Source organism: Hibiscus syriacus, unplaced genomic scaffold (assembly GCF_006381635.1).
Source record: "Hibiscus syriacus cultivar Baekdansim isolate YM2019G1 unplaced genomic scaffold, ASM638163v2 tig00005659_pilon, whole genome shotgun sequence".
Taxonomy (NCBI): Eukaryota; Viridiplantae; Streptophyta; class Magnoliopsida; order Malvales; family Malvaceae; genus Hibiscus; species Hibiscus syriacus.
This window is the reverse complement of record NW_024062063.1, coordinates 57,095-127,885: the sequence shown is the minus strand read 5'-3', so window position 1 is coordinate 127,885 and position 70,791 is coordinate 57,095. Positions and strand designations below refer to the sequence as shown.

At 34.1% G+C, this 70,791-nt stretch overlaps 3 protein-coding genes and 1 pseudogene across 5 annotated transcripts; 3 read left to right on the top strand and 1 right to left on the bottom strand.

Moving 5' to 3' along the window:
- Positions 1-22,454: 22,454 nt before the first annotated feature.
- LOC120199848 lies at positions 22,455-27,545 on the top strand (annotated as a pseudogene).
- Positions 27,546-28,008: 463 nt separating this feature from the next.
- LOC120199847 (GATA transcription factor 18-like) lies at positions 28,009-32,675 on the top strand. Of its 3 annotated transcripts, none has more exons than XM_039200842.1 (11): positions 28,009-28,445; positions 29,300-29,386; positions 29,473-29,606; positions 30,474-30,566; positions 30,661-30,775; positions 31,217-31,279; positions 31,432-31,500; positions 31,723-31,791; positions 32,050-32,118; positions 32,240-32,317; positions 32,427-32,675. In XM_039200842.1, exons 1-11 carry the CDS (start codon positions 28,206-28,208, stop codon positions 32,466-32,468), a joined length of 1,059 nt encoding a protein of 352 aa, XP_039056773.1. In that variant the 5' UTR covers positions 28,009-28,205; the 3' UTR covers positions 32,469-32,675. The 3 variants fall into 3 exon arrangements, with proteins under 3 accessions (XP_039056773.1, XP_039056774.1, XP_039056772.1); XM_039200843.1 differs by having other exon boundaries at positions 30,658-30,775; positions 32,249-32,317; positions 32,427-32,673; XM_039200841.1 differs by having other exon boundaries at positions 28,010-28,445; positions 30,658-30,775; positions 32,427-32,672.
- Positions 32,676-33,856: 1,181 nt separating this feature from the next.
- LOC120199845 (dynamin-related protein 3A-like) lies at positions 33,857-40,105 on the bottom strand. The gene is made up of 17 exons (XM_039200838.1): positions 40,054-40,105; positions 39,624-39,754; positions 39,477-39,536; positions 38,087-38,200; positions 37,956-38,004; positions 37,734-37,843; positions 37,212-37,304; positions 36,990-37,082; positions 36,771-36,902; positions 36,484-36,597; positions 36,285-36,380; positions 36,123-36,165; positions 35,781-35,929; positions 35,550-35,693; positions 34,660-34,712; positions 34,458-34,557; positions 33,857-34,241 (listed from the first exon to the last, which is right to left on the bottom strand). The coding sequence occupies exons 1-17, from the start codon at positions 40,103-40,105 to the stop codon at positions 33,963-33,965; spliced, it is 1,812 nt and encodes a 603-aa protein (XP_039056769.1). The 3' UTR covers positions 33,857-33,962.
- Positions 40,106-64,989: 24,884 nt separating this feature from the next.
- On the top strand, positions 64,990-65,400 carry LOC120199843 (40S ribosomal protein S19-3-like). The gene has a single exon (XM_039200837.1). The coding sequence runs from the start codon at positions 64,990-64,992 to the stop codon at positions 65,398-65,400; it is 411 nt and encodes a 136-aa protein (XP_039056768.1).
- The last annotated feature ends 5,391 nt before the right edge of the window (positions 65,401-70,791 follow it).

Genomic DNA, 70,791 nt, shown 5'->3' with positions numbered 1-70,791 from the left:
AAAAAGAACTGCAACATATATGAAGATCTTGTCCAAAAACTTCTTGAACACAAAGGTTCTCTTACAAGAAAAAATGAACAACATTGTTTACAATTCCGAGAATTGACACAAAAGATGAAGGAAAAAGATAATATCATGAAGGAAGCTGTTGTCCCGACAAGCAATATGGCCCATAAGCTGATAGACCAAACTGACTTTACAAGGAATTGAAGCAGACTAATAATTAAATTGTTGAGCATGAATATAAACTAACTTGGCTTTAGAGAAGTTAGGAGGTAAAGTTATCCCCTATATGTAAAGCTTTAGATAGGACTGAAAGTTTTCCCCTACATGTAAAAGTTTTGTTTGATGCACGCAAACTTTTGTGTTCAATGAAATATGTTCTAAGATGATCACTCTTGAGTAACACATTTTCATACATGCATTTGCATTTTGCATCTTTGCATTTTCATTTATACTTTTATGTTTACTTTTGTATTACATAATTCGCATTTTTATTATTACATTCACATATTTACATTTGCATTTTGCATTTTGCATTTTTTCATTTTTAAGTTATCTTTATATTTTCATTTTTGCATTTGCATATTGCATAATTACATTTTATTTCAAACTATTCTACATGCATTTAATCATGACAACTGGAATAATTCGTGGAGAATTCCATGACAGAATTTTGAAATCAAAGTGGAGTTAACTTGGTCTTCATAAAGAAGGATAATAGCCATGAATGAGATTTTAGCAATGGTTGGTAGAATGATTGATCAATTGAAAAAATTCCAGAATGATTCAAAGGAACAACTGACCAAATTGATGGACTTGTTGAATATTGTAATCCATGGAGAGAAACCCTTAGAGGATCCTGTTGTGAAAGATTTGAATGGGATTGTGAATGATGTAGTTGATACAATGGAAACAAATGACCAAGACTTTGCCGGGGAATGTGGAAATTCGATAAATCTCCAAAAATCGGGTATGACCCCAGAAAATGCGACAAAGATCAAGTTGAAGTGAAGCATGGAAGAAATTTCAATACCATTGAAGAAAGCTAAACAAAGCAAACAGTCACAAGGTCTTCAAGAAAGCAGAGTAAACAATTGTAATGTGACAGTGATGTCAGGGGAAATTCTACCCAAGTTTCCTTCAGTTTCATGCAGCAAGTTATATCTTGAGTTACTCAAAGCCAAGATTATTACTCCATGTCGAGCTAAGCCTTTGTTGCTTCAATACCCGAGTTGGTATAATGAGAAACTCTCTTGTGATTATCATGCTGGAGCCCAAAGACACTCCATTGAGAATTGTGGTCGCTTCAAACAATGAGTTTAAGACCTTTTGGTTCAGGGAATCATAGAAGTGGATGATCAGTCTATTTTGGTCAAACAATCGAGAATTAAACATCAAAATGGAGTTGGAAGTATCAAAACAAGTAAAGTACATGCCGCAGAAAATGAAGAAATCAAAGTACTTGAGCCAAAGATAAAACGTTCAATTCTCAATACTTCTCTGATTATAAATGATAAAAAAGTAAAAGGAGAGGTAATTCGAGACTGGCCCACAGGTTTAAGAATGAATGTGAAAGATGAAACTCTGAAGTCCTTCAGTGCATGATGTTTTCAAAACCTTCGGGTCATCTGTAAGTCCTTCAGTGCATGATGTTTTCAAAATCTTCAGGTCATCTGTAAGCCCTTCAGTGCATGATGTTTTCAAAAAGCCTTCGAGAGCTTTTTGATGTTTTTTAAAGCCTCCGGGTCATCTGTAAGACCTACAGTGCAAGATGATAAGACTTCAGAGCCATTCATAAGACCTCTGGGCAGAATGTTTTCAACATTTCCATTCTACTTAAAAGAAGCCACATGAAAAATTATTGTCTTTTTCGTCTTTGCTCTATTCTTGTTAAGACAAGAATAAGCAAAGAGGGGCAGCTGTAGACACTAATTTTTCAGTTTGCTTTTATTTTTATTATTATTATTATACATTATTATTATTATTATTATTTAAATAAATATTACATGGCCCAAAACCTGGAGCCCAACCCGACCAGGCCTAGTAGAACCCTTCTAGGGTTTCCATCATCTCAGCCAGCCGCAACGATCTCCACCGTTGGATCTGGCAAGATCCAACAGTCCAAAGCTCTCCAACAATAAACCCTAGGGTTATGATACCCTAGGGACCACGCACCGCCGCCGCCGTTTGTTGCTGACGCTCTACTGCTAGGTGACTCCAGAAACAGTTGCCACGCCTCGACGAAGCCTCCAGAATCTCTACACCGACCATCCATGACAACTGCTATATAGTGAGTCACCACATAGTTTGGTGACTCACCGAGAAACCCTTCTAAGATCGGTCCATAATGAGCACCATGGTAGCTATAAAAGCCACCACCTGTAAAATAAAGAGGGAGGAAACGGGCAGCAAGGAGAGAACGAACAGAAGAGGAGAGAAACACAAAACCAAGAGAGAAGAAACAGACAACAATAGGAAGCAAGCAAGGATGAACACACATACAAAATAACCAACAACCAACCGAGAAACAAAACGGAGAAGAAGACTTACCATCGTCAGGAAGCCAAAACGTTATCGGAAAACTTGACACATCAAAGGTAAAATTTTAGATATATGTTAATCTAAGGGTTTTCGGGGAAAAGAGTTCTCGGATTTGGCTTTAGGGAGAAAAGGGCTTCGATTTGGTATAGTTGAGTGAACTCCAGCCATCGTGGATGGTGGCCGACGGTGGACGTTAGTGGTGGTTCATGGTGGTCAGCCGGTGACCACCGTTCATCCAGAGGGAGGAAACTAGAGAGAAGGGAGAGGGTTCTCTCCCTTAGAGAGAGAACCAAAGAGAAAAATAAAGGAAAATAGCCTAAGGGCCGGTTTAAACGGGTATTTATACCCCTCCCCGAATGACTTTGTAACATCCTCAATATCGGGTTAGTGACCAAATTGTAAAATTTCAGGAATTGGTGATTAAAGTGGGATAATTGAATAGTTCAATGATTTATTGGAAATATGATGAAGGATTTAGTAATTATTGAATGTGAAGTAAAGGGTAAAATAGTCATTTGACATGGAAGATTTTTATTTTCCTTTATTAGGTAAGAAAGCCACGTGGAAGAGAAAAGAAGGCAAAATAAACTTCCAGAGTTCTCTTTTTCTTCTTCAGCCGCGAGTCACCATGGCAAAGGTGAGTTTTGTGGTTAGTTGATTATTTGTTGAAATAAAAGTTGGTTTATAATTATTAGATGATAATTAAGCTTAAAGAAAACTTAAGTTATTTTAAAATCAAAGTATGATGGAGTTAGGAGTGATTAAAGATTTGAGGTTCTTGGGTGAAATCTTGAAATAGAGTTCATAACTAGAGTTAGAAGTTAAATTTAACTTGTAAATGGTCTAATTAAGAAGTTAGAAGCCATATAATTGGAATTAAAACATATTGCAAAGTTGGTTTAATTCTTGAGTTACATATGAGGAATAGAATTTTGAAGCTAAAGATGGTTTATATGGATATAAATTGGTTTAAGCATGTGTATATGAGTTGAGAATATGAAAGGGGTTAAAAGATGAAGCATTTGAGTTGATTTGAGTAGATTTTCGATCTTAAAAAAGAATTCTGGGCTATGTGCATCGATGCACATTCAAGGTGCACCGATGCATCAAGGGTAAATTTCCAAAAATTGTTCAAAGTGTATCGATGCACATGAAGTGCATCGATGAACTTATTAAAAATGGAAACATCGAATGCAATTAATGCATCGATGCATAAGGAGTGCATCGATGCATAAGGAGTGCATCGATGCACATGTTAAGGGATGCATCGATACACTGTAGAATGCATTGATGCACTTCAAGGGAAATAGAATTATACATTTCTTTTGGTCAAAGAAATGATAGATTAGTGTATATCAATTGGATACTAATATGTATCAATGTATGATTATAGAGATATCGAGCACGAACAAGTCCCGGAGCGATTATCAAGTTATGATTCGATCGCAAGAGAGGAAATTATAGAAATGGATTGGAACTTAGTGAGGCCAAGGTGAGTGCGTATTATTTTATATATGATGTTTAATGGGAAATAAGACTTGCGACAAGTCTAATTTCTATAGTATTGTGCATGAAGCACGAAAATGAACATGTGTTTGTTATAAGTGTCTGAGTTATATGTTATGGTATGTGTTGACATGTTATTGTATATGTATTTCATGGTTGATGTGAATATATGCTATGTTATGATGATATGATAAGAAATTATGAATATAAAAGAGAAGTTATGTGATAAGATCTTTGAGATATATAGAAATGGAATATAAGATTACGCGAATACATGATATGAGATAAATTAGGTAATAATATGGGAATATGGTAAAAAATGAGTTTAGAATAAATGATGGGAATGAAGTAATCAAGTGTAAAGGTTATATAAACAATAAGAATGTGAGTTGGGTAAGTGAATAGTGATATGAACATTTATGTGAAATAGTGAAATAGAATTATATCATTGAATGAGAATTGAAACAAGATAGATAATATTGACCTATATGATGATATGAGACTTGAACATAAGTGATAATAGGAACATATAAGATGAGTTGGGAAGGATACATATGCTTAAATAAAATTATGATATATGGGTTGTATGATGGAAATCTACGTAGTCATATTAGAAAGTCATATGTACTATATGAATTGAATTAGGTAAATAGATTAGATTAGTATGTAAATGAAATAATAGAAGTGACATATGTTTATGAGTGTGACAGATGTGATATGATCTAGGTGAATATCATAGAGGTAAGCTATATATGAGATAATTTTATACATATATGATATAAGCTATTAATCAGGACATATGAGATTATGAGAAGGAATATAATGATGTGAATACAAGTATAGGAAAAATGATATATATATATATATATATATATATATATATATATATATATATATATATATATATATATATATAGAAGATGAATTATATGAATACACATTTGATGAAATGATGGATTATATGAACATGATATCTATATATATATATATATGATAAGACATAAAAATAAGATATAAGCAATGTGACAAGAAATGTGAAATAGTATGAAAAGTGGATATGAGCTACGTAATATGTGAAAGTGATTTACGTGTTTATACGTATATGTGATTCAACTTATGTGACATAATCTACGTGCTATGTGAAAGTGAACTACGTGTTTATGTGAAAATGTGAAATGACATAAATGATGATGCCCATGTTATGTGTCATGAGAGCTAGGTATAGTTGGCATGCCAAGAGTCGAGGGTCTACGCGGTCCTTCGGGACATATATGTATTCTTTGGAACATGTGTGAGGTCTTTTGAGACACATACTTGATCCTTGGCATATGTTATGATTCTTAAGGAATTTTCTACGTGTCTTTAGGGACAACCTTATATGGCACTTCGGTGCATTTCTACGCGGTACTACGGTGTAATTCTACGTGGCACTTCGGTGCATTTATACGAGCTGTGGTGACAGCATTAGTGCACAACCTCTATAGACTCACATATCTATAGTTCTCACATGTGTACATGGGTTAATAAGAAAAACAACAAATATATTACATGTGATTTGTATGTTTTTGTGATATGAATGATATTATATGATTTATATGATGATATGTGGATTATATGATTAAATGAGGCAAATGTTGGTTAAAATGCTAGGTATAAGAGGATATGTATTAAGTGATATAAACGATAATAATATTGATAAAATAATGCCAATGATGGAAATGATGAGTGATGAATATAGTGTATATGTTTTTATGTAATGATATATTGCATATGTGTTATAGGGATTTGTTACATGAATAAGGGTATGAGTGATAGTAGTAATTGTTCATGCATGATTACAAGCTATAGTTATATTTTATGAATTATTGCTCACTAAGTCATCGACTTAGCGTGTGATTGTTTCACACGTAGGTTACCGAAGTGAGAAGAGTAAAGAGCAGTGTGGAGCAAGACAGGTCAGTTCTCCTTACCAAAGGTCAGATCAGAAGAAAGGTGAATAATATGTATTTTAATACATAAAGTTCTAGTTGGCATGTATTCAAAATAATATATTGTATAAGCTCTGAATAGTTCGATAAGGTTTTGAATAAGTTATATGTAATAATAAATTTTAATTACTCACTATTTTATACAAGTAAAGGTTTTTGAAAAGTCAATGTGAGACTTCGGACTCGGATCCGGGTCGGATACGGGTTGGGGGTGTTACAGACGTCGTTTTGGGGAGGGGTGTGTTCGTAATTTTACGCATGGAATAACCATGCCCGTAGCCATCGAAGTTTTGTAACTCTGCATTTTAGTCATTGGAAATCGAATTCTAAACTTTTAATTTGGTCTCGTAAGTTTATTTTATTATAATTTATTCATTTCCAGTATAATTATATATTTAGGTTAAATGCCTTATTTAATCCTTTATAAATTTTATAATTTATATTTTAAGCCGAATTAATTAAATAATGTTGAATTACATTAGTAACACTTAGATTTATTTATTTATTTATTCGAGTTAGAGCCTTTAACTTTGATAAATTTTATTTTAATCACTGATTAATAATTAGGGTTAATTACACTATTAGTAATTATATTTTAATACTTCGAATAAAGGCTGTAAATTTTAATATTTTATATTTTAATCCTATTATTTTAATTTTATATGTTTTAGTCACTATTTAATTGCAATTTAATTTGTACTATTATCATTTCAATTTCAATATGTTTAAATTATTAATTATTACTTTATTATTATTATATATATAGATATATATATATATATATATATATATATATATATATATATTTGTTTAAATAAAAATATTTATTTGTTTTTAATATCAAAGAAAATGACAGTCTTAAAGTAACTAGATGTCCTATTCTGGTATTTTAAAAATAAATAAATATCTTACTTATAAAAATCAGAAAACACATATTGTTTTATTTTATTAGAGAAAATTATTATTTTTGATATTTAAATATTAATAAATGGCAGTCTTAAAGTAACTTATGTCCATTTTCTGATATATTTTTAAATAAATATTTTACTTTTATCAATTATATATATTAATATATTTTTTATTATTTTATTAATATTTATTTTTTTATATTAAGAAAAGAGCTGTCTTAAAGCACCTAGAAGCCCTTTTTTGATATTTCTAAATAAATATCTTATTTAAAAATATAGATATTAATATATTATATTAATAAATTTGAAATTACAAGATTATGAATTAAATATATTTTTAAATTTTTAATTTTCCAATAATAAAGGCAATTTATAATTAATAAGTATCAATTTTGGGCTGTTGTGGGGTGCTAATCATTCCCCAAACGTAATCGACCATGAATCCCTTTTTATTATTAAAAAGAACGAATTTTTGGTTAAAACGCAGACCAATTTATCTTTTAACTGATGTTTTCTTAAAAACTCTTTTAAAAGATAATTTTTAGGTATTCGACCTACCTGATCCAAAAGGCAGATGGCGACTCCCAAAACATTAAAAAAACCATTTATTCACATCATTTTTCCCACCAAGTAAAAATTTCGTGCCCTGGTGAAAACCGGTTACGACATAAGTTATTCAATGAGTTTTTTTAATCTCTTAATTTTATAAAAATAAGACATATTTTATGGATCATGAAGAGTAAACTAAAAATTGAATCATAGGATAATTTTATGATTCATAAGTTTAGTATAAATTAAAATTGTCCAAAGAAATATAAAATTGATTCCCTGTGCCACTTCTAAAATGGCATCGTTCCATTTCCGTTTTCAGCCAATTAAATACCAGTCAACTGTACTAGTAAAACTGTGGGAATGTCTCAGGAAAGGCGGGTTAATATACATCTATATACGGCGTTACCAGATACATTAAAAGATATTTAATAAATTCGGTTTAGCACTACCGGAAATGTTGACTAATAATAATGTAGTAGGTCTAAGTCATGAAGAAATATTAAAAAATTGTGCAACCGACAAACTTAACTTGTCGGTTCGTGTCGATCCAAATTAAAAATGTATCGATCCACAACGATATAACATGTAAAACTATGACAAAACCGGTATTGAAATGATAAAACCGGTAAAGCGGTACCAGATATATTTAAAGTGTCGGTACTTTAATATAAGGATCGACACTTCGTTAATTTAAAAGAGAAGCAGTTTTAGCACCTATAAAGTGTCGATACTTTAAAAAATGTATCGATCCACAACGATATAACAAGTAAAAATATGATAAAATCGGTATCAAAATGATGAAACCGGCAAAACGCTACCGGATATATTGAAAGTGTCGATACTTTATATAAGGATCGACACTTTGTGAATTTAAAAGAGAAGCAGTTTTAGCGCCTATAAAGTATCGATACTTTAAAAAAATGTATCGATCCACAACGATATAACAGGTAAAAATATGATAAAACCGATATCAAAATGATAAAACCGGTAAAACGCTACCGGATATATTGAAAGTGTCGATACTTTCGTAAGTACGTGTAATAAATTATCGATACTTTCAAAGAAATACGTAATTATCCTTTCGAAAGTATCGACACCTGACATAAAAGTATCGATACTTTTGTATTTGTATCGATTAAATATAAATAACATATCTGATGAAAATATAAAGGCCATAGCTAAATATCCTCTGAAAATAAATAGAACGGACGAGTTTTTGAAATCGAAGTGTAATTGTTGCTGCATTTCAGAAGGTGTTTCTAAAGCGAAGTTTGTTTGTTTGTTGCTGTAGTCGAATCGAAAAGTATGTTGTCGAAACCCTAGTTTTTTATTATTACAGTAATCGCGAATAAGGTTTTTATGTGTTGTTTGGGGTTTTGGAGTAAAGAAGCATTTGGGACCGATTGCAGGTAGAAAGTGATATTCAAGGTAAAATATAAATGACGATACTTTTATTAAATATTATAGGTAGAAAATGATATTATAGGTTGTATAAATGTGCCGACACATTTTGTAGTGGCCATTCAAATTCTTTTGAAGAAAACTGTTTTACCACAAGAGTAGTTATCTATATTTGTATATTGAATAAAGTGTATGTAACAAAATAATTTAATTTGCGTAAAATGATATATGAAGGAAAAATGGAGTCAATGGGTTTAAAATTGTTGGTGGCGCAGATGACTTTGAAATTGAGGCCGAGACTAGAAAGCAACCAAAGGGTGAATATATGTACTTCTAGTAAGTATCAATGTCTTTTTGTTATTATTGTTGAAATGGTAATTGGATTAAGTATCGATAAACTTTAAATTGATTACAAATTTTAAATGTTGACAGTATGGCCGAATGCAAAAGGATGAAGGAAGATGGCACACAAAGCGGTTCGGTATGTAAAATGAAATTGACATTGAGAATTATTTAGTGTTAATGTATTGATTAAGAAACGTTTATGTTTAATATTAGGTGACAAAAGATGTGAGGTCCAAATGGAATTCAATGAGTGATGCTGAAAAGGAACCTTACATCACACAGTCAAGGAATGATAGTAAAGAATACAAAGAACGGAGGAAAGCACATGAAAATAAGGTATTCATTAAACTTGTAAATACGTTTGATACAAAATATATAAAACTATAACATTATATTGTTAAAAAATGTAGGAAGTGTCAACAAGATGCAGCATTAAAAGGGTGAATCATTAACTAACACCTTAAAAAGGTGAAATTAACTAAACACCTTAAGGAGAAGGGTCAGTTGAATGTGCTGGGAGAAATAGGTTTTGGATCGTTGGTAGGAGTAAGGGATCGACCTATTCGGAGGGAATTGTGTCGATCCTTGATGGCGCAATTTGATGTCAGACAATGTATTGCTAAGTATGGTGATTTTTCATTTCCTCTCGGGATCCCATGTGCTGCAGCCGTATTGGGGTAGAAAATGAAGGCAAAAGTGTTGTAGAAGTCTGTAAGAGTAAGGATTGGAAAGTACTTGCCTCCAAATATGGTTTGAAGCAGAAGGTGACATATGCTGAAATTGAAGAGGAAATAAAAAGTGGATCTTACAGGGGGATGAGCTGAAGGCCAGAGTTCTATTATACCTTGTCGGTATCTTTCTTTGTCCAACGGGTGATACGTCAACGAACAAGGAATATATGAAGCTCATTTGCGATGAAGGCTTGAAGGGTAAATTCAATTGGGCTGAATATATCCATTCGAGATTGATTGAATCAATAATCACCTTTAAAAAAGGCAGCCAGAGATACCTCAAAGGGTGCATAACAATCTTAGAGGTAAATAAGTTGAAGAACTTTTTTGTGTTTTTATATAAAATGATAGTATAGTTATTATATAAAAATATAAATTTTATTATAAATGCAGGTTGCACTATTCGATTTTTGGTCGGGCTGTGAGGCAGTGTCGGCTTATGAAAGAACCGAGTGGCACACATCCGTGCATGGGGAAGGAAGAGGTGGTTAGAGTGATGGTGAAGTTGAAGTTGGATAGAGCGAAGAAGCAAGAAAGGGTAATAAATGTAATTAAATAATATTAAGAATATAATCAATGTCTTAATATTGTAATTTAATTTTGAAGGTTATTGGCAAGGATGTAGAGGAGGTAGTGGAGGCAGAGGAGAAGAAAGGATAGATGGTTGTATTGGGGGATGACGGTGAGAGGGACGACGGTGAGGGAAAACAAAGTAACTTCGACATGTTGATGTCTGAATTGGCTGATATCAAAAAAATCCAATTTTATATCATGCAAAGACAATCAAGAGTCGAAGAGAAACTTGATAGAGTCAAAGAGAAACTTGAGAGAGTCGAAGATACACTTGACAGGCATAAGGGGGTAGTGGAAGGAAAAATAGATGGAGTGGTGAAAGAAGTAGAGGTGTCGAGGGTTGAAGTGGTGAAAGAATTTTAGGTGTTAAGGGGTGATCTTAAGATGGTGACGGGTGAAAAATTTGAGGGAGTGGTGAAGGAGGTTGTGGAATTGAGGAGTGAACTTACGGGGGTGAAGGGGGTGGTTGATAAATACTTGGATGAAGGAGATCAATTGAAGGGTGAAATAAAAGAGATGAAGAGCTATGTAGAGAAAAAATACGATGAACTGAAAAAATATGAAGAAGAAAATAGAGGAGGAAGAAGAAGAGATGGAAGAAAAGAGGGAGGAAAAGAAGAAGAAGAGATGGAAGAAATGAGGAGGAAGGAAGTCGATGTCATTTATACACCAGAGAGTGTTATAGCAACAGATTTGGATTCAGAATGTCCTGCACCCCAGAAGAAGAAGCAAAAGGTAAGTTGAATAAAAGAAAACTTAATTTGATCTTTATTATGTTGTTGTGACAAAAATTTGTATGCAAAATTGTAGGTTGAAAAAACGTATATTCCAAGCGGAATTGATGACATCGAAGCTGCAATTTGTGATTATTTATGGAATAGTGAGTTAGAATCGGGGTAAGTGAAATATATTGCTTTGTGAGTGATATTTAAATATTTCATGACAACATATTAATCCTAATGATTCATACAGATATTCTGTAATCTCAATGGGAAATCAATTCGCTACTGTATACTATGTTACAACGTTGAAGCCTACGGAATGGGTTGGCAGTGTGGTAAGTAGAAAGTAGAAAATGTTAAAACTTATTGAATATGTTCTGATTGTGTAATTAATTTTGTTAGGTTATTGATTTGCTCGCCTGGACAATATGCTACGATTCTAAAAAGTCACTCCGAAGAATTGGCTACCTTCCATACCTCTTAGCGGTGAGTTAAATTAATAAATGTTGAAAAGTAGTGTTATACACGGTAAATTAATAATGTTTGTTGCGTAATTGCAGCAACAGGCGTTGGATGCCAACAACAAAGAAAGTGTTGAGAGTATTGCTACCTTCTGGGGTCCCATATTGGATAACTATGTGAAATTCATCGACTGTGAGAAGGTAAGACACCATACCAATTGCAAATGATATTTTCGGATATAGAATGTTGAATTTTGTCAAATTGGGTGTGAAATTTGTTGCAGATCATGATCACAATAAACTACCATAATTCACATTGGTATCTGTTGGTGTTGGATATGGTAGATCGTGTTGCAACAATATATGATAGTATGTTTACATCTGAAGCAGCTAAACAGAGAGTGAAGGATGCTAAGAGATTGGTATGTATGTATGTATGAAAGAACATTATGTAAATTATAATGCATAATTTTTTTGGATCATAACTTCTTCTTTTTTAATGCAAATTAAAATATTAGATTTTTATAATAAAAAACGCATTTGGGTTGAATACTGTGGATCTCTAGGAAAGTTTCCCTTGAAAAATTTCAAATTTGTGGAGCATAAGAAGAATAAGCAATTGAATGGGTATGAGATGTTATCATAAATAGAAAGCTTAATTTATGCAGGATTCATCATAATTGACATGTGTGGTTTTTAAATTTTGTAACAGACATGATTGCGGCATGTATGTGATGATGTGGATGGAATCGATCGGTTCTACAGGGGCAACTGGTGATTTTGTAAGTGGAAAGAAAAATCCGTTTGTGGTAAAATTGTTAAAAGTCGTAGATTGAATGTTGTAGTTTACAATACTTAACGTTATGACAATTTGAATATAGGTTGTTGGAGAGTGGGGTCGATCACGAATATTAAACGATCTCGTAAGCCACAATCAAAATCAACGAAGACAGGAGATAACAAAAGCTTCCATGAGACATAAGAATAACAAAAGGATGCAATGATGTAAATGTAGGGTTAATTTTGTATAAGATTTATAATTTTGTGTACGATTTATAATTTTGTATGTGAATGTAATTATGAATGAGATGAGAAAAGTTAGTAGTAGGTTGTTGTACATGTTTCTTATACACATTAAAAGTCATGTTGATACTTACGATATATGGAGATTGTTGTCTGTATTATACCAAATGTCAATATAATTGTCATCATGTGCGAGACTGAATGGCCATTCCATATTGAGGGTATGTACAATAACTACAAAATTAACTTTAAAGTAAAAGGTAAATTTACAATATGGCAAACAGGGTGCAACCATAAAGTGTCGATCTATATATAAAAAATATCGATCCCAGAAACATCGAAACCCATAAGTATAATATAATAGGTAATTTTTCAATCTAACCGGTATAAGTATACCGGTTTTATGAGTGATTAGGTATATAATATGTATCGACACTTTTTAATTTTGTGTCGATACTATTGGTCCAGAATAAATGGCAAACAAGGTGCAACCATAAAGTGTCGATCCATATATAAAAGGTGTCGATCCCAGAAACATTGAAACCCATAAGTATAATGTAATAGGTAATTTTTCAATCTAACCGGTAAAGTATACCGGTTTTATGAGAGATTAGGTGTAATATATGTATCGACACTTTTTAATTTTGTGTCAATACTATTGTCTAGAATGAATGGAAAACAAGGTGCAACCATAAAGTGTCGATCCATATATAAAAAGTGTCAATCCCAGAAACATCGAAACCTATAAATATAAAGTAATAGGTAATTTTTCAATCTAACAGGTATAAGTATACTGATTTTATGAGAGATTAGGTATATAATATGTATCGACACTTTTTAATTTTGTGTCGATACTATTGGTAAAAATGAATGGCAAACAGGGTGCAACCATAAAGTGTCGATCCATATATAAAAGGTGTCGATCCCTATATAAAAGGTGTTGATCCCAAAAACATCAAAACCCATAAGTATAATGTAATAGGTAAATTTTCAATATAACCGGTATAAGTATACCGGTTTTAGAGAGATTAGGTATATAATATGTATCAACACTTTTTAATTTTGTGTCGATACTATTGGTCCAGAATGAATGGCAAACAGGGTGCAACCATAAAGTGTCGATCCATATATAAAAGGTGTCAATCCCAGAAACATCGAAACCCATAAGTATAATGTAATAGGTAATTTTTCAATCTAACAGGTATAAGTATACCGGTTTTATGAGAGATTAGGTGTAATATATGTATCGACACTTTTTAATTTTGTGTCGATACTATTGGTCCAGAATGAATGGCAAACAGGGTGCAACTATAAAGTGTCGATCCATATATAAAAAGTGTCGATCCCAGAAACATCGAAACCCATAAGTATAATGTAATAGGTAATTTTTCAATCTAATCGGTATAAGTATACTGGTTTTATGAGATAATAGATGTAATATATGTATCGACACTTTTTAATTTTGTGTCGATACTAATTTAAATATCGAGTGTTTTTCCCCCGTTCATTATATATAGTATATAAACTCTAAATTGACAAACCCTAAACCTAAAGGCAAGCAGGCAGAAAAGAACTCTTCCTCTCCGAAGAATACTAGCGTTATCATAACAGTGACGATCATATATTCAGGTAAATGTATTGATATTTTATGGGTTTGATTGATTTCTATATTGGAGTTTTTTTCCTGAATGTGTTTGTGTTCCATTGTAATAGCATCCAACCAAAATGGCTCCAAAACGTCAGCGTCAGAAGCGCGGTCTTTCTCAAAGCTCTTCTCAACCCAGTTCTTCTCAACCACAACCTCCTTCTAAAACAAACGATTTTTCTGAGGAAACCAGGTCCTTCGAAACTCTGAACTTTAGATCCGATATAGAGAAACAAAGATGGCAGACGAGTTTTAAAGTAAGGAAGATTCATCCCGAACGTGTCATTGACATGGGTTTCTTCTTTGATGATAAATATGCATTTAGTTTTAAATCCACATTTACATCTTGGGGTTGGCTTGAATTCCTTGGTGTAGAACCAAAATACTACCCCAACCTAGTTAGAGTCTTCTACAACAATGCTTCCTTACAGAACGAGCCTAATAAGACTAATATAATAGGAATTAATACACATGTCATGGGGAAGGATATATATATATCTCCGGAAACTATTGCGGAGGGTTTAGGTGTAGCGAATAAAGGGGATTCAGATGAAAATGATGTAGATTGGTCTGCAATTAAACGGGTTACTAGAAATAACCCAATTCACCTAGATGTAGAGTCGAGAGTGTTTCACAAAATGCTCACATGGTATATCCGGCCTAGTGGGGGAAAACATTCAACGCTTCGAGACAACGATTATTGGTGGATAGCAAAGTATAAATCCAAATCCAAAACGGCTCCAAACATTGCTAAACTCATATTTAATACAATTGTATATATGGTCACAAAGGGAGCAACAATTTCAACTTCACTACCATATGGATGTGTCATCACCCATCTGTTGAAGAAGAAAGAAGTTGATTTTTTGCATGACGCCCTTGTTCGATTAACCCACAAGATTGATATGTTATTTATTAAAAAATGGGATATGATTTTGTTGAAAAACTCGGTTGGAAGCGTGTCAAGGAGGTCGGATTAGATCAAGAGAGGGAGGAAATGGACCCCATTGGCCATGAAGAAGAGCAACCAATTGGAGATGCAATGATGGAAGAAGCTCCAGAAGCTCCAGTTGCAGAGGATGTCACAATTAAGACCGTGATGGAATACATGGTCAATTTTTGGGAGCATATTGATTCCCTTGTGAGTGGAATGCGAGCCGATATTTCATCATTGCGCGATGAAGTCTCCATGTTGCGTGATGAATTACGTCAACGACATCAAACGAGTTAGGTAATTCATTATTTATGTTTCTAAACATTTACACGTTCTGAACTATATTTTATTTTCTTTTAACAGATGTGGACAACCAAGCGGTCAATGAAGATGAAGCTGATGATGAAGATGACGATGAAGATGATGATGATGATGATGATGATGATGATGATCCAAAGAAGTATATCGTGTCTGCAACGCCGCCTTCAAGAAAACTTTCAATTTTTTATCTCAATGGTGTCCTTGCCTACATCCCAAGACTTCCTGCAGGTTTTAATTCTATTCTTTTGTATCCATTATTTTAACATATAAGCGTATAACTTTAATCTCATTTTCTTCATGTTGTAGATGTTATCCTCAGAACAGGATTATTTGAATTTATGCAATTTTGTGTCGACAATTTTGTTGTTGCCCTTTGGTCTTCAAAGATGAGGTTAGAACATGTTTGGAGCAATTGAATTATTGTAGTCAAAATCGTTAATATACATTTGAATGTTAACATTCAAACTTGATTACAATCTCAGGCATAACGTCGACCGTGTACTTGAGAAACTACCTTTATTTTCTGAGCATTTTCTATTCGTTTGGGTAAGATGAATGTCATTACAGTTTGCTGACTTTTCGTTGTCTATGATTCCTACATATTTATGTTCAACTGTTTGTGAACAAGATCAAGCAAAATGCAAAACATACGATAATGTTACCTACTATAAAGATCCCAATGATGTTTGGAACGCGTGTCCTGATTTTAACGAGCTAAATATACTTTTGGTCGATGATTCAGCGGAAAAAATGATTTATAATCCGGTAAGTTGCATTTATACAATATGTTTTTCCAGTTGAACAGGTGTTCAGACATTGATTATTTTAACAACTTATGTGTTTATATAGAAATACAATTACATATGTCCACATACCTTTGATGCTGCTTCCCATTCGAACGACAATGCTCTAGATATGACACAAATTTATTCATGCTTATGCGAATTTAGTTAATTGTTAGTAAAATTGCACCTCATTAGTTTGATAATTGAAATTATTTATGTATGTCCTCAGAAAAAGGCGGAAACATACGAGAGTATTTGGAAAATTTGTTGAAGGCCCCTAATATTTTGTTAGAAAACCCTTTTTCATCAGATTAATTTCGTTTGTCGGTACATTATTTGAACATTGTTGTGTATGTATCTTTTGGTTTGATTATATTGTGTGTATATTTTCATTAATTTTATTTTCTTCTCTGTATACATATACATTTGAGGATTGTTGAAATATCAATACTAGTTATTAATGTATTTTACATCTGCTTGCAAATGTATCGAAACACATTATTAAAGAATTGTTTTCCATGATATCCACGACAAAGTTTCATACTTAGAAATATCAATATATTTATAATCGTTTTATATAATGTATCCAAACTTAAAGTCTCCCATAAAGTGTCGATCAATATATAAAAAGTAACGACCCCAAAAATATCGAAACCGATAATTATATTGTAATGGGTAAATTTTCAATATACCCCAAAAAATATCAACATAAAGTGTCGATACATTTTCAAAAAGTGTCGATTGAAAAAACATCGGAACCCATAATTATAATGTAATAGGTAATTTTGTAATATAACCGGTATAGATATACCGGTTTTATGAGAAATAGGTCTACAACCTATATCGACACTTTTTAATATTGTGTCGCTACTTTATGTCCAGAATGGATGAAAACAGTGTCGATACCTTTTCAAAAAGTGTCGATTGAAAAAATATCGGAACCCATAATTATAATGTAATAAGTAATTTTGTAATATAACCGGTATAGATATACCGATTTTTTGAGAGAATAGGTCTACAACCTATATCGACACTTTTTAATATTGTGTCGCTACTTTATATCCAGAATGGATGAAAAAAGTGTCGATACCCTTTCAAAAAGTGTCGATTAAAAAAACATCGGAACCCATAATTATAATGTAATAGGTAATTTTGTAATATAACCGGTATAGATATACCGGTTTTATGAGAGAATAGGTCTACAACCTATATCGACACTTTTTAATATTGTGTCGGTACTTTATGTCCAGAATGGATGAAAAAAGTGTCGATACCTTTTCAAAAAGTGTCGATTGAAAAAACATTGGAACCCATAATTATAATGTAATAGGTAATTTTGTAATATAACCGGTATAAATATACCGGTTTTATGAGAGAATAGGTCTACAACCTATATCGACACTTTTTAATATTGTGTCCATACTTTTCAGTAACGCGGTTTTTCTTCCTTCATTCAATATTTATATGTACATGTTTCTTATACACAATAGGAGTCATGTTGATACTTACGATATATGGAGATCGTTGTCATTCCATTCCGTCTTCGAAAAAATCAGTTGATGTAGGCTGTGTGCTTGTACTCAAACTGAGCTTGACTTGAGGAAATGTTAGTTTGTTATGTCCCTCACCATTGCAGTACCCACATCACCTGATTTTCTTCTCGACCTTGTTCTTCGGCACTTCTTTTCGCTTGCGTTGTTTTCGTTGAGGGTCACGAACGTTGTTTACTACAATGCTCTGGTTGACTGAATCATTCAAACCAAACGAGTTTTCTAATTCTTCTATTAGTTTTTTCATCTCATCTCTTCTCATCTCTTGCGGTTTTGAAAGACTCATCTGTCTTTGATGCAATGTAGCATAACCCTTGATGTTGAACGTAGAGCAGCGAACCTTGCCATTTGCATCACTTCTGAAGACACATTCATGTCAACATAACTGGGGAGAAGCCTTCGCATCATTAGTCCACCTACTTTGAATCAAAGTCCCGGGTAAATATGTGTAATCCAAGTGCTTCAAAATGTGAAGTTGATGGCGACACGGAAGTCTAACGGTCTCGAATTTTTTACAGGAGCAAATTAGAGTTTTCGTACGAGAATCAAAACTAATTTCAAATTTCCTATTTTTTTCTGCGTACTTTGACAAAATATAATGTTGACATTCATCTGATAAGGACTTAATCTCTACCTCAATCCGGTACAATGTCTCCCATATAAGTTCATCTTGGAACGTATGAAAAGATTCGCGGGTAAAAATCGCAGCGGCATGGCTTTCAAGGTCGACCAGTTTTATGATCTGGAAGGGCTTCGTATGGGAACTTAAGTAATCCACTTTCAACTCGTTCATACGCATTCTACTAATTCCATCTTCAATTGCACGAACAACATCTAAATATGTCTTCTTGTGTTTCAGTGCAATCGCTAGTGAAGCATTCATAGACTCGCACCTTTGTGTTGAGCGAATATTGGAAAAGAAATGACCGGATAGATATGCTTGTGCCCATAAGTGTCGTGTATTTCCCTTATCAATCACCCATGGATGCTTTTGGTCGTTGAATTCTGAAACAACCGAACGCCATTGAATATCAAATTCTCGGTTGTCCACCAGGAAGCCATGCATTTTGAGAATGCTGCTGTAAACTTTGGGTCACCAATGTTAGCTTGTGCATTGCGAGAAATATGCCAAGAACATAATCTGTGCTTAGCATAAGGGATAACAGATTTGATAGCCCTCTGCATTGCCCTATCCCCATCGGTGACAACTGAAATAGGAGATTTATTCATCATGGCTTCTAAAAAATTCTGTAGCACCCACTCGAAAGATTGAGACGTCTCGTCAGTGATTATGGCAGTGGCAAACACAATTGTGTTATGGTGATGATTGACACCGACAATAGGCATAATTGGTCGACCATACAAATTATCTTTGTACGTTGTGTCGAACGCAATTACATCACCGAAGCATGTGTAATCCGATCTTGATGTAGAATCCGACCAAATAAGATTATACAATGCCCCCGATTCGTCTACCGAGTATGTCATAAAAAACCCAGGATCATCATGTTTCTTATAATCAAAGTAGGCAATAAGCGCATTCATATCCCCATCGACGATTTTCTTTGCTTTACCTCTTTGAAGTGCATTGTAGAGGTCTTTATGTGTAAATCCAACATTATGATAGCCCCCTGCCTACTGCGTTAAATAGTTCATTACTTGTGACGTACCAACAACGACCTCTTTCAATGTTGTTGCCTCATCGATATCAGCCTTACTTACAGCTCTATTAGAACGCATAAATGGTGTCATAGCAGGTGTGCACAATGCATGATTATGTTTCTGATCAGACTTACTTATAACCCACTGATCGTTTGTATTTGTTGCTGTAACTAAGACTCTAGCCTTACATCCTGTTCTTGTGACTGGCGTATGAGCACGTTGACGATCAACAGTATTGACTTTTGATACTCGAAACCCTTCTTTGGAACAACAAAATTCTTGTGTCTTCACATTCCCTTCCACGTCAAGCCGTGTTGTTCCCTTACGTGTATTAAACCCATGTTTCCTTGCGAATCCCTTGTAAGAGTACAAAGCTTGATCACGTGAACAGAAGAGCTGACCAACCAATCTGTCAGATTCATCAACATTATGTACTTCATGGCATTCCTCGGTTGGCTTAACATTGTCTACATCAGTATGATCCATGGAAAAATTTTTGTTGTGCAAGTTCAGTGGTCCCGGGGTTGATGGAGATGTAAGCAAATGTTCATTTTGAACATGTTTCAGTCGTGCTGCTTTCAATAGGATGTGGTATTGGTAGTGGTAGTTAAAGGGTGGGTACAACATTAAATTCACAGTACATATTTAGGTATGTACAATAACTACATAAATATGTGTCAATACATTTTCTATAAGTATCGACCCAAAAAACATCAAAACCAATAATTATAATGTAATAGGTAAATTAACATATCAGGTAAATTTTACCTTTTTTTTCATAATGTTACCTGATATGTTGAAAGTATTGATCCTTTTTATAAAAAGGATCGATACTTTACAATATAATAGGTAAATATATGATGTAATAGGTAGAGCTTATATTGTAAAGTATTTATCATTTTTTATAAAAGTGTCCATACTTATTTCACTGTGGAAAACATTAATTTAAGGTTATTTTTGAGTGAGTTTTAAGATATATAATTTAGTAATTATACGCGTCTAAGGATTTATTTTTATGTTACGGTATATATTATTATTAAATTAAAAACAATAAACATATATATTACATATTTATTATTATCTTTGGTTAATATTGTTAAATTTAAATTCTAAATAATATTTTATAAAATATCAAAACAATCAAATAATATTTTGTGTAAATGAAATTATTAAATTAATATTGTAGGTGGAAAACATGAAACACTGTTAAAAATTTTTGAAACATAAATTACATAACTTTAAAAAAAGTATCGATTCTTTTTACAAAAAGTATCTATACTTTCAACATATTAGGTAAATTTTATCGGTTTTGTCATAATAAAACTGGTTTTGTCATTTTTACCTGTTATATTGTAAAGTATCTATCATTTTTATAAAAGGATCGATACTTTCAATATATCAGGTAAAGCGCTACCGGTTTTGTTATTTTTTTACTTGTTATATTGTAAAGTATCGATCCTTTTTATAAAAGGATCGATACTTTCAATATATCAGGTAAAACGCTACCGATTTTGTTATTTTTTTACATGTTATATTGTAAAGTATCGATCCTTTTTATAAAAGGATCGATACTTTCAATATATTAGGTAAAGCGCTACCGGTTTTGTTATTTTTTTACCGGTTATATTGTAAAATATCGATCATTTTTATAAAAGGATCGATACTTTCAATATATTAGGTAAAGCGCTACCGGTTTTGTTATTTTTTTACAGGTTATATTGTAAAATATCGATCCTTTTTATAAAAGGATCGATACTTTCAATATATAAAAATTTATTTTTCGGTTTTGTTATTTTTTTACCGGTTATATTGTAAAATATCGATCCTTTTTATAAAAGGATCGATACTTTCAATATATTAGGTAAAGCGCTACCGATTTTGTTATTTTTTTACCGATTTTACCGAAAATGTTAAAAAACATTAATGTTTTAGGTAGAAATAATAATTTTTAGGTATTTTTTTTACGGATTTTACCGAAAATGTTAAAAAACACAAATTATACAAATTAATTTTAATTTTTTAGTTTGTAGGTTGCCACGATATAACTAATGAAAAAAGGACACGGTATTTCTATTTCGATATTAACTTTCTAATAAAAAAAAGTATATATAATTACAATATAATTTTAAAAAATAATCATAATGAAGTGATGGAAAATATTCATAATTACAATATAACTATAAGCATCAAATATAATAAAATAATATTATTTATTAATAAAATAATAATATTATTTTTAAAATATTAGAATAATTTATTTAATATTATCTATGTCAATATTATTATTAAAATATTATATCTATAATTTTATAAATAAAAAATTATGATTATTATATTTTATTAAAATAAATTTACAATGTTACCGGTATAAATATACCGATTTTATGATAGAATATGTCAATATAAACGTTACCTATTACATTATATAAGCACTACCTAATATGTTATTGTGCTTGATAATGTTTCTAGTAATTAACCTATTTTATTATATAAGCGCTACCTATTACATTATATAAACGTAATCTAATATGTTATTGTGTTAATAATGTTTCAGTAATTAACCTATTTTATTATAAGCGCTACCTATTACATTATATAAGCGCTACCTAATTTGTTATTTTACTAATAATATTTCCGGTTGAATGATATAACATAACGTCTAAATTTTAACGATCATTATTTAATCGATCACATCATTTTTTAACCGTTTTTTAACCATCGCAAAACTGTGGATCGAGTTTAATTTAACATTATGAGCCCTTTTTTTTAGACAATTTAATGACCCGGTTCCTAAGCAATTCCCAAGAACCGTTTTCTTCGACGAATCCAACGTCCCCAGAAAGAGCACTCAACCGATAGATCCAAACACCCTTTACCGTTTCGCATCATTTTCAACTTCCTTTTTTTTTTATAAAAAAAACCATAAAAAATCACCGATCGCTTCACCGCCAGGAACTCGCGTGTTGTCTTCCTTGGAGTTCGAGAAACTCTGTATTTAAGGGGTTTTGGTATACAGGGAAGGCTTAAAAGGAAAGTTTAAGTGTTTGTGCTGGAATTGATGGGATTTTTTAGCACTATTTTGGGTTTATGTGGATTTGGAGTTGGGATTTCTGCCGGTCTTGTGATCGGTTATTATCTCTTCATCTTCTTCCAGCCTACCGATGTCAAGGTACTCTTTGCTCTGTGTGTGTTTGTGTGTATTGTGTTGAATTTAGTATATAACGTATTTCATGCTTACAGCTCTTTATTATATTCAGTTCTTAATTATTTTTCTTCATCTTTCATTCTTCTTCATCAAGTTAGTTTGTTGTAGATGTTTGATACTATTATTGTTGCTAATTGACGGAGCTAGAAATTGTTTCTTTAGTCATTTTGCATCCCTTGAAAGACTATCATAACTGGTGGAATCCGTAGCAATCAAATGCAAGTGAAATCATATGGGACTAATCATATATACACTTACATTGTTTGAAATATTACTTAGTTATGATTCTAGTGGCAGGGTCCTTAGAGCTGAGCATAACAAAAATAAGCAACGGTTGGGTGGCTTGGAATCAGTCTGCCTCCAACACCGTAGTCTACCATGTCTAGATATGGGTATAGGACATAATCCCCCTAAGAACTAAAAACGTGAAATCTAGGGGGAAAACTGAATACACTTGTGTCGCACGAATTTCTAGTAACATTTCCTTTCAATCATTTTTTAATTTGTCCATGTTAAATGGGGAAACAACTTACATGGAGAGCTGAAGGAAAGAATGTTATATGAGCTGCATCTTGTCAATATTTGATATCTGGCATCTTTATTTGGATTTTTGGGGTTCACTTGGGCACATGTTTGCTTCATCAGGATCCTGAAATTCGTCCATTGGTTGAGCAAGACTCGGATACTTTACAAAGAATGCTTCCAGATATACCGTTCTGGGTAAAAAACCCAGATTTTGATCGTGTACGTCAATGTCATTAGTCTCTGTCGCATTCTTCCAAGCCATTCTACATATATTTTACTGCCTTGTATTATGATTACTGCATTTTTCTTTTTGTTGCGGCATATTTGAAGGTTGACTGGATAAACAAGTTTTTGGAATATATGTGGCCTTATCTTGACAAGGTTTGACCTCTGGTCCGTGCAAGCTTTTATTTTATTGGTATCCTGCTTCGTTATATGTTTGTTCTTGGTTCTTTCCCATTTACTTTTACTTACTCCTTGTAGGCTATTTGCATGACTGCCAAGAATATTGCCAAACCCATAATAGAGGAGCAAATTCCCAAATATAAAATTGATGCTGTCGAATTTGAAAAGCTTACACTAGGATCTTTACCACCAACTTTCCAAGGTTAGTCAATCAATTACTTTTCAATATTAATTCTACCTCTTGCAAATATTATGCTGCTTATCTTTTACTTAGAAAGGCATTAGCAAGAGAAACATGTGCATTGATAATCATTAGAAATGTCACTTTCAAGGATCAATTGCTATGGTGTTTGGTAAATTGTTGGATAAGTCAGTTTCACAAAGACAAAAAAGTGGTAATTGTCTATGCTAATCCAAATAATTTGCTCCACATTCTGACATAAATTTTGGGCCTTGATCAAAGTAAAAGGTTGTTTCTCCCCCAAAAAACCTACGCACGCATACGCACAAAAACTAGAGTGTATGTCCCAGATGTTTAGAGTTGAGAGCAACATACTCCCATAAAGCCCTGATGCTTGATTTCTTAGTCCAGTGGGTCCAGATTTTGAGATCAAAAACTATATTTGTGTAGATCTTATGTAATTTCTTCCTTTCTTACCCCCCACCACCACCCCCACAAAACATTTTTTGCACTGACCTTGTTGTACTTCTTCCCCTTGATAGGTATGAAAGTGTATGCCACAGAAGAAAAGGAGTTAATCATGGAACCATTAATAAAATGGGCTGCAAATCCTGATGTTACTCTTGCTGTAAAAGCATTTGGACTAAAGGCTACTGTCCAGGTTGTTATTTTGAACTATCATAAATGGGAATATTTTTTGACAGTTAACTGCTCGTGTTAAGAGAGGAGCGAGCAGATTGTTTGTTAATTGTGTGTTTCTTGGAGAATTTCAGGTTGTGGATTTGCAAGTGTTTGCCCTACCACGAATTACCTTAAAGCCTTTGGTTCCAAGCTTTCCTTGTTTTGCAAATATCTTTGTGTCCTTGATGGAGAAGGTTTGATATCATGGATGAATTAAATTCTGTTTCTATGTTTAGATCTTTGATGCATCTGATGTATTCATTTGACAAAGTATTTGTAACTGCAAATTCTTTGCACATGCCTGATTTGACCTTTAATTGATGTAATTAGTTGGTATAAGTAAATTAATGTGACAATATTTTTAACTTTTTGATGAATCATGAGTAGTTCTCTTTTCTCTTAATCATTTGTCCTCTTATCTGCAGCCCTATGTTGACTTTGGATTGAAGCTTATAGGGGCTGATCTCATGTCCATACCTGGTCTTCACAGGTTTGTCCAGGTAAAATGTCATATGATGTTCCTTCTTAAATCTCTTTTCCTATTTCTTACCAGATACTTGGTATACGTGGCTTTATTATATGTTTGAAAGTGTGTTTCTTTTACCAAAAGCGCAATCTGTTTGAGTCATTGTTTTCTTTTCTCTTTAGATGCACAATTTTTAGTATGGAAGTTGGCAGGCCTTTGTTAGTGATGGTTGTATCTGTGCTAACTTTTTCAAGAATGACATCATATTTTGTAGATATACAAAACTTCTCGTCAATGCCTCAGATGGCATTATCTATATGATTTTATAGTATTGCTTTGAATTTTAAAAAAGGGATGTATGTGATGCAGGAGCTCATCAAAGATCAGGTTGCAAACATGTATCTTTTGGCCTAAAACCCTGCAAGTTCCAGTTCTGGATCCATCAAAGTATGTTTCAAGGATGCTCTCATATTATATTATGCCTTAATTCAGTCATTTTTTTCTTTCTTTCACTTATTTGATGATCTTGGCTTATAAATCCATTTGAACTTCCAGAGCTTTTAAGAGGCCTGTAGGAATTCTCCATGTGAAAGTTGTAAGGGCAATGAAGCTAAAGAAGAAAGATCTTTTGGGTGCATCTGACCCTTATGTTAAACTGAAGCTAACTGAGGATAAGCTTACATCTAAGAAAACCACTGTGAAGCGTAAGAACTTGAACCCTGAATGGAATGAGGAATATGAGATGATTGTCAAAGATCCTGATACCCAGGCCTTGGAGCTTCATGTTTATGACTGGGAGCAGGTAATGTTTACAATTTTTTCCTTTCAACTTTTTTGAAGTCTTATCATTTGTTGCTATAGTTACCTTAAATGTTTCTTCCCGTTCCCAGGTTGGGAAGCATGACAAGATGGGAATGAATGTGGTTCCTTTGAAAGAACTTACTCCTGAGGAGCCCAAAGTTATGACCCTTGATCTTCTTAAAAATATGGACTTAAATGATGCTCAAAATGAGAAGTTGCGTGGGCAGATTGTGGTGGAACTAACATATAAGCCCTTCAAAGAAGATGAAATACCAAAATCTTTTGATGAGTCAAAAACACTGCAGAAGGCTCCTGATACTACACCTGATGGTGGAGGTGTTCTTATGGTCATTGTCCATGAGGCGCAAGATGTTGAAGGAAAGCACCACACGAATCCATATGTGACCGTTCTCTTTAGAGGCGAGAAGAAAAGGACTAAGGTATATTATGACAGTAGCATTTAAAGTAACCTTTTAAGACATTGGGTTAAATTGTTTTAACCTTCATTCTAATTTTAAATATCCATTAGTTTGTTCAGTATTCATCTGGTCTTGCAAGTTTCTGCTGAGATACTGTTGTCTTCCTAATCACTTCGTTTCTTTTATAATTATTTTTATTTGAAAAAGAATCAAAGATGGTGGGTAAGCTTTGAGAGAGGATCAATTCATGTTTTCTTCACAGGTTGAACAATGTGATACTGAAACTGTAAAAAAAAAGCTGAGATTTTTTTTACACAGTTTGTATTTCCTATAAATGATGTGTTTTTCAAATTTTATTGGTACAGCATGTAAAGAAAAACAGAGATCCAAGATGGGAAGAGGATTTTTCGTTTGTACTGGACGAACCTCCTGTTAATGATAAATTGCACGTGGAAGTTCTCAGCAGTTCGTCTAGGATTGGCTTGCTGCATCCAAAGGTACTCTTTTTGCGTCATTGCTTGCATGCGTTGTAGCAATCAATTTATTGTTGCCAAATTTCAGTTAGGGGGTTCTACAGGCACAATTACATAACAAAATGTTTGTCCGGACTTTGGTTTGGGTGTCAATATTTCATAGTTTTCCTTGCATTGAAGATTTGGAAGATCATATCTCGGATATAGATTTGGAGTCTATATCGATTCTGGATTATAAAAAAATGTCATTCTTTTCCGTGTTTGAACTTTGAAACTTTATTCCAAATAAATGTAAGTAGAATTTCTAGTTTGATATTATACACACATGCATGTGCACACAAGCTCCCACGTATAGGTGGATTTGTTGCTACTGTCTTTTTATTAGCATTTGCAGGTTCATTTTTCCAGGTTTTGCGATCATGAGATCATTGTATTTGTTTGTATTGAAACAGGAAACACTAGGTTATATCGATATAAATATTTCCGACGTCGTTAACAACAAAAGAATCAATGAGAGGTACCATCTGATAGACTCGAAGAATGGACGGATCCAGATCGAGATGCAATGGAGAACTAAATGAGCCATTTCTCGAATTCAAGATGGAGAAAACTCATTTGTTGAAATCTTAGATTTGTATTTGAGATTATACTTCATTGTTGTTTGTTTTCTGTACATTAAATAAATGTATGTAACAATAATAATACTACTGGTGATAGTACCAAAGTTGGAGGACTGGACGGGCAATCCTTTGTTTTTCTTTGCTTACCTCTTTCAAGTTTTAACCCTTTCAAGTTTTAACCCTTTCAAGTTTCAACCCTCCAAAGTCCAACCTGAATATTAGTACAGAGTTAGGTTATATTGCTCCAATAGATTGTAGAATTTTATCGTTTGATTGATAGTTATGTATGTTTAAAAGCAAATTAGAATAAAATAATAGAAAAATATGTTATAAAAATAACATTTTGGCTGAATAAAAAAAACTAAAATGGAATATAATCGACAAAATTCAACTTATAAGAAGAAGAATAAATAATATATATAGTTTGAAATATTTTAATTATTAAAATTTTATGTATCATTATTATTAATGAAATATTTGCCCCAATTAGCTTTATTACCCGAATTTGCTCATTTTACTCGCACTAACTTAAATACTTCACCTACTAAATCAATCTCTCATTCTATATTATTATTATTTTTATTATCATAATCTAATTTTAATTAATCATTTTCAACTGCTTTATCTGTCCTTTTTCTTCCTAATTTTCTTGCTTTCAACTTTTAGGGTTAGGGTTTTTAGGATTCTTCTCACCAAGTTCTAGAAGATAAAGGAGCGGTTACTTTTTTTAAAAAAATACATATAGGGGAAATTTTTTATAGTTGTAGATGGTGTAGCAATGGATGCAGTGAATCAACAGGAACTGGTAGTGAGACCTTATGGATATGAATATGATGGGGGATATGAGAGGAAAGACATTAAAGAAGCTCACATGGCGGTCATGAATGGAGCAATGAGTTCACTAAGCCATGGGAATGGAATTGTTGGTGGAGGTGTTCTTCAACCTACACGAACCAGTGAACTCACCATTGCATTCGAGGGTGAGGTCTATGTCTTCCCCGCTGTTACTCCAGAAAAGGTTTGACTTTCTTTTATTTATTTTCATATTTTTTTTAAGTTGCATGTGAAGCTTTCATGCGTTTGTATTTTTTGTTAATTGAGAATATTTAATTAGCACGGTCCACTAACTCTGTTTATGTATCGTTATTTTTTATCATTCACTGAGGAGACTTTGCATTTTACAGAGGATTTGTTTTTTATGTTATTGGAAATGGTGTTGATGATGATGTCACTCAAAAGTGATTTTGACACTTAAGATGTTGCTTAATCTCTACTGGTTTCCATTTACCCTGATAACAAGGTTTATTTGGTGTGTTGAAATAAATTTATCCTAAGAGTGCAATGACCAAGGATTGCTTTGGAAAGTCCTGGAATGTGATTAATTCGGTTAGGCTTAGTTGCACAGGCCGTTTATTTTTATTTTATTTTATTTCTTTCATCGATGTTGAGAGCTTCTTCAGCTAGGGGAAAAGTCCCATTCCATTGATGGAGTTAAATCTTCTATTCCACTTGGGGCATAGGGCGGGTAAATGAGATTGACATTATCCATTTTTATTTGTATGAAGATTGTCATTATGGACTAACTGTAAATAAAAGTCCTCCGGAGTTAAGGACGGTGTTGTTCTGCCCGAACAAGTTATTGTAATTTTGAATATATACAAAAGGGTTTTCTTAAATTTTATGTTCAAATAATAGCTCACCTCTGCTACTCAGCTAGATATAAGGCTTTTCTCTCTTGTTTTTCCCCTGTTAGCTGGAAATGAGTTTCTAGCTGATTTTACAGAATGATGGCTTCTGTCGCTGATTCAACTGGAAATAAAGCTTAAGGAAAGATACTTTAAGTCTTTTGATTTGTTTCCACTGATTTCATAGGTGCAGGCAGTTTTACTGCTTCTGGGAGGGTGTGATGCATCAGCTAATGTGGCCAGATCGGAGTTCCTATTACAAGAAAAGGTCAAGGTATCCTATATGCATATGATGTTGCTTTGTGAAATTCATTTGAATATATGAGTTCTTTTGCTAATATTTCCTTAAAACATTTTAAGGCTGTAGATGATTCTTCACGAGGTTCAAAGCTTTCCCGAAGAATTGCCTCCCTAGTAAGATTTCGTGAGAAGAGGAAAGAGAGATGCTTTGAAAAGAAAATTCGTTATACTTGCCGGAAAGAGGTTGCCCACAGGTATATTCCCTTGTTTGTTGATAATTAAATCTTATACCCTAGGACTTGTAGCTTAACTGAGATTTTTACTCATATGAAGTTAAATAAGCTAATGTAGCTTGTTCATGTGATAAGGCTAATTTTATTGCTCTTGAATTATGACATATTACAAGGTCCGTTTTCTCAAGTCTTGGCTATTGCTGCATGATCCTTTTTATAGCATTGCCATTACACATGTTTACTGAAGTTCGCAAGCTATTACAAAATAGCTTTATGGTCCTTAACCAAACTGCTCTTGACATCTCAGCTTTTGGATTTCCTGGATGCTTGATGTGTTCCTCTTAAGATAACATTTGCGTATAGTCTATGCTTTGTTACATTTTTCTTTGATGGTTATACACTTATACTAGATAGGTGGACTCTGTAAGGATAAGCTCTGAATTTCGGGCCTTAAAATAGTTTATTGCATGCTATAGAGAGGAGTTGCTGAAGAAATTAATAGATAAAAAATGCTTAATAGTGTTCTACAAATGTGCTAGTTCTTATGCTGGTAAATTAAGATTTATCTCATCCACAATGTAGCTTTATTGTTTATTCACCGGTTTTCTAAGTGCACTTCAAATGTGCTTGTTCACTAGGAATGTGAGAAAACAGCTTATTTTTTATTGAATGGTTCGTCTTAAAACAAATGGTACAACCTATGCATTTATACACAACTACAACCAATATAAACTAGGAAACAATCAAGAAACTTCCTTTTCCTAAAGTTTGTCGTAAAATGAAGCATAAGATCAGGCCTAAGATGAAAGTCCTGAAACCTCTACAATTAATACAATCTCCTGAAAATAAAATTGACTTATCTCTACAATAACTTGTATCTTCCACAAGGATGCATCGTAAGAATGGACAGTTTTCATCATTCAAGGAGTCCAATTCAGCTGATGGAAGCTGCGATAAAAGTGATGACACCCCTGAATCTGTGTAAGTTTGAAAGAGTTTATTTGTTTCTTTCTCGTTGATGTTAATTGCAATTAAAGGTGTTTTTCTCCTCTTGTTTTGTTTCTTTCCTTAGAAGTGTGCGTAGTTGTCAACACTGTGGGATCAGTGAGAAGTTAACTCCAGCAATGCGTAGGGGGCCAGCTGGTCCTAGAACACTTTGCAATGCTTGTGGCCTTATGTGGGCAAACAAGGTTGGTCTAGAAAAGTTGCAAGTGTTCTTTTACTTAAGTTCGCTTTTGTTGACTTTTTATCCAGGCTGAAGACATTCAAACTTAAATTTAGTTTTGTTATGAAGTTTATTATATTTTATCAGATTTTGTTAGTTTGTCGGTTGTGTACTTTTGTAGCACTCATAGGTACAAACTTTGACAATTCTTACTTGAGATAACCTTCTATGATGTCATTTACCAGATTTTTGAAGTATTTGGGGATTGATTTTCCTTTCTATTGAGAAGACTTAACTTATTGCCTTATAATGCAGTGGCCCTACCCTCTTATCATTTCTTATTGAATCTCTTTAGCATGGTAACTTCGTTCTGTAATCAACCTGGTTGGTCCCTGATAGTATCCATAATAATAATTCTCGTCTTTATTTGCAACTTACCATATATATATATATTTTTAATTTCAAGGGAACACTGAGAGTTCTTAGAAAAGGAGGGGGGAGGAACACTCACTTTGATTCAAATGAGACGGTATGTATATGGAGATCTCATGTGTTCATTACTGTAGGGTTAAATTCTCCACTTAATTTAGCACTCGTTTTCAGTTCTTATTATTATTTTCCTTGTTGTGAACCGAGTTAACATTTTATTCAGTCCAATATTTGATTCTTTTTACCTCTCAGGAAGCGCGATCTGATATTAAGCCTTCAAAGATGGAACCAGAAAATTCTTTTGCCAACAATGATGAGAAGGTATTGATTGATTTCCCTGGGTCACTTGAGGCAAATATGGGTGTAACATGATAATTTGCGAGCGCGAATTTCTTTGATGCGCTAAGTGCTATGTATTTCATTTTAGCTAGGTTTTCCAATCTATTTTGTGATTGTTTCAAAAAAGTAATGTTGACTGTGAAACAGAGAACACCGATGCTTCATCCTGTCATGATCTCTTTACATTCTGTTTTCCATCATCAGGGAAGCCCAGAAGAGTCCAAGCCTGCACCTTTGGATTCTGAAAATCATTTGATAAGATCAAACGAACTGGTGAGATTCTATTAATGACCGGTAGGAGGGGGTCGTCTTGTGATTTTTCCAATTATATGGAAGATTTTAAGATGCAACGTTTCAAACTTGATGCACCAAGAATTTTTTTGTCTAGTTTAAAGTGAGCTCGATATAATCCATTCCAGCAAAGATGTGGCCTTGTTAGAATCTTGCCACTTAAAAGAATTGTGCTAGAAATATCAGTTTGCAAGTGACTGCATTCTGTTGATTAACCAAATATTGCCCACCGGTGTGCAGGATTTTGCACAAAGTTCTCATCCTTTTCTCATCCAGGTGGAGAATTCCTCGGTCAATCTCGATGATGAGGTATGGGACTGGTCACAAACAATTTCTTTTGTTTTTTTTTGTCTGATACAAGAAAATTTCATTTTAATGGGTTAGACTTCGATACACAATGGACTTTCTAAGTTCGTTTACATGGCATTAGGACATGCAGGAAACATTGGAAGAGCTTGCCGATACTTCCGGGTCAGATTTTGAGATTCCTTCACATTTTGACGAGCAGGCAAGTGTTTTTCTTTATCAGACCCGGCATCAACCATGTAGGAAAAGTAACCATATAAGCCAAAAATGTTATTCTTCCTGCAAGTTCCTGAAATACAACACTCTTACAGGTTGACATCGATGATATCGGGACTGTGTGGCCTGGGATTTAAGATCTTTTCCAATCCTCTGAGGTGGAGGATTCATTTCGCTGACATGTTTTGATCAAGGCAAACGCCGGTACCGACTTGACTATAGATTTCCAGAGATCTGATTTTTATAGACACGGGATCAGGATGAGGATCACATCCCCTTTGTATGCGAGTGCTAAACTTTTAACATCTCCTTCTGTTTTGTTGTAATTGTAATGTGAATAATATAATATTGACCCCTTATTTCCCCTTGTTTATGAAAATCGTGATTATAAAGTGTGTGGTACTTTTATCAGATTATGGTCTTGTATTTTCATGTAAACTAACCATCAATCATTAAGGATCAGTTCTATTTTGGTCATCAAACTGATTTTTAATCTAGTTACTAAATATACAAATTAATATCAATGAAATCTTAACTTGTACTAAAAATTTAATTTTTTTTTGTTATTCATAATAAATATTTTATAATTTTAAATCAATTCAGACAGACATCAAATATTTATGTCAATTAATATGACAGATATTTTGAACTATTTTTTTAATATTGACCTTAACCGTCTCTTTCGTATATAATTACGTTAAAAATAATAATATAATCATGAAATTAAAATTTTGTTGTTTGAAACGATACACAAGTTTTGATGACCTTGCACCGTTGCACTTATTAACGTACCACTTGGCCATGCCCATGGTGCACTACCTGACCTACAATTTTTTAGACTCAAAACTACTAAATATTGCAAGCACTGAAATAGCAGTGACGATTATCAATAAGTTTTTATCTCTGAAATAATTCTTTTTTACATAACTATCTATATCCAACTTATCGATTGATTTAGATTGAATAATATAAAAATTAATTATCGAGACAATCCTTCCAACATATTTTTCTCTATTCAAATCACCAAGAGGTTTGACCTAAACCATTGTTACAAGACCCTTATCCCATTAGAAAAGATAGTTATTTTTTCTCTCTCCAAATTATGACAAGGAAAAATAACAATTACACATTTCCTCACAGAAATATTGAAGATGAGTGCATTCAAATATCACATCAATACTTTAAAAAGAAATAAAATTGGATACGAACGCCATAGCTAACATATTTTATCTGAATACATTCTCACCCAAACTATGGGGCAGGCATCAACAAATACGAATGTAAAAAGGAATTACTATTATATAAATGGAAAACTATACTTTCGGAGGGGGCAAAAAGAAAACATTTTTTTCGTTCACATTATTGTTTCGGGAGCAATAAATTTTCACTCCGTTTATTCTTCTGGGAGCGATTTACGGCAGTAGAACAAGGAAATTACAATGAGCAAAAAAAGAAAAATGCATAATAGCTGACTTGCAGATATCTAGCCGTCGAAAATAACACTAGTTACCCATTACGCTGCCTTTGGTTGTAGGAGTTAGAAAAGATATAGGGGGCGAAGATGAAACAAATGCATCCATATTTGAGAAAAAGAAACCGGACCAAGATGCCAAATTGCACATTCAAACAGCCTACAGATCAACTGTAGGGTAGAGGCCCGGCAAGTAACTGCGTCTGTTTCCATTTGAATCTGCACTACCAAACAAGTGTGGTTGTAGCTCCCCCAAGTGAGACGACACACGAGATTTTGAAATTTTAGGAGAAGTTTCATAGGAATCATTTGAACCACTACTTGTGGAATACATTGATGATGTTGGCAGTCCATGAATCTTTGGCAGACCTGTTGGATCGGAACCCAAACTGTATCCCCTCTCAACTGTTTCAGCTTCCAATGGCAATTCGTCCAATGTCTAAAAAAACAGTAAATGCAGGCTTTATGTCGAGAAACCAGAATTAAGTAACTGTAAGGGCACCAGCCATCAAATAATCAAGTAATGTGACGACAAATTGACAAGCATGTAAACAATGAAAAAGACATTTGCCATTGTCCCGTAATAAACAGATGGAAACTCGTGACCATTCTAGAGATTATAATATGTTGACATGTTGCAGTCAAGAGAACCCACCCTGAATGCCTGTTGGAGAACTCGGAGTATTTCTCGAGTACGTTTCCTCTTAGAAGCAATCTCATCAGGTTCCTGTAACATCTCTTCAAACAGGTTTTCTCTGTTCCGGATCATAAGGTATAAAGGATAATCATCAGTCAACAATATTGACAAAAGGATATGTAATTAAAATCAAGTCTAAAGACACAAAGCTCTATATCACCTGTAAAGCTTTCTGATAAAAACGTTGTGAAGCTCACGTTTCGAATGGTTTACCTGGATATAGATATTATCGACAGAGATTAAAAATCATGCAATACTTCAATGTAACATTGGACCACAAACTATTGTTAGCAATACACAATATAATACTCACAGAAAACTACAACATTTTAAGGACCTGATATAAGGAACATATGACACATATAAACCTATTAGTGCTCAAGCAAACTTTTTAATTAACTGGCTAGGTCCATTCTTTAATTGGACTAGCATACCACGTTCATACAACCATGTTTTGTGATCAGTCTACCAATTAAAACACATTAGCCAATATAAACAGTAACACCGTTCAGCGTGCTTGATATGTACTACTCTCCACATTAAACTAGTGGAAGATGGAAATCAACATATTTAGCACCGAATATCGTTTAGGTCGAGACGCATAGTTGCTAATCTGACACAGAGGTGAAAATGGAAAAAAAAATTGATAAGAGTTAAAGGCCTCGTTAAAAACCCCCTTCATGATTAATGGAGCTCGTAGAGAAGCTCCTTAATCAGCGGGAGGAGGAAAAGAGTGCCTTAAAATTTCATTAATAACAAAAGAAGATACATACCAATTACAACACCCAGAAAGACCCCTTACAGAATAACTAGAAAACCAATAATAACAACCCTTAACATCAACACTGAACTCAGCCTATTCCAGCCTTAGCTAAGGCATCAGCCTCTAAGTTAGCTGTCCTAGCAACCCATCTAACAACACCCTCAAAATCTTTAAGCCTATCAACGATGTTAAGGAATTTTAGTAGTCAGGAATTTGAATGTGAACCCAATAAATAGAAAAAGGCACAAGGATGTGTAATTAACAAATTGACTCGGTTTAGAACATACCAAGAAGTGCATAATTGCTTTAGGCACAGAGTCCTCTATATTCTTCCTAACAATGTCATAGTGTGATCTTAAGAGCAACTTGGTAATAGCAATTTCAATAGCTTCAGTTTCTGAACACTCTGAAGGCCTCAAGAGAGTCGGGGGCTGAAACAAATAAAAGAAAAACCTTGTCACAATAAACACATTTTTTTAATCTAACACAAGATCCTCGATGAATTGATCTGTACGCACCTCCCTCAAATGGATCATGGAGAAGGAATGTTCGATGTTTTGAGCAGGTTCTGTATATGGTTTGTTTGTCAAGACCTCTTTCACGGTTGAGTGGTTATCATTGCCAACAAATATTGATGAGATACCCCAAGTTGACCCACTTGTGCTTCCTGGTAAAACCCACATAGAGAACATCAGTTTATTCTTGCGTTGAAAATTCACATAATACAATCCCCCCAACCCATATTTTAAGAGAGAATGAAAGAGAATCCTTAACACTTGGCCATCATATCATACAAGTACCACAGAAAGAATATCAAACTTTAGCACAACAAATTTAACTAATTCATAATGACAGCCTACCAGTCGATGGGACTTTCTCAACATCTGCAGCAGGACGGACTACCTGCACGCAGAGGAAAAAGCTGCAGTGAATACATGACTTATGATGAGGGGGGGGGGGAAGGATTGGAAAAGCAAAGCAGGAAGATCATAGATTGAGCAGCAGGAACCAAATTTCCATGCCTGCTCAGCAGCAATTCCATTAACTTGTCTTGCAATAATAGCCCGAGATTTAGTACTTCTTTCAGAAGTAGGTGCCTTATCAGACTCCAAACCATCCTGAATAAGGTAATAATGAAACATGGAAAGAATGAAAAACAAAAGGAATCAGGAATAAATAAAAGCATTGATATCAGAGAAATGACTACTAGCGGAGGCCTACCTTCGCTTTAGATACAGGCATAAGAACCCTGGAATTCTTTATCTGTTGATTGGCAAATTCTACAGCCTTGCTCCCACCAATAAAATTTGGGTGGGAAGTATTTATGTAATCCATCTGCAAAATTGAAGGGGGTATGTCAAAAGTGAATGAAGTGCTTGGAAAAGATCATATGAGTATAACAAGTATTGCACATCAATATTACCAAGTTCATGACTTATAACACAATTAGGAACAGAAACATAAAATAATAATAATAATAATAATAACAAAAATTAGCAGAACTATGCCTCCATTTCAATAATATGTCCTATCATTGTCTCAGATGGTTCGAGGCCATGGAAATTCCCAATAACTTGGTCCATATGCTTTCTTAGAACAGGAAACCGTCGCAGTTCATTCATCATACAGCGATGACTAATCTGGATACAAAATGATTCCATTAGAAAACTTAGATTGACAAGTGATAGAGCTGTGAGACTATAACGATAATCTGGAATATAAATCACCTTTATTAACTCATCATATATGAATCTGGCACATTGAAGACTTGGATCTATTAAACGTGCTATTTGCCTTCTTACAAGAACTTCAAACGGGACCTACATATCAAAGTTGTATTACATCTATATGCACCAAGTTTAACATAAAAGAATTACAGGCAACCAGTTTGGGGGGAAAAGATTGTTCTTAGATAAAAATGATTTAAAATATGAACCAGTAGAATGTACTTCAGGTACAAACAGTGCAGATCGAGGACCAGTTGCATTCTGAATGGCAGTTCTTATGTCATCATCAGTCAAGCCTTCACATGGATCTACGTCCTGTACACCAATCAGTTAATAGAAAAACTCAAAATCAGCATCAAGTGAAGCAATTACGTAAAGGCTTCATTCAGAGTCACATCTGAGGCTCTGAGCAATTTCTAAAGCTGCAGTGTAATAACTAACGTCTGTTTTACATGAAGCAGTAGCCCAGCAAAAGAAAATAATATCATGAAACCAATAACCACTTGTATCAATAAGGTTTTGTCATATTTATTTGGAACATCCTGTCCTTGCAGGCAACTAGTGCACAATCACATGGGGGAGTGAAATGCACTCATCACTAGAATCACTAGAATATTAATGATAAATTATAGAGATGTATAATATACGCACTTCTAAGATGGAATGGAAAAGAAATCCAGAAAGAAAAAAATCCTAAGTGAAAGCACATTCTAATATCAAAGGCACAGATATCAGTCTACACACCTCTAGGCTCTTAACAAAGATTGATTGGAAAATATAATGAATCCTTGCTCCACCAGACAGCTCAGATGTAGACATCTGTTCATTTTTCCCCTCAACCATTGATGAGAACGCTGTTTCCAGCATGGCACAGATTCATGGTATCATACCAACATAGTATAATTTAATAACAGGAACTTCGAAATATTAATAGGAAATTTACAGAAAGTAAAACAAAACATTTACCCTCACAGTACTTTGACAGAATATTCAGCAGAAGAGCTCCCTGGGCAGCCTATAGGTTACGAAACCATAGTTTTGTCATAAGAAAATTATTCTGGGTGCTTTTTTGCACAACCAAGTTCAGATATACATGCCTTTGATTCAGTGATTTCTCCATAGCTTGCATGCTCCTTTGCCACAGAAACCAGTGCCGAACTAATGCATGATTTCAGCCCAGGAAGTATTGCCTTGATATGTTGTACTAAAATCTACACGGGAAACAACAAATAAAAATTCAGCAAAGCAATAAAAGAAACAAAAAAAAAACCCTAATGCAAAGCATAAATTTGTCTTTTTCATGCTCAACAAACAGAATGCAAATAAGTACTCAACTAGCATAAACTCTTAAACAACTCCTTAGAGCAAAGAGATGACTTGATTCAGATAAAAGGTACAAGGCAATCAGAAGCACTTGAGATAATATAAATAAGGCTGCAGACTTTTTTTTTTTTTATAGAAATTGAAGGCCTCGTTAAAAACCTCCTTATTGATTAAAGGAGCTTGTAAAAAAATTTCTTAATCAGTGGAAGAAGGAAAAGAGTGCCTTAAGATTTTATTAACCATAAGATATATAAGATACAACCAGATCGCCACCCCCAACATAAACAAACAACCAAAAGTGACCGAAAACAACCCTACACAACAAAACTAACACAGCGAAAACCATCTTAGCTACAACAACCGTCACTAATAAGACTTACCAGTCTTAACACCTAAACATAGCCCGAAAACCAACACAAAAAGAAAACAACTAAAACAGAAGCCGAATATCACAGCTGACTCAATCCAAAAAGTCGAATTCAAAAACAAAACCCTGAGCTTCCACACGAAAAGAGTACAAAGAGCAGCTTCCGCCTTTCTGCCTCTTCTTACTCGACTTGTCGACATAGACCATCCGAAACCCCAACTCCAAATCAGAAAACAGAAAAGAATCACCAGAAAGATCCACAGCTTCCACAGCCATAATCTTCCGATATCATAACCACTTTAGAGCCTTCAAGATCAGAAAAAAACTCCCCTCGATGCACCTTCCTCTGAGTCCTCTTGCTTCGACTTTAACGAGGCTTCCTTTGGTGAGCCGAGAATTTTTCTTGAAAAATTCGGAGAGAACTAAATATAGCATTTCTCTCCTCCAAAGCTCTAAGTTTCTGACGCCCTTCCAAAATGGGGAAATCAATTAAAAAATCCTTAGATCTTTTGAATGAAGACTTAGATAGAGTGAAATGATGCAAAGTCTACAATAGGTCTGTGTTCTAATCTGGTTCGAACTAAATAGTAGATTTTTTCCCCACCAAATGCATAAGCATAAGCATAAACAAGGGGATAGATATAGAAAGGACTATGTAAACATTTATAGGAAGTGTGGGCACAGTACCTGAGGCTTCACAGGCACATGATATTTATTACTAAAACGTAAGTACCAGCATGAAATTTTGAATTATATTCCATAAAAGTTTTGAAAACTTCATCTTGCGAATGTTTTACCTGGTTCAGCTTCTTTGCCAGCTGAGGTACACCACAACGATCAGTTAAACTGTTATATACCTATTTACAAGTCAAAAGAAATAAGCAAATTGATTGTGGCAACTGTATCAAACTATGAACAATAGTTAAAGGTTGAGTCAGCCATATTGGACGAGTGCGGAAGAATTTTTCCTCTGCCACAAGAGCATCCTTGATACTCCGGTTGAATAAAATATCCTGTTTAGAGAACAACAATAACAGCACAACCAAATTATTAGCACGCTTGTAAAATAAGATACCTGATAAGCAGTACATGAATATAAGAGCAATAAGTCATATAGAACCAAAACTATGATAATTTTGACGGAGAGAAATAAAAGGTGTTAGGAGAGTAAATAATCCTCTGTTTAAATTGCACCTTGTATCCTTTTCCCCCTTGGGACCCTTAAGTGGTCATATATTTTCATAAGTGACTTAACAATTCAAGAATCATAACCTCCCTTTAGCGTCCAGAGTAATTTTTCTTTCCACTGCATCTGCAGGTTTATGATCAATAAGAATCCAATGCTACTTCTGCCCAACAACAGTCTTTCCTAACTGTAAGATGCCACCCTCTGCTCACTTTCTAAAGCAACGATCCTATCATACATTTATCAATATCCCCAATTGCAACCTCAAGTAGGTTAGTACACTCTTCCAAGAGGTAATCATTATAATTATTGGTTTAGTGTTACTTGATCAAGCATATCTTATTCAGTCTATAGTCGAATTTGTGAAGGCATGAACAACTTCTCAGCACGATATTCATTTTGTCAGATGAATGTATACATAAAAATTTGCATTTTCACGCACTTCGTACATCAGTGGTTGTTTCTCTGAAATAGATTAACATCATTTACCGTGAAACATGCATGGTATTGTGATCTTTGCGGGCACTGCAAGATTTAGGCTTATTGGAAGACTAAACACATAGCATACACATATCGATATTCTTTCAGTTCTGCTTTTAAAATGGCTGACAAGCTAATATTGCAGTAAAACAAGAATATTGAATAGATGGTGCAGTGGATCAATAACAAAATCTTGATAAGTTTCTTCTAGCTAAAGAGCAGATGTTCAGTGTTGCATAAAAATGCATTTCCAATCACATGAGGATATGATTGGACAATTAGCCCCAACCAACATCTAGGGTTGATTTCTAACCCTTGTACCTGGTGAATTAGTGATTTGCTTTCAAGCATAAAATGTTTATGCATGTCGATTTTCACATTCAAGAAGAAAATCAAATGGAAAACTTATTGCTAATGAGGGAAAATAACAAACATAAGAGAGAAGGCATCGATATGCAAATGTCAAACATAGACCCAACAAATAGCCAGATCATACCTCTATATCTGCAAAGATTATGAAAGGAACATATAGCCAGATCATACCTCTATATCTGCAAAGATTATGAAAGGAACATATGTCCTCCTCCATAGAATGCACCAAGGTTGACCACACTTGAGCATAAAAACTAGAAAGGGGTTAAGAGTGACTTCAATAACTAATGAAGACAAATGACTTTTTACCCTCTTAGAGATAAATTCCCTCCAAATAATATATGAGGATGTCTCCAATAAGCTATCCATATCAATTTTGTGCTCTTAGTCCCCTTTGGTACATCCCTCACTGCCTAACATAAAATATCATGAAAGTAAACATCTATATTATTTCTCAAGATCCATTCCATGAGTGACACATGCTAACAACCTTTTTGGTAAGTTTTTCTCATAAATAGATAAATAGGGAAAAAAAGAGGGAAAAAGCAACAACAAATCTCCCATTGCATGGAATAAGAGCCCCTACTTTGAAAGGAGTCAATGCGATGAAAGACAAATGGAAAACCAACAATTTGCTTTTACTTGTATAGAAGCCCTTACTCCATGTTGAGTAAAAACACCTATGACTCAAGTTTCGAGTATTGAGTCCTTTACATTCCGATAGAGTTGTCAAGATTGTGCCTATCTATAGCGTATCACTATTGAACAATAAAAGTGTTTTAGATTCCTAAGGCAAGAAGCACTTAATGAAGTGCATGCCTAGATGCATCAAGGCTTGCTCCTTTTTTTTTTTTTTTTGCAAAACAATAGGTAAAAAAGCCTTCCTAAAGTTCTCTATTAACATACTTTATTTTTCATTTTTTTCATTGCCTTTTCCTTCACTAGCAAGAAAAGTGATATTTGGGTACTCAAGAACAAAACTAGGACCATATGGAAATCATGCATATGGCTCAACAAAAGAAAATTTTGAATGTTTCGTAAATAAACCGAGCCATCTACATGCACATGCATGCATGCTATGCTTTCGTCTCTTCACTCAGGCAAAATACCTTGAAAACATTGCCTTCATTAAGTGGGACACTTCTACTATGCCTTAGGGGATGACAAAGGATAGCAATAAAGGTTCTAACTATATTGATGAGCTAAAAAAATAGCAAATATTCTTGTTAATCGACACATTTGTAATGAGTTAGGTTTTCTAAAACCTATTATCAATCGGTTTTAGATTGATAATAGGTTTTAGATTGGATGATTAACAATTATAAATCCTAATCATTGGATTTAAAAGTTTTGGTTCTTTCCTACTTTACTCCTAACTATTGAACATATCGTACATTCAAGAAAGCATAAGGTACAAACTAATATGAACTAAGCTAAAGTAAAAATTAGTTAGTTCAAAAGGAGAAATAAAAGAAGGGTTGAATGGAAAGATTGCCAAAAACCTATTTTATAGGGGATAGAACAAATTCAAATATTTTATGAAAATTGTAAATATTGAATTTGCTACCAACCATTTTCCCAAAATACGGAAATACAAAACAAGGCGGAAAATGAGTATGCGAATTTTTCCCACTTTAGTTCTAGGTTTCTTGGGGCCTAATACTAAAGTTTGCTCCCCTCACCTATTACCAATTGGTTTTCCTAAAATTTCTTCTAACAAACAAGAAGTAAAAATAAATTGAGTTTGGTTTTCTCCTCTCTTCTATTACCATCCACTTTCTTCATTCCATATGTTGTTTTTACTCTGAAACATGACGATGGAGAGACATAGTTTTCGTGTAAAAAGTGTTTTTGAAAAGTACTATGGAAAAGGATTGTGTAAAAATATGATTTGTTAATTTAAGTATTTTGACATTGTTGTTAAAAATTACTATGGGGAGTTGAAACGTCCATTTTAGAAATATGTTAGAAAGTGCAACAAATTGAGAAAGATGAAGATCAATAAGAGGTATTTTGATAATTTCATATCCAAAAAGAATCTTCCAAAAAATATAACTTTTTTTGTGTTTGGATTGAAAAGTAGGTTTGAAAAACACTTTTCATCTGAAAAACATACGGTTCTTCATTGCTTATGGTGAACTAGCCCTTAATAAAAGATCACAAGAAACACAGGACTTAATAGATATACATAGTAACACCACACAAGACCTTCAAGAACATCTCCAAGGTTATTAACCTCACATGAGGTAAAGAGGAACACAACACAACATGGGGCTCGCTACCGTGTTAAGCATCCAACCTAAAATCAATTGATGATAGATTAGGACACAAGTTTATATTAAGATTGCAAAAAAATGAAGAAAGAAGAATCTAGCTCAAACTTGTCAAAAGCTATATTTGTAGATAGCTTCAGTTTGAGTAATAAATCACTTGTATGCACTCCAATAGCAAAAAATGTGCACTCAACAACAAAGTGACTTGAGTTGGTACATTAAATCCAAGTAACTCAAAAGAAGTTAACATTGTATTGTCATTGAATAAAGACTAATCTACCAAGTTCTACTATGTGTACTTCAATTTTTACCTCTTTTTGTTAGTTTAAAAATACAATACTTCAGATTCAAGATTATGACTCTTAATAATTGACTTTGTGCTTGATAGTTTTGGCAAAGGGAGGTAACAAGCTTGAGGCAACAACTACAGTACTTACAAGAATACCACAGGTATTAAGAACATCCATTTCATCACACCAATGCACTCTTTAAGAATTTTCGGACTTGTAAATTTAAAGCAAAAGTTTAGGGACTTCTATAAACTACAAAAAAACATGCCTCAAAATTTTTTGTAGTAACAAATGCATAAACTACATTGTTTCCAAAACTAAGTTTTATGATCATGTTTGTCATTTTATTGGGAAAAGTACAAGAACCAGGATGGATCCAAGATTTGTGTTCAAACGGGACAAATTGTCTACATCACTTTTTATAGTTTGGAAGCCTAATGAAAACTTTAAATTTTCAATATCAAATAAAAACTGTCTACATACATAACCACACAACCATTTACTCAAAAATTGTCTACATCAAATTATTTTGAATATATAGAAGAAAACTATGATACAACCCTTTGTTTCTTTGGCATTTCTTTCACTAAGTCATTTGTCTACATTCTTTTTTTTATATTGGTTCACCGTTTTATTTTTATTATCGTTTGGTCCACTTTATGTTGTTTTATGTTTTTCAAAGCTCTGAAGGATCCAAAACAATAAACAAATAACAATGAACTCAAAGTTCATTCAAATTTTCATATGGTAACCTAGTAATTTTTGAAGTCATCTTTTATTTTATAAATGTTTTATTATTTTGAATATTTAAAAATGATGTGATAAATAATTATGATTTATGCAGTTTGCAAGACTGTTTTTAAGTCTTATGTAACTGGTTTATTATCAATAAATTGATGCACTCTTTTCCTCCTTTCGCTAGTTGGTTCTAGCCTTAGGGCAGAGAACTACTATGAGGGAGGTTTTTAATGAGGCATTCTATTCCTATAAAAAAAGAGAATTATATTAAATATTTAATGAAATAAACTTTAGGGTTATGTATGAACAGAGAAGCACATTTTCTGGTGTAAATTTACAAAATAATTAGAATGCAATGTTTGTGTCTGATGTTACCCTGCAGTCAGCTGCCTTGTGAACTTATTGTGTTCGACAATATTGATTTACTGACTGCAAATTGCAACTGTACTAGTGTTATCCAATAAAAATAATTTCTCACATTGGTTTTCGTTTCTTCTAATAGCAAGGATCAAATTAATTATAGATTATTCATATCAATATAATCGGGAACTAACAATGCAATTTCATAATGAGAAATAAATTGGGCAATCCGTTGCACCACTAAAAGCATGCTTTGATAATTAGTAACTGCTTTAGATAGGCCAAAAGTTTTCTAAGCACACTAGCCTGAATGGATAGTCACTATTTAATCAGAATACTCCATTCCACTCATTATCTCTTCAACAGTATTTGCATTGACTACAATGGAGAAAAATAGAGCAGTCAATTACAAATTGCACCACTAAAACCCTAAGTTAAGAAGATTGAGATGGATTTATAAATATTCTTTCTAGTTAGTATCCCTAAATCTAAAGGATTCTTTTGATGAATAGAATTAGTCTCATACCTAGTTTAGAAGTTACCTAAGATAAGGCTTATGCTTGTATATATATATGTAAGTTTCTTACACATTTAATAAGAGTGAATTACAGTAAAATTCATAGCTTTTGTCATGGTATCAGAGGTAGTCGTTTTTGGGTCTTAATCTCCTTATTGAGCGACTTTTCATAGTTCTTAAGAGAGTATGACACCTGATCAGCAAAATATAGGCGATAAGGGTGATTTCAACAATGCAGAAACTGCTCAAGGAGGCATAATGGGTGAGGGAAGTCACTCTAATTCGATAAGTGACTTACAAAACATAATAGTCGCTTATAGGTTAAATGGAAAAAACTATCTTAAGTGGTCACAACTGGTTCAGACTTTCCTAAAAGAGAGAGGTAAACTTAGCCATCTCCTTGAAATGGGCCCAAAGGAAAGAGATCCTAGATTTGAGGCTTGGGATGAACAAGACTCATTGGTTAAGAGGTTGTGGAATTCAATGGTGCTTGAAATTAGTGACACATGCATGTTTCTTGGAACAACCCAAGAGATATGGGAGGCTGTAAAACAAACCTATTCGAAAGTTCGAGAGGCTGCCCAGATTTATGAAATCAAGAGCAATATTTCAACCACTAAACAAAGAAGCAAATCTATAACAGAGTATTCTAATATTTTGCAGAATCTGTGGCAGGAAATGGACCACTATCAATGCATTCAGATGAAATGTAGTGATGATGCAACAATCTTAAAAAGGTTTGTAGAAAAAGATAGGATTTATGATTTTCTTGCTGGACTAAATATAGAATTTGATGCAGTAAGGGTCCAAATTCTAGGAAAAGAAGACATGCCCTCACAGAATGAAACTATTTTTTATAGGAATAGGAGGCCTCCTTAAAAACCTCTCTCATAGTTGGCTCTTGTGAAGAGGCAACTAGACGAAGGAGGAAAAGAGTACCTCAATTTATTAAAAAACCAGAATTACATAAGATACACTTTACACACTAAGGTGGTGTTTGTTTTTACTGTGTAAGGTCTGCAAAGCTCTTATGTCTGAGTCGCGCAGACCGTTTGTTTTTTAGAAGACAGAAGCTCTTCTGACGTTTGCGCGAGGTCTTCTTGGTATAGACATGGTTTTATATCTTCAAAGGTCTTCAAACCTCTTCAAAGAAATTAAAATTATTTAAATCTATTTTAAAATTTATTTTAAAATATGGAAAAATTTATTTTAAAATATGGATTGATTTATTTTAAAATATGGTTTGATTTATTTTAAAATATGGATTGGTTTATTTTAAAATATGGAAAATTTTATTTTAAAATATGAATTGATTTATTTTAAAATATGGATTGATTTATTTTAAAATATGTATTTATTTATTTTAAAAAAAATATATTATTGTAGTTGTATGGATTATTTAAATTTCATTATTATAAAACTAAAATTATTTAATTTCAGTATTGCAAACTCTTTAAGTTTAAAAATCAGTTTATTTATATTTCATTTTTTTAGCAGTCTGCAGACGTTCAAAAACAAACAGTCTTCTTCTTGCAGACTGCAGACTTTTGGTCCACCTCTTCTGCTGCAGATGCCTGTAGATGTGGTCCGCAGACTGCAGACCTTTTACCTCTGCAAAAACAAACACCACCTAACCCTCCCAGATAAAAGCATAACATAACGACAAAGAGACTGTAAAACATCAGCCTATCCCCTCCTTAGCTAGCTTGTCTGCCTCCCAATTACAACTCCTAGGGATCCATCTCACCATAATGTCCTTAGCAGTAACTAAGGCCCCTATTTCCCCAACCAATGAACTGAAAAACGAAGGGGCAGAAAAAGGCCTCAAAATCTAATCCACTGCCGTTAAACAATCACTGAATGAAACTATTGCTATCATTCGTGCTGAAGAATGAAGAAGAGGAGTGATGGTGGTTGAAAATAATCAAGTAGAAAGCTCGGCCTTGGTTACCAGGGCTGTTCCTGAGGGACCAAATTGTCTGGAGCAGCATAATATTAAAGAAAAAGAAGGCTAACAAGGACTCCTTATGGTGTAATTACTTAAAAAATCTCGTCACACCAAAGAGAAATGTTGGAGGTTGCATGGAAAGCCTCAGACTGCAAATAAGAACTTCACAGAGAAAGAAGGTTCAACAAGAGGACAAAGCAGAGCTTATGCCATCTCATCATAATGTCCTTAGCTGTAACTAAGGCCCCTATTTCCCCAACCAATGAACTGAAAAATGAAGGGGCAGAAAAAGGCCTCAAAATCCAATCCACTTCCGTTAAATAATCACTGAATGAAACTATTGCTATCATTCGTGCTAAAGAATGAAGAAGAGGAGTGATGGTGGTTGAAAATAATCAAGTAGAAAGCTCGGCCTTGGTTACCAGGGCTGTTCCTGAGGGACCAAATTGTCTAGAGCAGTAGAATATTAAAGGTAAAGAAGGAACAAGGAAGGCTAACAAGGACTCCTTATGGTGTAATTACTGTAAAAAATCTCTTCACACCAAAGAGAAATATTGGAGGTTGCATGGAAAGCCTCAGACTGTAAATAAGAACTTCACAGAGAAAGAAGGTTCAGCAAGAGGACAAAGCAGAGCTTATGCAACTAAACATGTGGCTAAGGAGTCTGATGAACAATCTGTTGAATTCAACAGGGAAGAAGTAGAAAAATTGAATAACCTCCTGGAATCCTTAGAAAAATAATCTTCTACAGGTACATGTAATTTAGTTTTCTCAAGTATATCTTTTCCTCTTCTCAGAATTCTAATGCCTTGGAATCATCTACCCACATACCTACCCAAAACTTCTGGGTAATCGACTCAGGAGCCACTGATCACATGACTAATTCGTCACTGAACTTCCTCACCTACATACCCTGCTCTAGCAACAAGAAAATCACAGTTGTAGATGATACTATGGTAACGGTTGTTGGCCAAAGAGATATTGCCATCAGCAAAAACCTATTGATTAAAAATGTTCTACATGTGCCAAAACTATTTACTAGCCTTATCTCTATTCCAAAGCTTATCAAAGACACTAACTGTAATGTTTTATTTCATCCTACACAATGTATTTTTCAGGAGCAAGAAACGAAGATGATGATTGGGTGTGCTAGGGAAATAAATGGCTTATGCTACCTTGAAGACCTTAGTGAACCAACCAGAGTTTTGAATACATAATCATTGTCTTTTTTATCCTAATCTACAACCAATAAAGAGAAAATCTAGCTACATCATTTTCGCCTTAGTCACTCACTTTTTAGACTCTTAAAAACTATGTTTCCCTCCTTGTGTAATTCCTTAAATGTTGAAGAATTTCACTGTGAAGTTTGTGAATTTGCAAAGCATAAACGTTCCTCGTTTCCAGCAAGTAATAAATAAACCGAGGATAGATAGTTGGGGGCCTTCCACTATTCTAAACATAACCGAGGCTAGATGGTTTATGTCTTCTATAGACGATTGTACTCGAATTACTTGGATTTATCTACTAAAACAGAAGTCTGATGTTACCTATACTTTTAAAACCTTTTACACCATTATCAAGATTCAGTTCGGGGCTGAAATAAAACGAATCAGATTGGACAATGCCAATGACTACTTTAATCAAGTCATGTCTTCTTATTTCTTGGAAAGAGGTATTATACATGAGTCCTCTTATGTGAACACTCCCTAATAGAATGGGGTAGCAAAAAGAAAGAATTAACATCTTCTTGCCATAACTAGAGCCCTTTTATTTCAAAACAATGTCCCTAAAAAGTAATGGGGGAAACTGTGTTAACTGCCACTTACATGATAAACAGACTACACACTAAAGTTCTTGAATCCCAAAGTCCTCTTCAAACCCTTACAAAGTTCTTACCTAAAACCAAGGATATTTGGGTGTGTTGCTTTTGTTCACATTCATTCTCAAGACCAAGGGAAACTTGATCCAAGGGCATTAAAATGTATTTTTATTGGGTATTTCTCCACTCAAAAGGGCTACAAGTGCTACCACCCTCCTACAAGAAAATACTATAATTTTGCTGATGTCACTTTTGTGGAAAAAGATAGTTATTTTACAATTTCTTCTCTTCAGGGGGAGATATCATTTAGGGAAGATAAGGATGCATATTTGATTTTACTTCAGCCCCTTGTTGATTTTCCTATACCTACACCTATACCTATATATTCTACAGAAACACAACCTACTTCTACTTCATCCTCTCCCCAGTCATATGCTAGTACTCCTTAACCAAACATTAATACATCACAACCCAATATTCAGGACACAACTTGTCTCCTAAGGGTCTAATAATGGAAAAAGGCACCTATGTAGATTCAATCATCCCATTCTCCTGCTCCTATACAATTTAAGGTGCACTCTGAAACTCCTTCTGAACAAAGTGATGTTGAAAATACTATATTTACTTCTGATTTTGAATTCCCCATTGCTATTAGAAAAGGAAAAAGAACCTGCACCACCAAACACCCTACCTATATGTTTTTGACCTACAAATACCTATTCCCAAATTACAGAACCTTCCTTACTAGCCTAAATGACATTGCTAATCCTAAAATAGTATCTGAGGCATTAGAAAATGAGAACTGGAAAAAGGGTATGAAAGAGGAAATGGATGTGCTGGAGAAGAATAAGACATGGGATTTATTGAAGCTTCCAGAAGGGGAAAAATAGTATGATACAGATGGGTATTTACTATTAAGTATAAATCAGATGATTCTATAGAAAGGTACAAAGAAAGATTGGTGGCAAAAGGGTACTCTCAAACCTATGGATTTGACTATCTTAAAACTTTTGCCCCTGTTGCAAAAATGAACACAGTGAGGGTCCTTCTGTCCTTAGCAGATATTCAGGAAAGGAATTTACAGTAGTTTGACATCAAGAATGCCCTTTTGCATGTGGACCTTGAAGAAGTTTACATAGATATTCCACCCGAATTTGATTCGAATACTAGACGGCCAGTGTGTAAATTGAGAAAAGCTCTTTATGGACTAAAACAGTATCCAAGAGCTTGGTTTGGGAGATTTACTAAAGTAATGCTAAAACAAGGCTTCAAACAGAGTTAAGGTGATCATACTCTGTTTGTGAAATATTCTCCTTCAGGGGGAGTAACTGCACTGTTGGTGTATGTAGATGATATAATTGTTACAAGTAATGATTCTGAAGGAATTTTTAATTTAAAGAAATGTCTTATAAAGGAGTTTGAAGTGAAGGACCTTGGAAGTTTAAAATACTTCTTTGGTATTGAGGTAGCACACTCACAACAATGGATTTTTATATCTCAGCAGAAGTATACATTGGTCTTGTTGAAGAAAACTGGAAAATTAGGTAGTAAACCGGCAGAAACTCCTATATAAGTCAATCACAAGCTTAGAGACTCAAAGGAGGATGATATGGCAGTTGACATAAGTTTTTTTTTCAAAGACTGGTGGGAAAACTTATCTATTTGTCACACACCAGACCAGACATTGCATATGCTATTGGGGTTGTGAGCCAATTCATGCACAATCCTAAGGAATCACACCTAAGGGCGGTAGTCCAAATTTTACAGCACTTGAAGGGTACACCAGGAAAAGGAATTCTATTTAGAAGAGGTGGTACTTGACTCTGGAAGCATACACAGATGCAGATTATACAAGATCCTTAATTAATAAAAGGTCAACCTCATGATATTGCACTTTCTTTGAGGGAAACTTAGTTACTTGGAGAAGCAAAAAATAGAATGTGGTGACTAGATCAAGTGCAGAAGTTGAATTTCGAGCTATGGCATTGGGAATTTGTGAGTTATTATGGCTAAAAATTATTTTAGAAGACTTGAAGATAAAGTGGAATGGACCAATGAAACTCATGTGATAACAAATTAGTAATCAACGTTACTCATAATCCAGTTCAATATGATAGAACAAAACATGTTGAAGTGGATAGATTGTAACACCCCCCAACCCGTACCCGAACCGGGTACGAGTCTGAGATGTCACATTACCTTTTTAAAGCATTATTCTTAACAAAATAACAAAACATTTGAATTATATTAAAAAAATACGATAATATATATATATATATATATATATATATATATATATATATATATGTGTATAAGTTTATACAAGGTTCACAAAATACTCAGAGCATACGCAACTTAACCTTCTATTACATGCCAACACTGATTTACATAACAAAATGACATACTATTAAGTTGCTTCTGATCTGATAGTTGCAGAAGTAATGTTGTCCAACTGCTTAACCTCGATTGTCAACTTCATCGAATCCTACGTGTACAACACTCACACACTAATTCATCGACTTAGTGAGACAATATAATAATAACCATAAAATATAAAGAAATTGCCAAAATGAGATGGGTTGCAATGATAATATGAATGTAATCAATGCAATAACCATAACCATATTCTTACACATAGACTTATCAAATTTCACATTCATAAGTTCACATTATTAAGTTCATTAGCCCATGATACCATATTGAGAACCTAAGGTATGTGAGTATTGTGAGGTTGTGCACTATGTTGTCACCACAACTTGTATAATTGCACCGAAGTGCCACGTAGAATTGCACCGGAGTGCATCGTAGAATTGCACCGTAGTGCCATATATAATAATGTCCATAAGGACCACATATTATTCCTTAAGAATCATATACATATACTAGGGATCAAGTATGTGTCTCACAAGACTTCACACATGTTCCAAAGAATATATATATATCTCGAAGGACCACGTAGACCCTCTACCCTTGGCACGCCAACTATACCTATAGTTCTCATCTACTTAACATGGGCTTTCACAATTCACATAATTTGTATCACGTAGACATAGTATTTTCATACCTTTATCACATAGATATATCATTTCATGCATATTCATGTCACATAATGCATATGTTATAAACTCATATCATGTTTCATAATATAGAATGTAATCATGTATCAAAATATTGAATCTAGACTTATCATAAGTCTAGAACTGATTATAATACTATATTCATGCTATGCATATGCACTCACCTAGATTTCTTTGTCTTTCCCTCGATCGATCCTACTTGTCGATTGTTCCAGAACTCGATTAGGCTCAATATCTACATAAGCAAAATTTTCAAGATGATTATCAGATGCCTAAATCTTGAAATTAACCTCTAATAGCCTAACAATTTAAGGAATTGATAGTTTAGTTTCTTTTTTTATGGGGGAATCGGTTCTCCCCTGGGGGGTTATCGATTCCCCTCTAGCATTCTGGAAATTCATATTCGTTTGAGGGGGATCGATTCCCCTTGAATGGGTACCGATTCCCCTAGTCCAGAAATCCCATTTTGAGCTAAAAAATTACCTTATTTCAGCTCAAACCTTCCTATTTAACTCCCTTTAATATTCCTAACTTTAATACACATACTTAAACTCATTTCTACTCCATAATCACTTCTTTAAACTGCAAATCTAGTCATTCCTATGTAATTGCAAAAATTATACTAGTTTTGCAACATGTTCAAATTCCTATTCTAACACTTCCTATCCCTTAATTAACTTGATGACAAGTCAAATCTCACTTCCAATTCTTATTATGAACTCTAATCTAAAATTTTACTTTTCTACTTCCTTTCTTTAATTCTTCATATACTTCTCATCTTGAGGTTTTAAAACAATTTAAACTTCCTTTAAGCTTAACTATTGCCTAATGGTCATGAATCAACCATAAATTCATCAAGAAATTCACTAACAAGAGATCTTACCTTTAGTTTGAGTCTCACGTATGAAGAAGAAAAAAGAAGAGGATTCTGGAAGCTTTGATTTCCTATACTTCCACGTGGTTAATATAATACTAACCCCAAATAATTATCTTACTATAAAAAGACAATTTTTTCCTTCTAATCCTCCTTCTTTATAATTCAATCCTACACAAAATAACTCAAATAAGTCATTGAACTTTTCCATCATTTTACTTTAATCACCAAATTCTGAAACTTTATAATTTAATCACTAACCCGGTATGGAGGATGTTACAAATCTCCCCCTTAAGAAAATTCATCCTCGAATTTTCAATAAGAAAAGAGATGGGGATACTGATTCCTCATATCCTCCTCACGCTCCCATGTTGCTTCCTCTACTTTGTAATTCTTCCATAAAACTTTAACCAATGTGATAGTCTTGTTCCTCAATTGCTTAACCTCATGAGCTAAAATTTGAATCGGTTCTTCCTAATAAGTCAAATCCGGTTGTACCTCGATCTCTTCTGGGGTTACGATATGGGAGGGATCTGATCGATATCTCCGAAGCATTGAGACATGGAATACATTGTGAATCTTTTCCATTTCTGGTGGTAAAGTCAATTGGTATGCTACTGGTCCCACTCTTTTTACAATCTCATATGGTCCAATAAACCGGAGACTTAACTTTCCTTTCCGACCAAACCTCAACACATTCTTCCATGGATATACCTTTAAAAACACTTTATCCCCAACTTCAAATTTAATCTCCTTTCTTTTAAGGTTAGAATAGGACTTTTGCCGATCAAATGCCACTTTTAAGTTATGCTGAATTTCCTGAACTTTCTCTTCCACATCTTGAACCAAATCTGGACCAAGAACACTTCGATCTTTGAGCTCATAACAGTTTAATGGCGTACGACATTTCCTCCCATATAACGCCTCATAAGGTGCCATCTTGATACTATACTGGTAACTATTGTTATAAGCAAACTCTGCCAGTGATAAATATTTCTCCCACGATCCTTTAAACTCAATGACACATGCTCGCAACATATCTTCCAATATTTGAATAGTTCTTTCTGATTGTTCGTCTGTTTGGGGATGAAAGGCAGTACTAAAGTTTAAGCGAGTCCCCAACGCTCCATGCAAGGATTTCTATAATCTTGAAGTGAATCGAGGGTCTCGATCAGAAACTATAGAAACAGGCACCCCATGCAGTCTAGTAATTTCTCTAATATACAGTTCCGCATATTTTTCCATAGATAAATCTGTTCTGACATGACGGAAATGTGCTGACTTGGTCAATCGATCAACAATTACCCAAATTGAGTCTCTTTTGTTTGGAGTCAGGGGTAACCCCGAAACAAAATCTATCGTTACATTTTCCCACTTCCATTGTGGAATGGAAAGTGGTTGCAATAATCCAGACGGAACTTGATGCTCGGCTTTAACTTGTTGACATGTTAAGCACTTGGACACAAATTCAGTAATGCTTCGTTTCATCCCTGGCCACCAATACCGATCTTTTAAATCCATATACATCTTGGTTCCACCCGGGTGCATCGTCAATGGACTGCAATGAGCCTCTGCCAATAAATCTTTCTTCAACTCTTCATCGTCTGGTATCACAATTCTTTCTTTATAATACAATTTCCCATCAAACTTCATCTCAAAATCCGTAATCTCTTTATTCTTTACTTGCTCTATTCTTTTCAAACATATTTCATCTTGGCTTTGTAATTCTCCTATTCGATTCAACCATGCTGGTTTAAGTTTTAACTCTGCACATAAACCACCGTCTCCAGTTAAAGATAAACTTGCATCCAAAGCTCGTAAGGCTACAAATATTTTCATGCTCAAGGAATCTGCTACCACATTAGCTTTTCCGGGATGATAGTCAATTAACACATCATAATCTTTTAAGAACAACACCCATCTACGTTGCCTCAAATTCAGCTCTTTTTGAGTCATCAGATACTTCAGGCTCTTATGATCCGTATATAAGTAACAACGCTCCCCATAAAGATAATGACGCTATATCTTGAGAGTGAATACTTCAGCAGCCATTTCTAAATCATGAGTGAGGTAATTATTTTCATGTGGTTTCAACTGTCTCGATGTATACACTACCACCTTCCCTTCTTGCATTAATACACAACCCAAACCATTATGAGATGCGTCACTGAATACTACAAAATTCTTGCCACATTCCGGTTGAACCAAAACAGGAGCTTCTGTCAAAATTTTCTTTAAAGCTTCAAAGTTATCTTGACATTAAGGAGTCCAAACAAACGATACATTCTTTCTCATCAACTTCGTTAAGGGCAGCACTATCATCGAAAAATTCTTAACGAATCTTCGATAATAACTGGCAAGTCCAAGGAAACCCCAAACTTCAGATACATTCTTTAGAACTTCCCATTCCATTATAACTTTTATCTTTTGAGGGTCCACCTGAATCCCATTAACAGAGATCACATGCCCTAAGAAAATTACTTCCCTTAGCCAGAATTCACATTTGGACAGTTTGGCATAAAGCTTCTTATCTCTAAGAATTTGCAAAACTGTTTGTAAATGTGCGCTATGCTCTTCCATGGACTTCGAGTAAACCAATATGTCATCAATAAAGACAACAACAAATTGGTCCAAATAGGGCTGAAAAATCCTGTTTATGAGATCCATGAAAGCAGCAGGTGCATTCGTTACTCCAAATGGCATTACGATGAATTCATAATGACTATATCTCGTTCTGAAAGCCGTCTTTGGAATGTCCTTCTCCTGAATCTTTACTTGGTGAAAACCCGAACGTAGATCGATCTTCGAAAATACTGAAGCTCCTTTTAACTGATCAAACAAATCATCAATGCGCGGGAGGGGATACTTATTTTTTATTGCCACCTTATTAAGCTGTCGATAATCAATGAAGAGACGCATTGACCCATCTTTCTTCTTAACAAATAACACCGGAGCTCCCCAAGGCGACACACTTGGTCGAATAAATTACTTCTCTAACAGCTCTTGCAATTGATTATTTAACTCTTGCAATTCTTTCGGAGCCATCTGATAAGGTGTCATTGCAATTGGAGCAGTTCCCGGCATTAGTTCAATTTGAAATTCTACCTCTCTATCTGGAGGTAATCCTGGTAACTCAGCAGGGAAAACATCAGAGAATTCCCAAACTATTGGAATCTCATTTAATCATTTCTCTTTAGTTCTGCATCTATCACATTAGCAAGAAAGCCTTGGCATCCTTGCAACAATAGCTTCTTGGCAGACATCACTGATATTACATTTGCAAAAGGATTAAGCCTTTCACTGATCACACTTATTTCTGTTCCTCCTAGACTCTACAGGGTTACCTTTTTCAATCTATAATTAACATCTCCATAGTAACATAACAATCAATCCATTCCCAAAATTACTTCAAACTCGTCAAAGGGTAATTCCATCAGATTAGCAGGGAATTCAATTCCCTGAATCTTTATGGGACACCCCTTACAGACTTTGTTCACCCGAGCACTATGGCCTAATGGATTAGTTACTATAATCTCATTACTCGTAGCATCTAAGGGGATCCTCAATTCCTTTACTAACTTACTTGTAATGTAAGAATAATTAGAACCCGGATCAATCAGTACCAATACTAATTTATCATATAGCTGAAAAGTACCTGCTATAATATCAGGATCATCCCGATCTTCACTTGTCTTCAAACTGTATACCCGAGTGGTTGAGCGAACTTCATGTTGCGCGGAGGATTCAGACTGGTTCCTTCCTCTGCCTCTTCCTCGTCATCTCTGCGAGGCAGAGCCAACTCTCTCAGATGTTGCAGGCTCACCAACCATTAATGGACAATCCCGGATAAAATGTCTGGCATCTCCGCATCAAAAACAGGTTCCAGAAGCCATTCGACATAATCCAGAGTAATTTTTCCCACAATGCTGACACTGTCTCACCTGACTCTGAGTGGATCTCCCAGCACCAGATCCCACTGACTGTGTCTGTCTAGGTTTCACCTGACTTGCTCCTCTAGCAGAGGATGCAACTAATTCTGATCTAGCTTATGTTTGAAATCTCGAATCTCTTCCTCTTTTTGATGGTGCTGAGCTGGAAGAAACACCTGTCCTCTTTGATGTTTGAACTCTTGAATCCCTGAATCTCTCATTCTGAGCTCTCTCTAGAGCTTTTGCACAATTGATCACCTCCTGGAACGAGGACAAATTCAATACTATCAGCATCTCTTTCAATCTAGGGCGTAAGCCCTCCACAAACCATTCACAAGCTTCTTTTTCTGTAGGCACAAGCTCGGCTGCGAACCGACTCAGCTTGTTGAACTCGCACTCATACTCATATACAGAGCGGTTCATCTATTTCAAATTCAAAAACTACTGCTTCATCTGTCGAATGAACTGATCTCCAATGTACTTGTTTTTAAATTCATCTAAGAACAAAGACCAATTCAACTGGTCATTGGATATCCTCATGGTGATGTTCGTCCACCATATCCTCGCCTGACCCCTCAGCAACGAGACAGCTCAATCTAACTTCTCCACTTCAGAACAGTGGAGACCATCCAACATGATTTTCAAATCATTTAACCAAAGATCTGCCGCAACCGGACCTTCCTCGGCTTCTCCCTTAAATTCGGGAGCTCCTAAACCTCTCAACTCTTTTGCTACATTCATTCTTTGAGTTGGTGGAGCAGTAGGTTGAAGATGCGTCAAAATAGCATCCAACGTCCTGAAGAAAGTATCTTGGTCTTGTATAGGCACTCCCTGAGATGCCTGTCCTTCACCTTACCTGGCCAGGGCAGGTGAATTACTGCTTTCAGCAGGCCTATCCTCTCCTGCTTCACTTCGGGAGCTACTATACCAGATCAGAAGTTCTCACTATATGTTGGCATGTATTCCATTTAAAGACTCTATATAGACTCTGGTTTATGCCTAGAATCGGCTAAACCATAGCTATGATACCATTAAATGTAACACCCCCAACCCGTACCCGACTCAGGTACGAGTCTGAGATGTCACATTACCTTTTTAAAGCATTATTCTTAACAAAATAACAAAACATTTGAATTATATTAAAAAAATACGATAATCTACATATATATATATATGTATAAGTTTATACAAGGTTCACAAAATACTCAGAGCATACGCAACTTAACCTTCTATTATATGCCAACACTGATTTACATAACAAAATGACATACTATTAAGTTACTTCTGATCTGATAGTTACAGGAGTAATATTGTCCAGCTGCTTAACCTCGATCGTCAACTTTTTCGAATCCTACGTGTGCAACACTCACACACTAAGTCATCGACTTAGTGAGGCAATATAATAATAACCATAAAATATAAAGAAATTTCCAAAATGAGATGGGTTGCAATGATAATATGAATGTAATCAATACAATAACCATAACCATATTCTTACACATAGACTTATCAAATTTCACATTCATAAGTTCACATTATTAAGTTCATTAGCCCATGATACCATATTGAGAACCTAAGGTATGTGAGTATTGTGAGGTTGTGCACTATGCTGTCACCACAGCTCGTATAATTGCACCAAAGTGGCACGTAGAATTGCACCGGAGTGCCGCGTAGAATTGCACCGTAGTGCCATATAATAATGTCCATAAGGACCACATATCAATCCTTAAGAATTATATACATATACTAGGGATCAAGTATGTGTCTCACAAGACTTCACACATGTTCCAAAGAATATATATATATCCCGAAGGACCACGTAGATCCTCTACCCTTGGCATGCCAACTATACCTATAGTTCTCATCTACTTAACATGGGCTTTCACAATTCACATAATTTGTATCACGTAGACATAGTATTTTCATACCTATATCACATAGATATATCATTTCATGCATATTCATGTCACATAATGCATATGATATAAACTCATATCATGTTTCATAATATGGAATGTAATCATGTATCAAAATATTGAATCTAGACTTATCATAAGTCTAGAACTGATTATAATACTATATTCATGCTATGCATATGCACTCACCTAGATTTCTTTGTCTTTCCCTCGATCGATCCTACTTGTCGATTGTTCCAGAACTCGATTAGGCTCAATATCTACATAAGCAAAATTTTCAAGATGATTATCAGATGCCTAAATCTTGAAATTAACCTCTAATAGCCTAACAATTTAAGGAATTGATAGTTTAGTTTCTTTTTTTATGGGGGAATCGGTTCCCCCCTGGGGGTATCGATTCTCCTCTAGCATTCTGAAAATTCATATTCGTTTGAGGAGGGATCGATTCCCCTTGAATGCGTACCGATTCCCCTAGCTCAGAAATCCCATTTTGAGCTCGAAAATCACCTTATTTCAGCTCAAACCTTCATATTTCACTCACTTTAATATTCCTAACTTTAATACACATACTTAAACTCATTTCTACTCTATAATCACTTCTTTAAACTCCAAATCTAGTCATTCCTATGTAATTGCAAAAATTATACTAGTTTTGCAACATGTTCAAATTCCTATTCTAACACTTCCTATCCCTTAATTAACTTGATGACAAGTCAAATCTCACTTCCAATTCTTATTATGAACTCTAATCTAAGATTTCACTTTTCTACTTCATTTCTTTAATTCTTCATATACTTCTCATCTTGAGATTTTAAAACAATTTAAACTTCCTTTAAGCTTAACTATTGCCTAATGGTCATGAATCAACCATAAATTCATCAAGAAATTCACTAACAAGAGATCTTACCTTTAGCTTGGGTCTCATGTATGAAGAAGAAGAAAGAAGAAGAGGACTCTGGAAGCTTGTTTTGATTTCCTATACTTCCACGTGGTTAATATAATACTAACCCCAAATAATTATCTTGCTATGAAAAGACCATTTTGTCCTTCTAATCCTTCTTCTTTATAATTCAATCCTACACAAAATAACTCAAATAAGTCATTGAACTTTTCCATCATTCTACTTTAATCACCAAATTCTGAAACTTTACAATTTAATCACTAACCCGGTATGGAGGATGTTACATAGATATTTCATTAAAGAGAAACTTGACACTGGCCTGAGCTGTACTCCCTATCTGACCACTGGAGATCAAGTTGCAGACATACTTATAAGGGTCTACCTGGTAAGTATTTTCAGAAGCTAACAGGCAAGATGGGGATGGAAGAAATCCACACTCCTAGCTTGAGGGGAGTGTCAGAGATTAGTTACCTAAGTTAAAAAGATTGAGTTGGATTTGTAAATATTATATCTAGTTAGTATCCCTAAATCTAAGGGATTCTTTTTATTACTAGAATTAGTCTCGTACATAGTTTAGAAGTTACCTAAGACAAGGCTTAGACTTGTATATATAATTGTAAGTTTCCTACACTTTTAATAAGAGTGTATTACAGTATTCATGGCTTTTGTGACAAATCATGCATATATTTATGATAAAAGAAAATAATCAAACCACTTCTTAAAATTCAGAGTAGAACTACTAGGAACCAGGAAGTTTGAGAAGAAAGTTTTAACCATACAATTAGAAATATTACAACACCATAATATCCTCAATAGGATACGATCTATAAGAATTTGTATATTCAAGAAATTTGTGAAACTCATTTCATAGTAGTCCTAATTAATTCCTAGGCTCCCAGCAGCAAGGAAAAGAACAGTTCTCATGCTCTACACAGAGAATGCCTTTACTAATAGCACAGAAAGAAGATATAAGTCCCATTACCTTAGAAACTTTTAATAACTTGAAGTATCAACACCCATCTACTGAACACAATTCATGTTAGGAAACCAGACAAGCGGTAGTTGTAAGAGCCAGAATTGACATGTTGGCAGGTAAGAAGTCAGGTCCTTTGAGGCATCAAGCTGAGCAATATTTTTCTCATAATCTTGAACTGCAACTTGGATCTTACTAATAAATCACATGGATTTATTGCAGTATAAACATGACGTTTCAGCCCATGTAGTGAGGAGAAAATTTATAAAATATCCATGTCCATTTCTGGCTGCATTAAATGCACAGGAGAATCAAAGTTCTTCCCAATGGTCTGGCAGTCAGTTCAAACAAACAAGCGTTAATTTTCCTTATATCACATAGAGGTAATTATTTCCATCTACAGATGCTCATCCATTCAACAAGACAACTTCGGCTGCAAGCAGAGTGACCTTCGCATGTGCTTGCTTTCAATTAGAATATTGATAGATCATAAATGACCTTACAAACTTACTTTTCAACCATTAAGAGTCGTAAGATATTCAACTTAATTTAATGAATAAGCTAACGAGAAAAACTTAAAAACTGTATACACCAAAATTTCCAGAGGACGTAATCTACTTAATTCACTAGGGTTTTAGAAGGTTTAGCTTTGGACATTGACACCACATTTCCCTTTTATAATGACTATACCTCTAAGCTAAGGAATAGACAAATAGGGTACATGATGGAGTGAGAATTGTAGGGTTTCTATTTTAGCTAAACATGAAATTAATTCTGAAACACAAAAGTGGAACATGACTGAAAGAAGATATATGGGATGAAAAGCATGGAAGCCAAAGCTATCTGTAAAATGTCATTCAAATTCAGGAAGAAAAATATGCACATATATGAATAAAAACACTAAAATATACGAAATATTTAAAAACACTAAAAATATTTCACCTTTAGTAATCCCGGTAGTGTTTAACTCTTTATTTCCTAGCAGACCTATGTTAGAAAATTCAAAGGTTTCATGAATGTCAAGGGATGTCCAAGTAACAAATTAAGATTGAATGTATTTGTCACAGAAACACACTTTTTCTGACACCACCAGAATGTTGGATCATAAACTTGATCTATTATGGGAGCCTAAACCCAAACCCAAACCCAATTGATGTCATTACTTACATCATTTAATTAAAGATGTCATTGCTTACATCATTTAAGTAATGATGGCATTGCTTACATCAATTTAGTTAGGTGAGAGTTAGATATTTGTTGAATTTGTAATGGTTTAAATTAGTTTATTTGTGTGGTGTAGGATTGTTCTTGAGTAGTATAAATACCCCTTCCCATTTTAGTTTTAAGCATCAAGAAAAATTAAGAGCTTCTAAGTGAGTGAAGAAGCAAAGTCCTATAAGAGTAAGTTGTAGTTTTTGTTTTTGAGTGAGAGTGATCTTGTAATATTTGTTTGAGTTTCAATAAAAGTTGTTTGTGTGAGTGTTTTATTTCCAACACAGAACCCCAAGTACAATGCAGACCTGTATAATTGCCAACACATACTAGTGGAGAACAGGAAAATATTTTATTGACAGAAATATCATCAAGGCTTAGGAATTTAGTTCAGTGCTACTCTTACTGCTAGCGATACTTCAAATAAGAACCCAAAAAACTTGTCAAGGAAGAAAATACTAATTACTAATTGCTGAACTTGAATAATAGATACTGATGGCATAACATAAAGTTAAAAGATCAAACTACGGTAATGCTCCACAAATGTTAACAAAACTAGAAAAAAAAGAATCAATCAACACAAATCTATTACTCCCTACACAGGAAGCAAGAACACAATGATAATAAATTACATAACTCGCTAAAAATGACTAATTATAAAAAATACCACAAATAGCATCATTTTCCTTGAACTGGAAGCTTATGAGAAAACAATTCCAATGATAAAACCATCTTTTTCTAACTTTAAAGATGGTACTCCAATTTAAAATATTTCAAAGAAAAAACTCTAGAAAGCAATACTTAACATATTAATATAGGTTAGCAATTCAATTAACAAATACAGATATTGACAGTGCAAATTATACCATCTTTTCGTAACTTTAACTATGGCACTCCGATTTAGAAAAATTCAAAGAAAAAGGTCAAGAAATCAATATTTAACGCATCAATATAGGTTGAAAATTCAATTAAGAATTAAAAAGATGACAGAAGCATTTTAGAAACCTGATTAGAATAGTTACTAATACAATAAGGCTAACAAACAACAACTTAAATCAATTCGGCTACTTGTATACAAAGAGAAGAATCATAGATCAGGAATTTTAATTTTACCTCGATTTAATCAAAGTACTAAGAAATGAAGACATTGTATAACAAGATGATCCCTGCAGATAGCAGGTTTTAGACAACAATTCCCTTAGATGAATGTGTTTTTCTCATTTGAAAACATAATCAATACATACCCTTACGCTCTCTTCTTTTCATTAATCCAAGAATACTCTTGTTAATTCCAACTCATTTCATCATATCATACAACCACTTGACAATTTAACCATACAATACCATGTATTTTAATAGAGAAAAGCCCTAATTAACTGCAAGATTCTAACAGCTAAGGCAAATGGCCAAAATCCACAAAATTCACTACATTTCACTTCCTCTAATTAAAAAGTACTAGCATCGATCAAAACTAAGAAAAAGCAAAGTCAGTATTGACGATTTTAGTTTCTCGGGTGCAATTTTAGGGTTAGAGCGGAGGGATGGAAGACATAGTAGAGTATAGAAAGTTATGGTCATTAGTACTCTTCCGAAAAGGATTAAAATAGGTGAAAATACAGCAAAGCAATAGCAAGCAGAAAGCCATGAGATTACAATAACATGTACTTCCATTAATTCTGCACGATTAAGTGATGAAAACATATTAAACTCACAACTTGGACGGAGAAAATCAAACATCATAGACGATCAAATTATACGTTAACTTACACCTTTAAATTAAAAATAAAAAAGCGTCAAACCAAATTATGACAAGAACTAAAACTTACATATAAAGAATTGCGAAGAAACGCGAAAGCAAAGTAAGCACTTTCTCAAATGAAAAGTTTTTAAAGCATTTACCTAATTCAATTCTTAAAAACATTAGAAAACAGTATGTCAAGAAAAAGAATAATCAAATGAAAAATAATGAGAAAAAGGAGAGAGAGAAAAAACGAAAGGTAGAGAATCAAAAGAAAGAGTAAAGCCTACAGCCATTAACATGCAGCGATACCACCATGAAAGTTGTCAAAGAAAAGCATCCGCAGAATCATCATCAAAGCGAAGACGAAAACAAAGATGAAAACAATGAAAAAAAGTAACATACAAAGATACAGATCTAGTTTTTGAACCAAAATCGAAAGGTACTGTTAGCCTGGATTATCAAATTCGTCGTAGTGTAGAGAGGGAGAAAAACATCTTCGCCAACTTACACGAATAAAAGATCCCTTTATTATTTAAACATGGCAACTCCTTTTATATTCACTACGCAGTACGCACACAATTAGGGGAAACGTGTACACTTGAACAGCTGTGGCTTCTTTAATTTCCCAAGTGATATTAAAAAACACAAATAAAGTTTTCATGCATAAATCGATGGTCGACTATCTTTGTTGTTTGCTTCTTTTTTGTACTAAGGCTTGTTTTTCTTGACCCGTTTAGTTTCGTTGTTTGTTGTTTTAAGCCTTAGTAAAATTCGGTCAAGTATGAATTTTATATTAAATCGAATCAAAAAAAGATTTCGAGTTAGTTGAGTTAATTAGTTATATCTCATAATTGAAATTTTATTTGAATTTTTTTCGAATCTAACTTATAAAATTCGAATTGAAATTAAGTTGTTCGAGTTTATGAGGCAACATATCGTCTTGCCAACATGTACATCTCAAAAAGTTACATGAATTAAAAAGAGATCATCTCAATTGAACACCAAAATACAAATTTCTAGAAATTAAAACCACGTACCTCAATTTCTAGAAATTTTCATTTTAACAAAGATACTTTTAATTTAATCCTAGCAATATATAAAAGAATAGAATAAAATTATTAAGACATCAAATTTAACAACTGTAGTGTTGATTATAACTTTCCATCCTATTTCTCTAATTAATTTCTCACCATCCTCATTTCTCATCCTTTTCAACAATAATATATTATCACATTTGAGTCCATTATAGCTGTAGACACCCGTTTTTGACCGAACTTAAAATATATATATATATATTATAATAATAATTATTATTATTATTAATTATTATTATTTATATTAATTTTATTTTTGCAGGCCCATTGCCCCACCATTATTTCAACTACGTGCACCACCCACCTCTCCACAATTCTCGGCCACTACCCCCACTAAAAAACAAATCCCACTTTCTTTTGTTTTTTAAGGGGGCTCATTTCCATCTGAGGGGGGACCTGCACAAAGAAAAAGCACAAAAGGGGGAGAAAACAGAGCATATTTACCTGGCTTATCCGAAACCAGATTACAAACTAATGGCTCTCCTCGCCTGTTGCGGGTGAAAGCGGTTAATTATCATCATTTAAATTGGTGTCCAGTTTGTCCCCGACAATAAAAGATCGATGATGACTGTGAAAGCATCTGCCGGAAACACGTATCGCAAGCTGCGAAATGAGTGATCGCTGCAGCGGTAGATATCATAAAAAAAGTGAAAATGGAGGCAGCAAGTTTGTTAAGGACGTTTCCCCTCACGAATTTGTCAAGTCTTACGCTGCCTATCTCAAGCGCTCCGGCAAGATTGAACTTCCACCATGGACTGATATTGTGAAGACTGGTAAACTCAAGGAGCTTCCTCCCTGTGACCCTGATTGGTACTATGTCAGAGCTGCCTCCATGACTAGGAAAATATACTTGAGGGGAGGTCTTGGTGTTGGTGCCTTTAGAAGGATTTATGGAGCGGCTAAGAGAAATGGAAGTCGTCCACGCCATTTCTGCAAGAGCAGTGGTTCTGTTGCTCGACACATTCTCCAGGAATTGGAGAATATCAACATCGTTAACATTGATCCTAAAGGTGGAGGATGAATACTATGAGGAACTTGACGACTTTGATCCTTATTTGTTTATAAAGAACTTACCGGAGTTGTCATCTCTTGTTCCTGCTTTTCGGCCAGTGTTGCTACCCAATAAGACCCGAAGTTGCCCACCTACGACTCTAGTCTCTGACTTGGATGGTGAGAATACTTTTGAATAATCAAATTGGATGGACTTTTTTGCTTACAGTAGTATTATTGGCAGTATTTTAAACCTGAGCAACAAGTTATAGATTTATATTCTTTTTTTATCTTAATATTTAAGCAGATCTGAATTTACAACTGATTCTTTGCTTAGAAAAATCTAAGCTTATTTTTGAAATGTCATTAGAATTCCTTAATATTTTTTGATAGGTATATTTCCTTAGCCAATTTTAAATCCTGTTAACCTTAATTATGTTCATAAATTGTATACATGGTTGTAATTATTCGTGCGTATAATTTTGAGCATGTGACATCCCTCGGGTAGTATGTATGATACCCTCACGGCTATAATATGTTAACCTTAATTATGTGTAATTTGAGTCGGGTTTTTAAATTTTAATTTAAATTTTAATGTTCACAATCAATACAACCGGCAAATTAATTGGTACGGAAAGGGTAGTACAATGGTGCTAATCCTTCCTTGACCGTAACTGACTCTCGAACCCGTTTTAATCGAGTCTTTGTAAATACAAACCAATTTTTGGTCTTAAAAATGATTTTTCTTAAAAATGTTTTTAAAAGATGTTTTTAGGTATTCGACCTACCTAACCCAAAGGTCGATGGTGACTCTTTTTCAAATCTACCCAATTTAATTTCAAAATCCTCAATTTTTCAAAATTAAAATCGTAACAGTTTTTAAAACAATATTTAATTGTTTTACCTGAAAAATGGTTGCGACAACTTGGCGACTCTGCTAGGGACAAGTATGTGAGTCAAGCCGAAATTAATTTTCAGTTGTCTTTTTGAACGAAAATTGTAAGTTTAAATTTTAATTTCTTTATTTGATTCCAATTATTTATCTTTGATTATTTTTCAAATAAATAGTTGTACTGACGTTTTTCCCCCAATGATTTCAGATATTTAACTTTTTCCATCTAAGGCTCTATACCCGAGCTCCGAACCCTTTTAAGTGGGGGTGAAAATGATTCATTCGTGGGAATTTATTCTCCGTATGGGCCTAGCAAGTAACTTTCGAGATTCATATACCTTATGCCTTTGTGTGAATTTATTCTCTGTATGGGCATAAGGGAATGTTTCCTCTCGAGTTAAACTTAGTCCACATAAGCTTGTAATGGGCTTAGGACTAAGGGTCTAGCAAGCCCAAGGGACACCGACAAGGAGAACTCGGGTACCCTTTTTAGAACCTAAACTAGGAGAATACAAGAATTAGAGCCCACCCCAAAACCTCATTTCAAACCCTAGGCTGTGTTGAGATTATTTCCTGCTTTATTTTCTGTTCAATGGATGTGAACTAGAAATTTATGCGGTTAGGACTGGTTCGAAATTAACATTTGGGATAGAGATCGTGTCCGGGTAGGAATAATAAGCATGTGGGGTAGATATCATGTGGGGTGTGACTTTTATTTTTCATGATTGTTTTGATTATTATCTTTACCTCACTAACTCTTTTCATTTTTGTTCTCTTTCATTTTACTTTCATCATTTGCATCATTCAAAAGAAGTATTCATCCACAAAAACGTGTTTGTTAAACGTAAATAATTTGCATTAATGGACAAAGGGGTTATAATACTGTTGAGTTAATCGATCGACGGAATCGGCCAAGAGGGGGGTGAATTGACAATTAAAATTTTGGTGGAAGTTTTTGCAGAAAATTGAAAGTAATTACACAACGATTTAGAGTGGTTCGACTTTCTCAATCAAAGTCTACGTCCACTACCTTAGCTATCCACACTAAGGATTTTCCAACAAATTCACTAATTTGTTCTTTCTTTTGAGGCCAAAGAGATAACCTTACAACTCCCTCAAGAATATACCCCAATTCTTGAGAACACTCTTTCTCAAAGAGAAGATTACAAATTTGCAAACTTACAAGGAAATCTTCACAAGGTAGATTGTTTGCACAATTATAGAACAAAGAAAAGAACACTAAAAAATGAATACAATTGGGTACAAGTAGTGTTCTTGAAAGCAAAATGAACATTGAATGAAAAATAGGCTTGAAATGCTCAAACTTGAGGTTTGATGCTTTCTCTTTGATTATCTTGTTGATTGTTGTTTCTTGTTTTTGATCAATGGATTCTAAGCTTGTTTAAATACACCTTCAAATGATTCTGAACGTTGGGGATGCTTAGTGGAGTCAATAGAGCCATTTAAGTGTGAAAACAATTAATTAAAGTAGTTGGGAGCGTCGTGCATCGATGCATACCCATGGTGCATCGGTGCATCAGTGTAAAATTCAAATATTTTGACCGTTGGACCCCTAGTGCATCGGTGCACTAAGACTGCATCGATGCATCAAGTGCATTCGATGTTTCAAAATAGCCAGAGTGCATCGATGCATGGTATGTGCATCGATGCATGGTATGTGCATCGATGCATGAAATGCATTTGATGTTCAATTTAATTCGTGGTGCATCGATGCATGGATTGGTGCATCGTTGCATCACTTTGATAAATTGATTTTAGGCTTGATTTTGGTTTAAAATACTTTATGAAATTTGTTTCAAAAATTGTTTAAGTATAGAACACATTTTTACACATTTAGTAAGGTTTGAATTTGAACTAGAAAGACTTGGAGTTATAAATTGATATTCGATTAATTAAATCGAATATACTTAGAAAATCATTTATAAAATCTTAAAATTCATTTAAACTTAATTTGTTATATCGAAACAAAAAAATGTTTTCAACAATCTCCCCCTTTTTGATATAACAAAACATTTGTGTTATTTTAAGATTTTCTAAAATTTTGAAATCAATTTTGAAAAATTACTCCCTTTACTACAACACTTCTCCCCTTTAACACTTTTACACTTCTCCCCCTTTCTGTTAAATCAAAAGACATTAAAATGCTTTAAACAAGGTTTTGAAAAGCATAGCCAATTGATTTTAATATATATATATATATATCTTAAGCTGCTAAGATCACAATCAAAAGAGAGATTAGCCATTAGTTCTAAATCAATATTCATAAACAAATGTGAAATGCATAATTGGTCATATATATCTAATGATGCAAAAATAAGAAAATTCAACCAAACCAAATATATATATATATATATATATATTAAGTTCAAAATCCAATCATCCAAACCATAACAAATTCAAGCATTTAACAATCCAAAACAAACAATCCAGAAATATCAAAATCAATCCAAATTTGAAATACTAAGAAAGCATGGAGAAAAGGTCTAATCCATCGGAGGGTCGGAAGGAGGAGGATAATGAGCTCGAACTTCAAGAGTGAGCGCGTCCATACGTTCACGCATCTCTCGCTGAAACTCAATAATCTGAGACTCCATGGAGGTAAACCTCAGATCAAACCATTTCAAGAAGGATCGAAAATATGGTGGCATTTGATCTTCTTGCCGTGCCGGTTCCAGTGCAGGCTCATCGTCTGGAACGTGATCGTCGATATCTTGCATAAGTTGTTGAAACTCAGGATCATCGTCAGCAGCCGGTGCCGGAGGAGAAGCACGGGAAAAGCTAGGAGCAGCTCGTGAAGAGCTAGCTCCCGGAGTTTGCTTACCGGGGTCGAAATACCCAAAGACCGGTTTCCTCGTCTTGTTTCCAATCCGCTTTCTTCAAGGAAGTAAGATTGATTTGATTTTGGAGTGAATAGGATTGTCCAGAGAGACGTTTAGACTGAGTTTGATAAAGAGGTTACTCAGAAGACATCCATAAATCAATGTTTCAACATGTTTTGAAGGAACAATGTTTATGATATCCACTAGTTGACTAAAAATAATGTGGGGCAGATTTATTTTGATCTTATTTTTAATACAGTGCATCCACCATAAATCCCTAGCACGAAGAGTGGAGTACCTACCTCCGGATGGTCTAAACCACCAAGAGATCATCAAATGAAGAAAACGATCGTGATGAGATCGTAGAGTACTAACACTAGAATTTGGAACATAAGGATATTCCACATTTTCATTCTCATTATATAACCTATCATCATCTAACCCAAAACGGAAAGCTATAGTCTCGGGGTCAATATTAATATATTGGCCTAAAAGATAGGATCTAATGGCTATAGTCCCACATTGAGTTTCGTTTTGAATACATACTGCATTGGAATAGAAAATGCAGACTAACTGTTGATAAACGATAGGTTTGAGCTGAAATGTTTTATCAAACTTCCAAGCTTTAAGAATCGGAAGGTATTCAAAGTCAATATCTATCATAGCTTGAAGAGAATGAATACGCTCTTCCCGGATTCTATAAGATTGAAAAGAATTTATGTACCTAGAGTACAATTCGTCTCTACGACACGCAGGCATGTTAAAACAAGATCCTAATAGAGATGTAGGTGGAGGAGGAACGAGATTAGGAGGTTGGCTTGAACGAGAACGACTCGATGAAGTTCTGGGGCATTTCGGATTAGACATGGTTTAGGAGTCGGAAAAAGGAATATAACCTGCAAATTGAAACACATGTATGCAATTTAATCAATCCCAAAACTCAATTGAGTCCGCAATAATTCAAGGTTCTCTAAATTGAATCCTAATGGGCATAGTTTTGAAAACTATTTGAAAACAATTTTTGTAAAATCATAATATGTATAGTTTTTATGAAAACAACATAATTAAATCAAAAACATCAAATTTAAAAATTAAATTCAAATTTTCGATTTTTTTTATTTCGAAAATTCAAAAATTTCTTTGAAAATTTGTGAGTTTTGATGAAATTGGTTGTAAAATCTAGTTTGTAATCATCAAACAATCAATGCCTGATAAAATGTTCATCCTATAACTAATTAAAACTAGTCCTAAGATTAGAATATGATAAAATAGAGGTTTTTGAAATATTACCTTGAAAATTTTGGATTGATGAGAATGAGATGTTGTTTTGCACAAATTGATGATAAGAGCAGGATAAGAAGTTGAAAAGCTCGAAGATTCCGATAATATTTCGTTGTTTTTGAGCAAAAGGAGATTTTTGAGTGAGAGAGGGATGAATGGCGGGGTGTTTTGAGGTTTAGACATTTGAAAGAATGAGAAAATAGGGTTTTAATACCTAAAACCCAACGGATGCATCGATGCATGGCCTTGTGCATCGATGCACATTAAAGGTGTGCATCGGTGCACCTTCATGTATCGATGCCATTCAAGGATGCATCGATGCACTGTTAGGTGTATCGATGCATTAAGCACAAAAATGTCAAAAATCCGTTTTCAACACTCAAAATGCTAAAATAATTGGCTCTAGTGG

Coding starts and splice junctions, on each gene's coding strand:
- LOC120199847 (XM_039200841.1), top strand. CDS start 28,206: ATGGATGCAGTGAATCAACAGGAACTGGTAGTGAGACCTTATGGATAT. Junction 29,387..29,472: donor TATTACAAGAAAAGGTCAAG/GTATCCTATATG, acceptor AAACATTTTAAG/GCTGTAGATGATTCTTCACG. Junction 32,119..32,239: donor CGGTCAATCTCGATGATGAG/GTATGGGACTGG, acceptor ACATGGCATTAG/GACATGCAGGAAACATTGGA.
- LOC120199845 (XM_039200838.1), bottom strand. CDS start 40,105: ATGTATGATAGGATCGTTGCTTTAGAAAGTGAGCAGAGGGTGGCATCT. Junction 36,598..36,770: donor GACATATTATTGAAATGGAG/GCATAGTTCTGC, acceptor TCAATTTTGCAG/ATGGATTACATAAATACTTC. Junction 35,930..36,122: donor TGAGAAAGTCCCATCGACTG/GTAGGCTGTCAT, acceptor GGGTTTTACCAG/GAAGCACAAGTGGGTCAACT.
- LOC120199843 (XM_039200837.1), top strand. CDS start 64,990: ATGAGTGATCGCTGCAGCGGTAGATATCATAAAAAAAGTGAAAATGGA.